Here is a 72,089-nt window from a genome sequence, read left to right on the forward strand (position 1 = left end):
AAAAAACGAATGAAAAACACTGTTATTAGGGCTTGGGTCCTGTGATGCAATGACTCACAGTCAGATGCTTGACACACACACACACACACACACACACACACACACACACACACACACACACACACACACACACACACACACACACACACACACACACACACACACACACACACACACACACACACACACAAAGAGACGCATGCTCACACACAGCCATACATACATGCACAGACACACACACACACACAGACATTAGTTGTATGCAGACTGGCTAAGGGACAGTCCTCCATTGTAACCAGTATAACCTCTTCAGGCCAGAGAGAGTGGACTGGATGCCTGAACACATTCCTTCATCCTGTTGGAGATGATCTGATAAAACAATTCAACATGTGTTCTAAGGGGTTTAGATTAGTTAGACAGCTTCCATTTCATGTCCACACGTGGTAGGATGGTATACCAACTGTAGACATGCCTTCTGTATTTTATATTTATTATGGATCCCCATTAGTTCCTGTCAAGGCAGCAGCTACTCTTCCTGGGGTTTATTATGGATCCCCATTAGTTCCTGCCAAGGCAGCAGCTACTCTTCCTGGGGTTTATTATGGATCCCCATTAGTTCCTGCCAAGGCAGCAGCTACTCTTCCTGGGGTTTATTATGGATCCCCATTAGTTCCTGTCAAGGCAGCAGCTACTCTTCCTGGGGTTTATTATGGATCCCCATTAGTTCCTGCCAAGGCAGCAGCTACTCTTCCTGGGGTTTATTATGGATCCCCATTAGTTCCTGTCAAGGCAGCAGCTACTCTTCCTGGGGTCAAAATTAAGGCAGTTTATACAATTTTAAAAACACACACACTGTGCCCTCAGGCCGCTACACCACCACTACCACATATCTACAATACTAAATCAATGTGTATGTGTGTGGATAGTGAGTATGTTATTGTGTGTGTGTGTGTGTGTGTGTGTGTGTGTGTGTGTGTGTGTGTGTGTGTGTGTGTGTGTGTGTGTGTGTGTGTGTGTGTGTGTGTGTGTGTGTGTGTGTGTGTGTGTGTGTGTGTGTGTGTGTGTGTGTGTGTGTACAGTATGTGTCTGTGCCTATGTTTGTGTGTCTTCCCAGTCCCCGCTGTTCCATAAAATGTATTTTTATCTGCTTTTTAAATCTGATTCTACTGCTGCATCAGTTACCTGATGTGGAATAGAGTTCCATGTAGTCATGGCTCTATGTAGTACTGTGCTCCTCCCATAGTCTGTTCTGGACTTGGGGACTGTGAAGAGACCTCTGGTGGCATGTCTTGTGGGGTATGGATGGGTGTCTGAGCTGTGTGCCAGTAGTTTAAACTGACCTCTGGTGGCATGTCTTGTGGGGTATGTATGGGTGTCTGAGCTGTGTGCCAGTCAGTTTAAACAGACCTCTGGTGGCATGTCTTGTGGGGTATGGATGGGTGTCTGAGCTGTGTGCCAGTAGTTTAAACAGACCTCTGGTGGCATGTCTTGTGGGGTATGGATGGGTGTCTGAGCTGTGTGCCAGTAGTTTAAACAGACCTCTGGTGGCATGTCTTGTGGGGTATGGATGGGTGTCTGAGCTGTGTGCCAGTAGTTTAAACAGACCTCTGGTGGCATGTCTTGTGGGGTATGTATGGGTGTCTGAGCTGTGTGCCAGTAGTTTAAACAGACCTCTGGTGGAATGTCTTGTGGGGTATGTATGGGTGTCTGAGCTGTGTGCCAGTCAGTTTAAACAGACCTCTGGTGGCATGTCTTGTGGGGTATGGATGGGTGTCTGAGCTGTGTGCCAGTAGTTTAAACAGACCTCTGGTGGCATGTCTTGTGGGGTATGGATGGGGTGTCTGAGCTGTGTGCCAGTAGTTTAAACAGACCTCTGGTGGCATGTCTTGTGGGGTATGTATGGGTGTCTGAGCTGTGTGCCAGTAGTTTAAACAGACCTCTGGTGGCATGTCTTGTGGGGTATGTATGGGTGTCTGAGCTGTGTGCCAGTCAGTTTAAACAGACCTCTGGTGGCATGTCTTGTGGGGTATGGATGGGTGTCTGAGCTGTGTGCCAGTAGTTTAGACAGACAGCTCGGTGCATTCAACATGTCAATACCTCTCATAAATACAAGTAGTGATGAAGTCAATCTCTCCTCCACTTTGAGCCAGGAGAGATTGACATGCATATTATTAATATTAGCTCTCTGTGTCCATCTAAGGGCCAGCCGTGCTGCCCTGTTCTGAACCAAATGTAATTTTCCTAAGTCCTTTTTTTTGGCACCTGACCACACGACTGAACAGTAGTCCAGGTTCGACAAAACTAGGGCCTGTAGGACCTGCCCTGTTGATAGTGCTGTTAAGAAGGTAGAAACTAGGGCCTGTAGGACCTGCCTTGTTGATAGTGCTGTTAAGAAGGTAGAAACTAGGGCCTGTAGGACCTGTCTTGTTGATAGTGCTGTTAAGAAGGTAGAAACTAGGTCCTGTAGGACCTGTCTTGTTGATAGTGCTGTTAAGAAGGTAGAAACTAGGGCCTGTTGGACCTGCCTTGTTGATAGTGTTGTTAAGAAGGTAGAAACTAGGGCCTGTAGGACCTGCCTTGTTGATAGTGCTGTTAAGAAGGTAGAAACTAGGGCCTGTAGGACCTGCCTTGTTGATAGTGCTGTTAAGAAGGTAGAAACTAGGGCCTGTAGGACCTGCCTTATTGATAGTGTTGTTAAGAAGGCAGAGCAGCACTTTATTATGGACAGACTTCTCCCCATCTTAGCTACTGTTGTATCAATATGTTTTGACCAGGACAGTTTATAATCCAGGGTTACTCCAAGCAGTTTAGTCACCTCAACTTACTCAATTTCCACATTAATCCACAAGATTTAGTTGAGGTTTAGGGTTTATTGAATGATTTGTCCCAAATAGAATGCATTTAATTTTAGAAATATTTAGGACTAACTTATTCATTGCCACTCACTCTAAAACTAACTGCAGCTCTTTGTTGAGTGTTGCAGTCATTTCAGTCGCTGTAGTAGCTGATGTGTATCGTGTTGAGTCATCCGCATACATAGACACTCTGGCTTTACTCAAAGCCAGTGGAAATTCATTAGTAAAGATTGAAAAAGGTAATGGGCCTAGACAGCTACCCTGTGGAATTCCTGATTCTACCTGCATTATCTTTGAGAGGCTTCCATTAAAGAACCCCCTCTGTGTTCTGTATGACAGGTTACTCTTTATCCACATTATAGCAGGGGGTGTAAAGCCATTATAGCAGGGGGTGTAAAGCCATTATAGCAGGGGGTGTAAAGCCATTATAGCAGGGGGTATAAAGCCATAACACATATGTTTTTCCAGCAGCAGACCATGATCGATAATGTCAAAAGCTGCACTGAAGTCTAACAAGACAGCCCCCATAATAATTGTATCATCAATTTCTCTCAGCCAAGCGTCAGTCATTTGTGTAAGTGCTGTACATCTCCACTACTGTATATCTCCACTACTGTACATCTCCACTACTGTATATCTCCACTACTGTAAATCTCCACTACTGTAAATCTCCACTACTGTATATCTCCTCTACTTTATATCTCCTCTAGTGAATATCTCCTCTACTGTATATCTCCACTACTGTATATCTCCCGTACTGTATATCTCATGTACTGTATATATCCTGTACTGTATATCTCCACTACTGTATATATCCTGTACTGTATATCTCCACTACTGTATATCTCCACTACTGTATATATCCTATACTATATATCTCCACTACTGTATATATCCTGTACTGTATAGCTCCACTACTGTATATATCCTATACTATATATCTCCACTACTGTATATCTCCACTACTGTATATCTCCTCTACTGTATATCTCAACTACTGTATATCTCCACTACTGTATATATCCTGTACTGGATATCTCCACTACTGTATATCTCCTCTACTGTATATCTCCACTACTGTATCTCTCCACTACTGTATATCTCCTCTACTGAATATCTCCACTACTGTATATCTCCACTACTGCATATATCCTGTACTGTATATATCCTGTACTGAATATCTCCTGTACTGTATATCTCCACTACTGTATATCTCTACTACTGTATATCTCCACTACTGTATATCTCCACTACTGTAAAACATCACTACTGTATAACATCACTGCTGTATATATCCTGTACTGTATATCTCCACTACTGTATATATCCACTACTGTATATCTCCACTACTGTATATCTCCACTACTGTATATATCCTGTACTGTATATCTCCACTACTGTATATATCCTGTACTGTATATCTCCACTACTGTATATATCCACTACTGTATATCTCCACTACTGTATATATCCTGTACTGTATATCTCCACTACTGTATATATCCTGTACTGTATATCTCCACTACTGTATATATCCTGTACTGTATATCTCCACTACTGTATATCCACCTTCAGTGAAGTGCTTTGAAAGGCTGGTCACGGGCCGGACAGGCCCCCTTTAACATCAACGGGGCTGTAGTGGAGCGGGTCGAGAGTTTCAAGTTCCTTGGTGTCCACATCACCAACGAACTATCATGGTCCAAACACACCAAGACAGTCGTGAAGAGGGCACGACAACACCTTTCCCCCCTCTGGAGACTGAAAAGTTTTGACATGGGTCCCCAGATCCTCAAAAAGTTCTACAGCTGCACCATCGAGAGCATCCTGACCGGTTGCATCACTGCCTGGTATGGCAACTGCTCAGCATCAGACCGTAAGATGCTACAGACGGTAGTGCGTACGGCCCAGTACATCACTGGGGCCAAGCTTCCTACCATCCAGGACCTATATACTGGGCGGTGTTAGAGGAAAGCCCGTAAAATTGTCATAGACTCCAGTCACCGAAGTCACAGACTGTTCTCTCTGCTACCGCACAGCAAGCGGTACCAGAGCTTCAAGTATGGGACCAAAAGGCTCCTCAACAGCTTCTACCCCCAAGCCATAAGACTGCTGAACAGCTAATCAAATGACCACCAAGACTATTTACATTGACCCCCCCTCCATTGTTTTTACACTGCTGCTACTCACTGTTTATAATGCATAGTCACTTCACCCCTACCTACATGTACATATTACCTCAACGAACCTGTACCCCTGCAGACTCGGTATCAGTAATTTTTTTTACATTTTTAGTCATTTAGCAGACGCTCTTATCCAGAGCGACTTACAGTAGTGAATACATACATTTCATACATTTTGTTTCCAATACTGGTCCCCCGTGGGAATTGAACCCACAACCCTGGCGTTGCAAACACCATGCACTACCAACTGAGCCACACGGTACCCCCTCTATATAGCCTCGTTATTGTTATGTTACTGTGTAACATTTTATTATTTTATTTTTTATTTTAGTTTATTTGGTGAATATTTTCTTAGCTCTTCTTGAACTGCACTGTTGGTTAAGGGCTTGTCAGTAAGCATTTCACGGTAAAGTCTACACTTGTTGTATTCAGCATTTCACGGTAAAGTCTACACTTGTTGTATTCAGCATTTCACGGTAAAGTCTACACTTGTTGTATTCAGCATTTCACGGTAAAGTCTACACTTGTTGTATTCAGCATTTCACGGTAAAGTCTACACTTGTTGTATTCAGCATTTCACGGTAAAGTCTACACTTGTTGTATTCAGCATTTCACGGTAAAGTCTACACTTGTTGTATTCAGCATTTCACGGTAAAGTCTACACTTGTTGTATTCAGCATTTCACGGTAAAGTCTACACTTGTTATATTCAGCATTTCACGGTAAAGTCTACACTTGTTATATTCAGCATTTCACGGTAAAGTCTACACTTGTTGTATTCAGCATTTCACGGTAAAGTCTACACTTGTTGTATTCAGCATTTCACGGTAAAGTCTACACTTGTTGTATTCAGCATTTCACGGTAAAGTCTACACTTGTTATATTCAGCATTTCACGGTAAAGTCTACACTTGTTATATTCAGCATTTCACGGTAAAGTCTACACTTGTTGTATTCAGCATTTCACGGTAAAGTCTACACTTGTTATATTCAGCATTTCACGGTAAAGTCTACACTTGTTATATTCAGCATTTCACGGTAAAGTCTACACTTGTTGTATTCAGCATTTCACGGTAAAGTCTACACTTGTTATATTCAGCGTTTCACGGTAAAGTCTACACTTGTTGTATTCAGCATTTCACGGTAAAGTCTACACTTGTTGTATTCAGCGTTTCACGGTAAAGTCTACACTTGTTGTATTCAGCATTTCACGGTAAAGTCTACACTTGTTATATTCAGCATTTCACGGTAAAGTCTACACTTGTTGTATTCAGCATTTCACGGTAAAGTCTACACTTGTTGTATTCAGCATTTCACGGTAAAGTCTACACTTGTTATATTCAGCATTTCACGGTAAAGTCTACACTTGTTGTATTCAGCATTTCACGGTAAAGTCTACACTTGTTATATTCAGCATTTCACGGTAAAGTCTACACTTGTTGTATTCAGCATTTCACGGTAAAGTCTACACTTGTTATATTCAGCATTTCACGGTAAAGTCTACACTTGTTGTATTCAGCATTTCACGGTAAAGTCTACACTTGTTGTATTCAGCATTTCACGGTAAAGTCTACACTTGTTATATTCGGAGCATGTGACAAAATAAAGTTTGATTAGATTTTTTTTATTTGGAATATTTACAGAGCGCCTAGGCAACCCCACAGCGCCATGGCAACCAGGGATGTATTCATAACACTGTTTGGTCAGTGAGCTCTGAGGTAAACGAGATGAGGAGTGGTGGTAGCAGCAGGGCTACTGTCTTCGCCTGTCACTGTTCCCCTGTATTCAACTACACTCACCTGGCCGTGCTGCTGCTCCAGTTTCAACTGTTCTGCCTGCGGCTATGGAACCCTGACCTGTTCACCGGACGTGCTTGTTGCACCCTCGACAACTACTATGATTATTATTATTTGACCATGCTGGTCATTTATGAACATTTTAACATCTTGACCATGTTCTGTTATAATATCCACCCTGCACAGCCAGAAGAGGACTGGCCACCCCTCATAGCCTGGTTCCTCTCTAGGTTTCTTCCTAGGTTTTTGGCCTTTCTAGGGAGTTTTTCCTAGCCACCGTGCTTCTACACCTGCATTGCTTGCTGTTTGGGGTTTTATGCTGGGTTTCTGTACAGCACTTTGAGATATCAGCTGATGTACGAAGGGCTATATAAATACATTTGATTTGATTTGATTTGATTCTTTAAGACACCTAACTCTACTCTGGGGTGTGACAACAGAGGCGGGTCTGTGTCCCATTTGGTAACCCCCTAGCATATAGTGCACTACCTATGGCCCCTGGTCAAAAGTAGTGCGCTAAATAGGGAATAGGGTGCCATTAGGGACACATATCGTATGACTAGACAGACACCAGAGAAACACTAAATAAGATCACAGGACATTTGTAGGATTCCTCCCGTGGCTGACTAACATAGCTCTAATGCATTAGAAAGGCGTTGCTATGATAACTGTCCTCAGTAATCCAGTCATGTGATTAGTGTTAGCAACTGGATAGCATCTCTCTTTGTGTATGTTAGACTCCCTGGGCACCAGGAACAATCCACAGGGAGGAGAAGATTACTAGAATGTTCCAATGGCACGTCTTTCTCCTGACTGTAGCAACCTGCAGCAGAAGAGGAGAGACACGACTAATTCAACATTCAAGAACAAAGTTACATTTCAACATTTTCTACAGACTTTCAATTGCCACATAATGTGACATTAGTTATATTTCTTTGAGAAATTATGCAAAGAAAGATAATAATAATAGTAATATTGATAATAATAATGATAATAACAATAATAATAATAGTAATAATGATAATAATAATGATAATAATTATAATAATAATAACAATAATAATATAATAATAATAATGATCGTAGTGATAATAATAATATTAATGATAATAATAATGATAATAACAATAATAATAATAACAATGATAATAATAATGATAATGACAATAATAATGATAACAATGATAATAATAATGATAATGCAATAATGATAATGATAATAATAATGATAATAATAATGATAATGACAATAATAATAATGAGATAATAATAATGATAATGACAGATAATAATAATGAGTAATAATGATAATAATGATAATAATAATAATAATGACAATAATAATAATTATAATAATTATAATAATATAATAATCAATATTAATAATAATAGACAATAATAATAATAGTAATAATGATAATAATAATGGTATAATAATAATAATAATATAATAATAATAACAATAATAATATAATAATAATAATGGTAATAATTAGGCGGTCCTATTTCACACCGCCAGGGTCTAATATTATCAACAGCAACCCTGGAGCAATCAGGGTTATGTGCCTTGCTCAAGGATACACTGGCAGCTCGGTAACTGACCCAACTCTCTAACCCCTAGGTTACCTGCCATTGCCCCTTGACGTTTCCGTAATGGATCAAATGATGAAGGTATAATAGAAACGAAGCTTGTCCTATGGGAAAAGTGAAGTCTAGTTATTCATGTCTCTGTGCACCAACTGTCTTATCAGCCTTTTGATAGGATGTCCGAACTGTCACTCAAACTCCCTGTTGTCACTCAAACTCATTAGCATAAAGACCGGGGTATACATACGGTCCCAGTGACATCCCTCCCATGTCCGCTGAACCATAGCTGTGACTAGAGAGACAGAACAGAACAGAACAGAACCGGACAGGAACCAGACCCAGAGGAACTAAAAGTTAGTAACCTAATTAGCTCCACATCTCAGGATGACAGCAGCCCGTGGTCCTCAGTCCTCCTATAAGAAGTATTTTGGCGGGGAAAGGAACATGAGCCACCCTTCCTACTCCTCCAGCCGCCAGCTGTACTCCAACCCGGTGGCGGTGCGCTCCTCTCGGGTCTCTTTCGGTCTGTCCTCCGCCGCCCCGGGGGTCTACGCAACCAGGACCCAGCGGCTCCGCAGCAGCGCCCCGATGCCCCGGCTGTCCTCCGAGACCCTGAACTTCTCTCTGTCCGACGCCGTGAACTCCGAGTTCAAGACTAACCGGACCAACGAGAAGGCTCAGATGCAGTCGCTCAACGACCGCTTCGCGAGCTATATCGAGAAGGTCCGGTTCCTCGAGCAGCAGAATAAGATCCTGCAGGCAGAGCTCGAGCAGCTACGAGGGAAGGGCACGTCCCGATCCCGCATCGGGGACCTGTACGAGGACGAGATGCGCGAGCTGCGGCGACAGGTGGACCAGCTGACGAACGAGAAGGCGCGAGTGGAGGTGCACCGAGACAATCTGTCTGATGATGTAGACCGGCTCAGAGAGAAGTAAGACAATCAGTTACATGTTTACCGAATAGTTTACCGAAAAGTTATGCAGAAATTCATCACCATGATATATCCTACACGATGAAACGTTTTATTCAATGATGGCACTACAAGACACGTATTCCAATATAGTCCATGTTTACCCTGGTAGTTGTTGAGTAATGGGTCACCTAGAGTCAACATTATTTAATAAGGGGTCTAGGTGTGGTTCATTACGCTAGTAATGACTTTATTTTCAATAATGCATTCATTGCGTGCTCCTCATTCGATTCTCAGACAAGCACATAGTGAGTTAGTGAGACCAACGTCTGAATGAGTAGTGGTTGTTGAAATGCCCGTTTATTGGGGTCTGATTTTACACACTTTTGATGCACTTTTAAAAGTGTTCTTGGATGTGTTGAAAGGACTCTCTAACACAAGATATTATGCTCAGTAACAGTATGGTGTTGTGCTTTCCAGACTGCAGGAAGAGATGATGCAGCGTGAGGAATCGGAGAGCACCATGCAGAGCTTCAGAGGGGTAGGAAACAGATTCATACTACAGCACATCTTAGTTAAAGGGGAAGTTCACCCAGTTTTAACATGTGGCCTTATTTTCACTGTTTCTGTGCTTGTCGTTTTAAATATTTTGTTTCATTACAGAGAGTCATCACTTGTCATTGACTACAATATGCATTATGAAAATGTTTATAAAAACATGTTCTAAAACGCTCCGAATATATATATATAATATATTACATCAGAAACTCATTCTGGATACTGTCTCTGCACTCAATGTTAGATTTTAGTTTTACACTGTTCCATAAATCCCTGTTTGAGCAATGCTGTTCACAACAACAAACAAAGATGCAAATACAGATTAATGGGGTAGTTTTTGTTTCTGTGAGTGTAGAGACCTGAATGAGATTCTGATGTAATATGAGTTGGTTTGGAGCGTTTTATGAATCAAATCAAAATCACATTTTATTGGTCACATATTTAGCAGTTGTTGTGGGCGTAGTGAAATGCTTGTGTTCTTAGCTCCAACAGCTCCAACAGTGCAGTAGTAACATGCTTAATAAATAATTATTTTTCTTTCATGGGCAGAGAGAAAAATGTGCGGTTTTATAGGTCATCCTCATGCTATTTTACACATTACACATACCATTGCCATGAGGCTGAGAGATAACTATGCTGTTTTAGAGATCAGGAATTTTTGAAAGACGGGATATTATTTTGTCTTAATAATACAACATGTTAAATAATATAAATAATCTATACTTTGGTCCATCAAAATATCAGCAATCGCACCATGTAAATGCAGTCAAATGACCAATTCTCCCTCTAGTGGCATCACGTGTGGAATGTAATTGTAACCACTCTATTGAAAGCTGAGACTCTCATGAACGTGGTGTTCTGCGTTTTGCCCTAGGATGCCTCACAAGACTAAAGATGGGGGCCGGTGCCAGTTTAATAATGAATGGAAGTATTTATGGAGATAGTTTAGTGCCTAAAACAAGGAGATAAATACATGTAAATAGAAATAGTTCCCTAATCTTACTTATTTCTCAGATAGAGGACAGACACTTCAGAAAACACTTCCTTTTGATTTATTGTTTGGACTATCTGTTGTTCCATGTAGTGAACCTGTTATTAATTGCGTTTCTATTGGCTAGTGGCTAATAGAGGTAATGCCAAATTCAATGTTTCATCCAATAATTCATTCTGGAGCCCTAGACAGGGCTTAGACAGGGTTTAGACGGGGCTTAGACAGGGCTTAGACGGGGCTTAGACGGGGCTTAGACAGGGTTTAGACAGGGATTAGACGAGGTTTAGACGGGGCTTAGACGGGGCTTAGACGGGGTTTAGACGGGGCTTAGACGGGGCTTAGACAGGGTTTAGACAGGGTTTAGACAGGGTTTAGACGGGGTTTAGACTGGGCTTAGACGGGGTTTAGACGGGGTTTAGACGGGGCTTAGACAGGGTTTAGACTGGGCTTAGACAGGGCTTAGACTCTAGAGGATTTTAATATTTTTCATAATTCATAAACAAAATCCTTTTTTTTTTTTAATGCGGAAAATCCAGTGTTTCTATGTCAAGCGGTTATGTTATATTCCAGTCTTCTGTGACGTATATGAAGTGTAATATCGGGATGCAAACTAAACATTTTATACATTTCATCTCTATATCTGAGATGGTACAGGTGTCTTCTATCTTTAAGCCCATAACTAGCTGCGTGATGTGTATACATTTGTTTCCAAGTAGATGTGTTTAAGAATAACCAAGATTCACTCGGTGTGATCCGGATTTATCCCACTGCAGTAAACGGCTATTAAAAGGACATGATGGGTTAAATTATAACATCAGATTATTTAAATATGTCATACAAATCTGCAAACTTATTTTTGTTTTCAATTCGAATCAAATTTTATTTGTCACATGCGCCGAATACAACAGGTGTAGTAGACCTCACAGTGAAATGTTTACTTACGAGCCCCTAACCAACAGTGCAGTTAAAAAAAATACAGATAAGAAATAAGAGATAAAAGAATAAGAGTAACAAGTAATTAAAGAGGAGCATTAAAAAATAACAGTATATACAGGGGGTACCGGTACAGAGTCAATGTGGAGGCTATATACAGGGGGTACCGGTACAGAGTCAATGTGGAGGCTATAGACAGGGGGTACCGGTACAGAGTCAATGTGGAGGCTATAGACAGGGTATTACGGTACAGAGTCAATGTGGAGGCTATATACAGGGTATTACGGTACAGAGTCAATGTGGAGGCTATATACAGGGGGTACCGGTACAGAGTCAATGTGGAGGCTATATACAGGGGGTACCGGTACAGAGTCAATGTGGAGGCTATATACAGGGGGTACCGGTACAGAGTCAATGTGGAGGCTATATACAGGGGGTACCGGTACAGAGTCAATGTGGAGGCTATATACAGGGGGTACCGGTACAGAGTCAATGTGGAGGCTATATACAGGGGGTACCGGTACAGAGTCAATGTGGAGGCTATATACAGGGGGTACCGGTACAGAGTCAATGTGGAGGCTATATACAGGGGTACCGGTACAGAGTCAATGTGGAGGCTATATACAGGGGGTACCGGTACAGAGTCAATGTGGAGGCTATATACAGGGGTACCGGTACAGAGTCAATGTGGAGGCTATATACAGGGGGTACCGGTACAGAGTCAATGTGGAGGCTATATACAGGGGGCACCGGTACAGAGTCAATGTGGAGGCTATATACAGGGGGTACCGGTACAGAGTCAATGTGGAGGCTATATACAGGGTTTTTACGGTACAGAGTCAATGTGGAGGCTATATACAGGGGTACCGGTACAGAGTCAATGTGGAGGCTATATACAGGGGGTACCGGTACAGAGTCAATGTGGAGGCTATATACAGGGGGTACCGGTACAGAGTCAATGTGGAGGCTATATACAGGGGGTACCGGTACAGAGTCAATGTGGAGGCTATATACAGGGGGTACCGGTACAGAGTCAATGTGGAGGCTATATACAGGGGGTACCGGTACAGAGTCAATGTGGAGGCTATATACAGGGGGTACCGGTACAGAGTCAATGTGGAGGCTATATACAGGGGGTACCGGTACAGAGTCAATGTGGAGGCTATATACAGGGGGTACCGGTACAGAGTCAATGTGGAGGCTATATACAGGGGGTACCGGTACAGAGTCAATGTGGAGGCTATATACAGGGGGTACCGGTACAGAGTCAATGTGGAGGCTATATACAGGGGGTACCGGTACAGAGTCAATGTGGAGGCTATATACAGGGGGTACCGGTACAGAGTCAATGTGGAGGCTATATACAGGGGGTACCGGTACAGAGTCAATGTGGAGGCTATATACAGGGGGTACCGGTACAGAGTCAATGTGGAGGCTATATACAGGGGGTACCGGTACAGAGTCAATGTGGAGGCTATATACAGGGGGTACCGGTACAGAGTCAATGTGGAGGCTATATACAGGGGGTACCGGTACAGAGTCAATGTGGAGGCTATATACAGGGGGTACCGGTACAGAGTCAATGTGGAGGCTATATACAGGGGGTACCGGTACAGAGTCAATGTGGAGGCTATATACAGGGGGTACCGGTACAGAGTCAATGTGGAGGCTATATACAGGGGGTACCGGTACAGAGTCAATGTGGAGGCTATATACAGGGTGTACCGGTACAGAGTCAATGTGGAGGCTATATACAGGGGGTACCAGTACAGAGTCAATGTGGAGGCTATATACAGGGGGTACCGGTACAGAGTCAATGTGGAGGCTATATACAGGGTGTACCGGTACAGAGTCAATGTGGAGGCTATATACAGGGTGTACCGGTACAGAGTCAATGTGGAGGCTATATACAGGGGGTACCGGTACAGAGTCAATGTGGAGGCTATATACAGGGTGTTACGGTACAGAGTCAATGTGGAGGCTATATACAGGGGGTACCAGTACAGAGTCAATGTGGAGGCTATATACAGGGGGTACCGGTACAGAGTCAATGTGGAGGCTATATACAGGGTGTACCGGTACAGAGTCAATGTGGAGGCTATATACAGGGGGTACCGGTACAGAGTCAATGTGGAGGCTATATACAGGGGGTACCGGTACAGAGTCAATGTGGAGGCTATATACAGGGGGTACCGGTACAGAGTCAATGTGGAGGCTATATACAGGGTGTTACGGTACAGAGTCAATGTGGAGGCTATATACAGGGGGTACCAGTACAGAGTCAATGTGGAGGCTATATACAGGGGGTACCGGTACAGAGTCAATGTGGAGGCTATATACAGGGTGTTACGGTACAGAGTCAATGTGGAGGCTATATACAGGGGGTACCGGTACAGAGTCAATGTGGAGGCTATATACAGGGGGTACCGGTACAGAGTCAATGTGGAGGCTATATACAGGGGGTACCGGTACAGAGTCAATGTGGAGGCTATATACAGGGTGTTACGGTACAGAGTCAATGTGGAGGCTATATACAGGGGGTACCAGTACAGAGTCAATGAGGAGGCTATATACAGGGTGTTACGGTACAGAGTCAATGTGGAGGCTATATACAGGGGGTACCGGTACAGAGTCAATGTGGAGGCTATATACAGGGGGGTACCGGTACAGAGTCAATGTGGAGGCTATATACAGGGTGTTACGGTACAGAGTCAATGTGGAGGCTATATACAGGGGGTACCAGTACAGAGTCAATGTGGAGGCTATATACAGGGGGTACCGGTACAGAGTCAATGTGGAGGCTATATACAGGGGGTACCGGTACAGAGTCAATGTGGAGGCTATATACAGGGGGTACCGGTACAGAGTCAATGTGGAGGCTATATACAGGGGGTACCGGTACAGAGTCAATGTGGAGGCTATATACAGGGGGTACCAGTACAGAGTCAATGTGGAGGCTATATACAGGGGGTACCAGTACAGAGTCAATGTGGAGGCTATATACAGGGGGTACCGGTACAGAGTCAATGTGGAGGCTATATACAGGGGGTACCGGTACAGAGTCAATGTGGAGGCTATATACAGGGGGTACCAGTACAGAGTCAATGTGGAGGCTATATACAGGGGGTACCGGTACAGAGTCAATGTGGAGGCTATATACAGGGGGTACCAGTACAGAGTCAATGTGGAGGCTATATACAGGGGGTACTGGTACAGAGTCAATGTGGAGGCTATATACAGGGGGTACCGGTACAGAGTCAATGTGGAGGCTATATACAGGGGGTACCGGTACAGAGTCAATGTGGAGGCTATATACAGGGGGTACCGGTACAGAGTCAATGTGGAGGCTATATACAGGGTGTTACGATACAGAGTCAATGTGGAGGCTATATACAGGGGGTACCGGTACAGAGTCAATGTGGAGGCTATATACAGGGGGCACCGGTACAGAGTCAATGTGGAGGCTATATACAGGGGGTACCGGTACAGAGTCAATGTGGAGGCTATATACAGGGGGTACCGGTACAGAGTCAATGTGGAGGCTATATACAGGGGGTACCGGTACAGAGTCAATGTGGAGGCTATATACAGGGGGTACCGGTACAGAGTCAATGTGGAGGCTATATACAGGGGGTACCGGTACAGAGTCAATGTGGAGGCTATATACAGGGGGTACCGGTACAGAGTCAATGTGGAGACTATATACAGGGGGTACCGGTACAGAGTCAATGTGGAGGCTATATACAGGGGGTACCGGTACAGAGTCAATGTGGAGGCTATATACAGGGGGTACCGGTACAGAGTCAATGTGGAGGCTATATACAGGGGGTACCAGTACAGAGTCAATGTGGAGGCTATATACAGGGGGTACCGGTACAGAGTCAATGTGGAGGCTATATACCGGGGGTACCGGTACAGAGTCAATGTGGAGGCTATATACAGGGGGTACCGGTACAGAGTCAATGTGGAGGCTATATACAGGGGGTACCGGTACAGAGTCAATGTGGAGGCTATATACAAGGGGTACCAGTACAGAGTCAATGTGGAGGCTATATACAGGGGGTACCAGTACAGAGTCAATGTGGAGGCTATATACAGGGGGTACCGGTACAGAGTCAATGTGGAGGCTATATACAGGGGGTACCAGTACAGAGTCAATGTGGAGGCTATATACAGGGGGTACCGGTACAGAGTCAATGTGGAGGCTATATACAGGGGGTACCGGTACAGAGTCAATGTGGAGGCTATATACAGGGGGTACCGGTACAGAGTCAATGTGGAGGCTATATACAGGGGGTACCGGTACAGAGTCAATGTGGAGGCTATATACAGGGGGGTACCAGTACAGAGTCAATGTGGAGGCTATATACAGGGGGTACCGGTACAGAGTCAATGTGGAGGCTATATACAGGGGGTACCGGTACAGAGTCAATGTGGAGGCTATATACAGGGGGCACCGGTACAGAGTCAATGTGGAGGCTATATACAGGGGGTACCGGTACAGAGTCAATGTGGAGGCTATATACAGGGGGTACCGGTACAGAGTCAATGTGGAGGCTATATACAGGGGGGTGCCGGTACAGAGTCAATGTGGAGGCTATATACAGGGGGTACCGGTACAGAGTCAATGTGGAGGCTATATACAGGGGGTACCGGTACAGAGTCAATGTGGAGGCTATATACAGGGGGTACCGGTACAGAGTCAATGTGGAGGCTATATACAGGGGGCACCGGTACAGAGTCAATGTGGAGGCTATATACAGGGGGTACCGGTACAGAGTCAATGTGGAGGCTATATACAGGGGGTACCAGTACAGAGTCAATGTGGAGGCTATATACAGGGGGTACCGGTACAGAGTCAATGTGGAGGCTATATACAGGGGGTACCAGTACAGAGTCAATGTGGAGGCTATATACAGGGGGTACCGGTACAGAGACAATGTGGAGGCTATATACAGGGTATTACGGTACAGAGTCAATGTGGAGGCTATATACAGGGGGTACCGGTACAGAGTCAATGTGGAGGCTATATACAGGGGGTACCGGTACAGAGTCAATGTGGAGGCTATATACAGGGGGTACCGGTACAGAGTCAATGTGGAGGCTATATACAGGGGGTACCGGTTAGTTGAGGTAGTATGTACATGTAGGTTGAGTTAATTAAAGTGACTATGCATAGATGACAACAGAGAGTAGCAGTGGTGTGGAGAGGGGGGGGGGGGCAATGCAAATAGTCTGGGTAGCCATTTAACTAGATGTTCAGGAGTCTTATGGCTTGGGGGTAGAAGCTGTTTAGAAGCCTCTTGGACCTAGACTTGGCGCTCCGGTACCGCTTGCCGTGCGGTAGCAGAGAGAACAGTCTATGACTAGGGTGGCTGGAGTCTTAGACAATTTTCATGGCCTTCCTCTGACACCGCCTGGTATAGAGGTCCTGGATGTCAGGAAGCTTGTCCCCGGTGATGTACTGGGCCGTTCGCGCTACCCTCTGTAGTGCCTTGTGGTCGGAGCCGGAACAGTTGCCGTACCAGGCAGTGATGCAACCAGTCAGAATGCTCTCGATGGTGCATCTGTAAAACTTTTTGAGGATCTGAGGACCCATGCCAAATCTTTTCAGTCTCCTGAGGGGGAATAGGTTTTGTCGTGCCCTCTTCACGACTGTCTTGGTGTGCTTGGACCATGTTTGTTTGTTGATGATGTGGACACCAAGGAACTTGAAGCTCTCAACCTGCTCCACTACAGCCCCGTCAATGAGAATGGGGGCGTGCTCAGTCCTCTTTTCCCTGTAGTCCACAATCATCTCCTTTGTCTTGATCACGTTGAGGGAGAGGTTGTTGTCCTGGCACTACACGGCCAGGTCTCTGACCTCCTCCCTATAGGCTGTCTCATCGTTGTCGGTGATCAGGCCTACCACCGTTGTGTCATCTGCAAATGTAATGATGGTGTTGGAGTCGTGCCGGGCCGTGCAGTCATGAGTGAACAGGAAGTACAGGAGGGGACTGATTTATAACACTATTGGATGCTCCAGGGCTAATTTCATTAACGTTTGCATTTTGACATGTTTTGCTAGATTTAGAACATCAATCAACATTTATAATGCAAACATTATCCCTTAGGTCCAGCACAGCAAATACTGCCATTGTTTAAGCAGAACAGTGATTGTAATATATTTTTTCAGAATACTGACCAGAGAAACGATCTTAAGAACAATCTTAACCATCAGTGACGGAGTTGACAAGAACGTAATTGTTCTTCCTCATTCAGCTGGTATAGACAGTAGCATTGCAGTTTCTCCTCAGGTGCTTTATGACTCCAAATTAAATGTTAATGTTCTATTTTAATCTATCAGGCAGGTGACGGTTCATGGTTGTAACCATGGTGATTCCAATTTTGTTTGTTTAAATCTGTCATCAGTAGAGAACGTTCCAGACCATGAATGGTCTTGTTGCACTAGATGTAATGAGGACATAAGGGGGTCCTTATAGTATAGGTGGCCTTGCTCATTCCTGATTAATTTAGGATTTTAGACAAATCTGACGGTTGATCAAATCTCCGGACACATCTTTTAGGAATCAACATTTGAACAAAATGTTATTTAAAGTCAGAGGGCTATTGCAAGAAACTACATACGATCATTAATATCCATTATTGGCCGTTTTTTATTTTATTTTTTACAAACTATTTGGGAGAGTTTGAAATTGGGATCCTTTGCTCCGGGCATTTCCAGACATAGAAATGAGTAATATTGAAAGTATTTAGAAAATTCCCCAAAACAAATCTTTTCTCTTATAAAATTTGCCTGAATGTACATTTTAAGTTCAAATAATGCATCAAAATCCATAAAAATAAATGTTTCTGCCGGACAAGGATTATCCCGACATTCCAGATTCCCTGAGCTAACTTCCTGCCAGTCTACACATTTTACCAATGAGGCTGAGAGAAAACTGTTCACGCTGTTTTAAAAGCTAATTTACTGTCATTCTAAACATTTTGTTCATATGCTATCTGGGGGACCCGATCTCCGGGTGGACCCCACAAGCCAGGTCCTGCTCTGTCAGCCATCCATCCATCCATCCATCCAGACCTGCTGTAGAGATGGCTGGCTGCTGCAGAGCTTCTGATCCATACCACCCATATATTTATCATGGGGGTCTACCACGGCAGACCTGGCTCAGGCCCTCAGCCTGCTGTAGAGATGGCTGGCTGCTGCAGCATATATTTATCATGGGGGTCTACCACGGCAGACCTGGCTTAGGCCCTCAGCCTGCTGTAGAGATGGCTGGCTGCTGCAGAGCTTCTGATCCATACCACCCATATATTTATCATGGGGGTCTACCACGGCAGACCTGGCTCAGGCCCTCAGCCTGCTGTAGAGATGGCTGGCTCTAGGTGACTGGCTGTTGGCTTCTGTAGGAGACTCTGTCAGTACGGCTGGCTGACCAGGCCTCTATTTTGGCAGCAGTGGGAGAAGTCTTTTGGCTGCTGTTGGAGACTCTGTCAGTACGGCTGGCTGACCAGGCCTCTATTTTGGCAGCAGTGGGAGAAGTATTTTGGCTGCTTTAGGAGACAGATGGAGCAGAGGGGAGGATAGCAGGGCAATGGAGTTCTGTCTGGTGGAGGGAGGGAGGGAGGGAGGGAGGGAGGGAGGGAGGGAGGGAGGGAGGGAGGGAGGGAGGGAGGGTGGGATGGATGGAGGGATGGATGGAGGGAAGGGGGGGAGGGAGGGAGGGAGGGAGGGAGGGAGGGAGGGAGGGAGGGAGGGAGGGAGGGTGGGTGGGAGGGATGGATGGAGGGAGGGAGGGAGGGATGGATGGAGGGAGGGATGGAGGGTGGGATGGAGGGAGGGAGGGAGGGATGGGTGGGGGACCAGCCAGGGTTATCAGAGCGAAACACAATGTGACCCGTCTGGCTCTGGTAGTCTCTCGGTAAGTTACAGAAAGAGAGGCGAGAGAGAAATAATTAGTTTCATGAGGACATTTCTGTCTTGACCTATGAAGAAAATGTGTGTGTGTGGTTATCCCTGTTCGTCATGTTGTATTCAGGATGTGGACAACGCAGCTCTGTCTCGTCTGGACCTGGAGAGGAAGGTGGAATCGCTTCAGGAGGAGATCAACTTCATGAAGAAACTACACGATGAGGTCAGAACACACACACACACACACACACACACACACACACACACACACACACACACACACACACACACACACACACACACACACACACACACACACACACACACACACACACACACACACACACACACACACACGCACACACACACACGGATGTAAACACACACACACACACACACACACACACACACACACACACACACACACACACACACACACACACACACGGATGTAAACACACACACACACACACACACACACACACACACACACACACACGGATGTAAACACACACACACACACACACACACGGATGTAAACACACACACACACACACAACAACACGGATGTAAACACACACACACACACACACACACGGATGTAAACACACACACACACACACACGGATGTAAACACACACACACACACACGGATGTAAACACACACACACACACACACACACACGGATGTAAACACACACACACACACACAACAACACGGATGTAAACACACACACACACACAACAACACGGATGTAAACACACACACACACACACGGATGTAAACACCCACACACACAACAACACGGATGTAAACACCCACACACTATCTCTCACACACCCTCCCCCTTCTTTGACCCCTGACCCCAGAGGGATGGTGTGAAATAGGCTTTAAGAAATGACGTCTTTATTTTATGACTTATCGTTAATAATCTTTATTTTATGACTTATCGTTAATGCCGTCTTTATTTTATAACTTATCGTTAATGCCGTCTTTGGTGTCCTCATCAATGCTCAAGCACCTTTTCCTATCGATTAAATAAATGTTATTATGTCATTACAAAAGTTTTACAATTCCAGAAGTTTCAAACGCATTCTGTCATTACTATATAATGTGGTAGGTATTTTAATATTACCATTTTTTTTTTACACACATTTAATTCGTCAAATATTTCATTAGTCGTCTTCCTCAAATAAAGGGGACGATGACGCAACCTTTCCAAGAAGGAGGGAATCTGATTTCATTGGTCCTCAACTCGCGGCTCAGTCATTTCATTCAGGTTAAGTGAGGTTAGCTGTGAGTTAGCCTGCCCTGGAGCAGGTTCGTTCTGAAGGATTTGTTGCCATGGAAATGTACCTGGCTTAAAGCTGGGCCTCATTCGTGTGACTGGCTAATCCCGAGATGAACTCAGAGTTAACAGAAGTTACCTCGCTAACTCTTCAAACCTAATTCATAGGATCTCTCTGACCCCTGTTTGTAGGAGCTGCAGTCTCAGGTGCTGACCCCTCTCTAACCTCTGACCCCTGTCTGTAGGAGCTGTTGGAGCTGCAGTCTCAGGTGCTGACCCCTCTCTAACCTCTGACCCCTGTCTGTAGGAGCTGTTGGAGCTGCAGTCTCAGGTGCTGACCCCTCTCTAACCTCTGACCCCTGTCTGTAGGAGCTGTTGGAGCTGCAGTCTCAGGTGCTGACCCCTCTCTAACCTCTGACCCCTGTCTGTAGGAGCTGTTGGAGCTGCAGTCTCAGGTGCAGGTGTCGCAGCAGGTGCAGATGGACATTGATGTGGTGAAGCCAGACCTGACTGGCGCTCTCAGGGACGTCCGCTCTCAGTACGAGAACCTGGCCTCCAAGAACATGCAGGAGTCAGACGATTGGTACAAGTCTAAGGTAGGCTGTTCCCTACACCCTACACCCTATACCCTATACCCTATACCCTATACCCTACACCATATACCCTACACCCTACACCCTATACCCTACACCCTATACCCTACACCCTACACCCTACACCCTATACCCTACACCATATACCCTACACCCTATACCCTACACCCTATACCCTATACCCTACACCCTACACCCTACACCCTACACCCTATACCCTACACCCTACACCCTACACCCTATACCCTACACCCTACACCCTATACCCTACACCCTACACCCTACACCCTACACCCTATACCCTACACCCTACACCCTACACCCTACACCCTACACCCTACACCCTACAGCCTACACCATACACCCTACACCCTATACCCTACACCCTACACCCTACACCCTATACTCTACAGCCTACACCCTATACCCTATACCCTGCAGGAATCTGTAGACTGGTACAAGTCTAAGGTAGTCTGCACTTTATACCCTATTGTCACGTCCTGACCCTTGTAAGAGGTCATTTTCTATAGTAGAGTGGTGACAAGGGGTGTTTTGTGTTTTTCTATGTTTTCTATTTCTATGTTTTAAGTTCTAGTTTTTCTATTTCTATGTTGTTGTTTTTTGGGTTGATCTCCAATTGGAGGCAGCTGGTCCTCGTTACCTCTGATTGGAGATCATATTTAAGTAGGGTTTTTTCTTCCTGGGTTTTGTGGGTGATTAAATTTTGAGTACGTAGTGTTTGTTTCTCTCTGCGTCACGGTTTGTTTTGTTTTTACAAGTATTTTGGTGTCTTGCAAACGTTTCAAGGAATAAATAAATATGTGGAACTACAACCATTCTGCGCGTTGGTCCGATCCTTTGAACAGCCGTGACACCTTTACCCTATACCCTATACCCTACAGCAGTAGTCCCCTAACCCTAGACCCTATATCCTACAGCAGTAGTCCCCTAACCCATTTTAACCCATTTCATGTGTCGGAATGTAGGTGCACTTGATTCAGCAGCCCTAGTGCTGGGAAGACAAAGTGTTTCCATTTTGAATCATTTCATGTGTCTGGATGTAGAACTCCGACCTACCCGGCAGGCCCAGAGAGCCAATCAAGTGCATCTATAGGCCTATCGCTGGCCAATCAGATCAGATCACGGGTCTGCAATTTCCCACTCTCCATAGACTGAAAAAGAAGCCTTGAACACACACCAAAATTCATACTGAGAGATTTCAAAACGTTTACAACTATGACTTGAGAGAGACTCAACGAATGCAGCAAAGAGCTGCTGTTTATATGAGTGAGTTCATGTTTAATTTGTTACTCAGCACTGTCAACACTTTGTATTATTCAACACTTCTATAAGCCAGACAATGTACGTTCTCCCTACTACTGGCGGCTTGTCTGTCTTTACATCGAGGACTTTAACTGGACATCGGAGTAACAACATGAATTGGTGCATGAAATAATGCAGAGTGACTTGAGTTTAGCCGTTAGCTGGAAGACTGTCCCCTTTTCTCAGCGGAGGGACGGTGAGTTGGGCGAGATAGCTGTTCTCTCCCTCCCCTCAGACTGACCAGATGCAGGCCATCTGTCCAGTAATTCCTACGCTCACTAAGCTGTGCCTCACAAGTCATTTAACAAATTAGCTATTATCAGTGTGATCATATACCTACAATTTTTAAATATAATTTCAAAATAGTCTGAGAAGAACAACATTGGCAGGGCAATTCAAGCGTGGCCAGTATGCGGTGATAATGTATTGAGTCTACTGCACAAACCCCACTGCTACAGTACTGTTTTTAATTGGTTTTTGTTGCATAGGTTTAGGTTTGTTTAAAAAAGTCATGTTTAAAAACTGTCTACACCCTACTGTCTACACCCTACACCCTGCAGGAGTTACTGTCTACACCCTACACCCTGCAGGAGTTACTGTCTACACCCTACACCCTGCAGGAGTTACTGTCTACACCCTACTGTCTACACCCTACACCCTGCAGGAGTTACTGTCTACACCCTACACCCTGCAGTAGTTACTGTCTACACCCTACTGTCTACACCCTGCAGGAGTTACTGTCTGCACCCTACTGTCTACACCCTGCAGGAGTTACTGTCTACACCCTACACCCTGCAGTAGTTATTGTCTACACCCTACACCCTGCAGGAGATACTGTCTACACCCTACACCCTGCAGGAGTTACTGTCTGCACCCTACTGTCTACACCCTGCAGGAGTTACTGTCTATACCCTACACCCTGCAGGAGTTACTGTCTACACCCTACACCCTGCAGTAGTTACTGTCTGCACCCTACACCCTGCAGGAGTTACTGTCTATACCCTACACCCTGCAGTAGTTATTGTCTACACCCTACACCCTGCAGGAGATACTGTCTACACCCTACACCCTGCAGGAGTTACTGTCTGCACCCTACTGTCTACACCCTGCAGGAGTTACTGTCTATACCCTACACCCTGCAGGAGTTATTGTCTACACCCTACACCCTGCAGGAGTTACTGTCTGCACCCTACACCCTGCAGGAGTTACTGTCTACACCCTACACCCTGCAGGAGTTACTGTCTACACCCTACACCCTGCAGGAGTTACTGTCTGCACCCACCACCCTGCAGGAGTTACTGTCTACACCCTACACCCTGCAGGAGTTACTGTCTGCACCCTACTGTCTACACCCTGCAGGAGTTACTGTCTACACCCTACACCCTGCAGGAGTTACTGTCTACACCCTACACCCTGCAGGAGTTACTGTCTACACCCTACACCCTGCAGTAGTTACTGTCTACACCCTACACCCTGCAGGAGTTACTGTCTACACCCTACACCCTGCAGGAGTTACTGTCTACACCCTACACCCTGCAGGAGTTACTGTCTACACCCTACACCCTGCAGGAGTTACTGTTGGGTGGTTATTGTCCTTGATCTTTTTGCCTTCCTGTGACATCGGGTGTTGTAGGTGTCCTGGAGGGCAGGTAGTTCGCCCCCGGTGATGCGTTGGGCAGACCGCACCACCCTCTGGAGAGCCCTGCGGTTGTGGGCGGTGCAGTTGCCGTACCAGGCGGTTATACAGCCTGACAGGATGCTCTCAATTGTGCATCTGTTCAAGTTTGAGGGTTTTAGGTGCCAAGACAAATTTCTTCAGCCTCCTGAGGTTGAAGAGGCGCTGTTGCTCCTTCTTCACCACGCTGTCTGTGTGGGTGGACCATTTCAGATCGTCAGTGATGTGTATGCCGAGAAACTTTAAGCTTTTGTCCTTCTCCACTGCGGCCCTGTCGATGTGGATGGGGACTTCCTCCCTCTACTGTCTCCTGAAGTCTTTCTCCTGTACAGTGTTAAGATATGCCTATTCATAGTCTCAGGTCTATCTCTCCTGTACAGTGTTAAGATATGCCTATTGACAGTCTCAGGTCTATCTCTCCTGTACAGTGTTAAGATATGCCTATTGACAGTCTCAGGTCTATCTCTCCTGTACAGTGTTACGATATGCCTATTGACAGTCTCAGGTCTATCTCTCCTGTCTGCAGTTTGCTGACCTGACTGACTCTGCAGCCCGTAACAACGAGTCTCTACGGATTGCTAAGCAAGAGGTTAATGACTACAGACGCCAGGTGCAGGCACTCACCTGTGAGATCGATGCCCTGAAGGGAAGCGTGAGTACAACACCTGTCACACTAAGCGGAATCTGTCTAGTGAGTCAGCATTTTCTGTTTGAGTGATGGCACTCGCTTGCTCTCCCTCTACCTGCTCGTTCTCCTCCCCCTCCCTCCCTCTCTCTCTCTCTCTCTCTCTCCCCCTCTGTCTATCCCCTCTCTCTCCCCCTCTGTCTATCCCTTCTCCTCTCTCTCTCTCCCTCTCCCCCTGTGTCTATCCCCTCTCCTCTCTCTCTCTCCCCTCTCCTCCTCTCAGAATGAGTCTATGGAGCGCCAGATGAGGGAGATGGAGGAGAACTTCAGTATGGAGTCGTCTGGTTACCAGGACAACATCAGTGGTATGGAGGAGGACATTAGGACCATGAAGGACGAGATGGCCAGACACCTCAGAGAATACCAGGATCTCCTCAATGTCAAGATGGCACTGGACATAGAGATAGCTACCTACAGGAAACTACTGGAGGGAGAAGAGAGCAGGTAAATGGTCCTGGACATAGAGATAGCTACCTACAGGAAACTACAGGAGGGGAGAGGAGAGATAGCTACCTACAGGAAACTACAGGAGGGGAGAGGAGAGATAGCTACCTACAGGAAACTACAGGAGGGGAGAGGAGAGATAGCTACCTACAGGAAACTACAGGAGGGGAGAGGAGAGATAGCTACCTACAGGAAACTACTGGAGGGGAGAGGAGAGATAGCTACCTACAGGAAACTACTGGAGGGGAGAGGAGAGATAGCTACCTACAGGAAACTACTGGAGGGGAGAGGAGAGATAGCTACCTACAGGAAACTACTGGAGGGGAGAGGAGAGATAGCTACCTACAGGAAACTACTGGAGGGGAGAGGAGAGATAGCTACCTACAGGAAACTACTGGAGGGGAGAGGAGAGATAGCTACCTACAGGAAACTACTGGAGGGGAGAGGAGAGATAGCTACCTACAGGAAACTACTGGAGGGGAGAGGAGAGATAGCTACCTACAGGAAACTACTGGAGGGGAGAGGAGAGATAGCTACCTACAGGAAACTACTGGAGGGGAGAGGAGAGATAGCTACCTACAGGAAACTACTGGAGGGGAGAGGAGAGATAGCTACCTACAGGAAACTACAGGAGGGGAGAGGAGAGATAGCTACCTACAGGAAACTACTGGAGGGAGAGGAGAGATAGCTACCTACAGGAAACTACTGGAGGGGAGAGGAGAGATAGCTACCTACAGGAAACTACTGGAGGGGAGAGGAGAGATAGCTACCTACAGGAAACTACTGGAGGGGAGAGGAGAGATAGCTACCTACAGGAAACTACAGGAGGGGAGAGGAGAGATAGCTACCTACAGGAAACTACTGGAGGGGAGAGGAGAGATAGCTACCTACAGGAAACTACTGGAGGGGAGAGGAGAGATAGCTACCTACAGGAAACTACTGGAGGGGAGAGGAGAGATAGCTACCTACAGGAAACTACAGGAGGGGAGAGGAGAGATAGCTACCTACAGGAAACTACTGGAGGGGAGAGGAGAGATAGCTACCTACAGGAAACTACTGGAGGGGAGAGGAGAGATAGCTACCTACAGGAAACTACTGGAGGGGAGAGGAGAGATAGCTACCTACAGGAAACTACAGGAGGGGAGAGGAGAGATAGCTACCTACAGGAAACTACAGGAGGGGAGAGGAGAGATAGCTACCTACAGGAAACTACTGGAGGGGAGAGGAGAGATAGCTACCTACAGGAAACTACAGGAGGGGAGAGGAGAGATAGCTACCTACAGGAAACTACTGGAGGGGAGAGGAGAGATAGCTACCTACAGGAAACTACTGGAGGGGAGAGGAGAGATAGCTACCTACAGGAAACTACAGGAGGGGAGAGGAGAGATAGCTACCTACAGGAAACTACAGGAGGGGAGAGGAGAGATAGCTACCTACAGGAAACTACTGGAGGGGAGAGGAGAGATAGCTACCTACAGGAAACTACTGGAGGGGAGAGGAGAGATAGCTACCTACAGGAAACTACTGGAGGGGAGAGGAGAGATAGCTACCTACAGGAAACTACTGGAGGGGAGAGGAGAGATAGCTACCTACAGGAAACTACTGGAGGGGAGAGGAGAGATAGCTACCTACAGGAAACTACTGGAGGGGAGAGGAGAGATAGCTACCTACAGGAAACTACTGGAGGGGAGAGGAGAGATAGCTACCTACAGGAAACTACTGGAGGGGAGAGGAGAGATAGCTACCTACAGGAAACTACTGGAGGGGAGAGGAGAGATAGCTACCTACAGGAAACTACTGGAGGGGAGAGGAGAGATAGCTACCTACAGGAAACTACTGGAGGGGAGAGGAGAGATAGCTACCTACAGGAAACTACTGGAGGGGAGAGGAGAGATAGCTACCTACAGGAAACTACTGGAGGGGAGAGGAGAGATAGCTACCTACAGGAAACTACTGGAGGGGAGAGGAGAGATAGCTACCTACAGGAAACTACTGGAGGGGAGAGGAGAGATAGCTACCTACAGGAAACTACTGGAGGGGAGAGGAGAGATAGCTACCTACAGGAAACTACTGGAGGGGAGAGGAGAGATAGCTACCTACAGGAAACTACTGGAGGGGAGAGGAGAGATAGCTACCTACAGGAAACTACTGGAGGGGAGAGGAGAGATAGCTACCTACAGGAAACTACTGGAGGGGAGAGGAGAGATAGCTACCTACAGGAAACTACTGGAGGGGAGAGGAGAGCAGGTGACGTTGATGGTGATGATGATGATGGTTATGATGGTGATTCTTTAGATTTTTTTATTTCACCTTTATTTAACCAGGTGTCTAGTTGAGAACAAGTTCTCAATCACAATTGCGACCTGGCCAAGATAAAGCAAAGCAGTTCGTCACAAACAACAACACAGAGTTACACATGGAGTAAAACAAACATACAATCAATAATACAGTAGAAAAATCTATATACAGTGTGTTCAAATGAAGTAAGATAAGGGCGGTAAGGCAATAAACAGGCCATGGTGGCGAAATAATTACAATTTAGCAATTAAACACTGGAGTGATAGATGTGCAGAAGATGAATGTGCAAGTAGAGATACTGGGGAGTAAAGGGGATGTGGGGATGAGGTAGTTGGATGGGCTGTTTACTGATGGGCTATGTACAGGTGCAGTGATCTGTGAGCTGCTCTGACAGCTGGTGCTCAAAGTTAGTGAGGGAGATATGAGTCTCCAGCTTCAGCAATTTTTGTAGTTCGTTCCAGTCATTGGCAGCAGAGAACTGGAAGGAAAGGCAACCAAAGAAGGTGTTGGCTTTGGGGGTAACCAGTGAGATATACCTGCTGGAGCGCGTGCTACAGGTGGGTGCTGCTATGGTGACCAGCGAGCTGAGATAAGGGGGGACTTTACCTAGCAGAGACTTATAGATGACCTGGAGCCAGTGGGTTTGGCGATGAATATGAAGCGAAGGCCAGCCAACGAGAGCGTACAGGTCGCAGTGGTGGGTAGTATATGGGGCTTTGGTGACAAAACGGATGGCACTGTGATAGACTGCATCCAATTTGCTGAGTATGACAAAGTCAAGGATCGGTAGGATAGTCAGTTTTACGAGTGGTGGTGATGGTGGTGGTGATGATGGTGGTGGTGATGGTGGTGGTGATGATGGTGGTGGTGATGGTGGTGGTGATGATGGTGGTGGTGATGGTGGTGGTGATGATGATGGTGGTGATGATGGTGATGAGGGTGATGATGATGGTGTTGGTGGTGATGATGATGGTGGTAGTGATGGTGATGATGGTGATGATGGTGGTGATGATGGTGGTGATGATGATGATGGTGGTGATGATGGTGGTGATGATGATGATGGTGGTGGTGGTGATGATGGTGGTGATTGTGATGGTGATCATGGTGGTGGTGATGGTGGTGATGGTGTTGGTAGTGATGGTGATGATGGTGGTGATGGTGATCATGGTGGTGGTGATGGTGGTGATGGTGATGGTGGTGATGGTGATGGTGGTGGTGGTGATGGTGTTGGTAGTGATGGTGATGATGGTGGTGATGGTGATCATGGTGGTGGTGATGGTGGTGATGGTGATGGTGGTGATGGTGATGGTGGTGGTGGTGGTGATGGTGGTGGTGGTGGTGATGGTGGTGGTGGTGGTGATGGTGGTGGTGGTGGTGATGGTGGTGATGGTGGTGATGGTGGTGATGGTGGTGGTGGTGGTGGTGGTGGTGATGGTGGTGATGGTGGTGGTGATGGTGGTGATGGTGGTGATGGTGGTGATGGTGGTGATGGTGGTGGTGATGGTGGTGGTGGTGGTGATGGTGGTGATGGTGGTGATGGTGGTGATCATGGTGGTGGTGATTGTGATGGTGATGATGGTGGTGATGGTGGTGATGGTGGTGATGGTGGTGATGGTGGTGGTGATGGTGATGATGGTGGTGGTGATGGTGGTGATGGTGGTGATTGTGGTGGTGATGGTGGTGATGGTGATGATGAAGAATACTGATTGACTCAAAGGTTCCATGTTCTTCCTCTCATTTCAGAATCACCTCTCCGTTGCCAAACTTCTCCTCCCTAAACCTGAGAGGTGGGTCCTGTTCCGTAGATACTCGCTCACCAACGATTAGAAATCACTTCATAACATGCTGTATCAATAATCAATCATATGCTGTATCAATAATCAATCATATGCTGTATCATTAATATGCTGTATCATTAATATGCTGTATCAATAATCAATGATATGCTGTATCAATAATCAATAATATGCTGAAAAACTCCTCTCTTCATTGTCATCTGTCGCTATAGAAACCATGATGGATTCCAGACCCACGGTTGAAACCACGATGTCCAAAAAGGTTCTGATCAAGACGATCGAGACCAGAGATGGACAGGTACGGTCAGCTCGTCCATCTTCTGAAAGCTTTTGGTTCTGGCGGCCCGTGACAATCGAAACCCACAACCACCTGAGACACACCGATTCTCTGGGTTGATTGGTCTGTAACTCTGAGCCTCCATTTTAGACACACAGACCGGGGATGGATCAATGGTCCAAACTACATCTCTATCATTATCCATTCAAATGTTCTTGGGAGTTTCTACCCTTGTAAGGATGGCCAAGACTAGGGTGACTAAATCAAATGGAGGCCAGAAAATAGCATTGTGTCAACTAGGCTGGATGCTGTGAGAGAATTAAGGCTATAGAGGCTAAGCTGGATATAGATTTTGAGACAGGACATGTAGTATTTTTCATATTTTATTATACGCTTATCATATAAATTCCTGTAATTTTTCCAAAAGATTTATCCGAAAAACAAGCTTTTCTCTGTGTTACGTCAACGGTGCAGTGAGCGGAACCTTTCACATGTAATTCAGCTGGTGTCGTGTTCATGTACAGTAATGTAGATTTTTACGACACGCACAAATAACTTTACAGATGAACACCACATGTACAATCATCAAAGTCGCTGGTAGAATGTGGCACTCTGTCAACAGAGCTTAAATTTTTTTTTTTTTTAATTACAATTAAATCTGACTTTTTGGATTTAATCATCAAAGCACGTTTCACGCAGAATGGTTGGACACCTTGAACACGCCTACGTAGCCTAACACTCTGGGCTACGTAGCCTAACACTCTGGGTTACGTAGCCTAACACTCTGGGTTACGTAGCCTAACACTCTGGGCTACGTAGCCTAACACTCTGGGTTACGTAGCCTAACACTCTGGGCTACGTAGCCTAACACTCTGGGCTACGTAGCCTAACACTCTGGGCTACGTAGCCTAACACTCTGGGCTACGTAGCCTAACACTCTGGGCTACGTAGCCTAACACTCTGGGTAGAGGGGTTGGACACCGTGAACAAGGCTACGTAGCCTAACAGTATCCCATTTAGCAGATGCTTTCATCCAAGCCATTAAGAGTCATGCATATAACGGAATGGAACCCAAGACCCTCGGTGTAATGCTCTGACTGAGCCACAGAGTCCACTTGTGACCAGGTGTTTATCTGTTTCCTCTCTGTCCCTCCCCAACAGGTGATCAATGACTCTGACCAGGTGCTAACTGTTTCCTCTCTGTCCCTCCCCGACAGGTGATCAATGAGTCCATGAATCATGATGACCCCATTGATGTCTTCAACTAGGAACAGGAAACCAGCCTTCTACAACACAGAAAAACATAGATGATATTTTTATCTAGATTCTATTTCTATAACCCACAGCCATAAACAATATATCTGTTTGTTATATATCTGGATTATGTTTCTGGACCTACCTACCCACAGCAAACACCCAGACAGGACTACCTACCCACAGCAAACACCCAGCCAGGGCTACCTACCCACAGCAAACACCCAGCCAGGGCTACCTACCCACAGCAAACACCCAGCCAGGGCTACCTACCCACAGCAAACACCCAGACAGGGCTACCTACCCACAGAAAACACCCAGACAGGACTACCTACCCACAGAAAACACCCAGACAGGACTACCTACCCACAGCAAACACCCAGACAGGACTACCTACCCACAGCAAACACCCAGCCAGGGCTACCTACCCACAGCAAACACCCAGCCAGGGCTACCTACCCACAGCAAACACCCAGACAGGGCTACCTACCCACAGAAAACACCCAGACAGGACTACCTACCCACAGCAAACACCCAGACAGGACTACCTACCCACAGAAAACACCCAGACAGGACTACCTACCCACAGCAAACACCCAGACAGGACCACCTACCCACAGAAAACACCCAGCCAAGCCTGCTTCAAGTGTCTTGTTACTGTGTGAGCCTGCTAGAATGTTCCACCTGTTGTGGGAATACAGAGACTCTAGAGTAGGCAGAAACATTACATTCGTCGTCACAGTAATATTTTGTAAACTCTGAAAAAAAAACAGTCAATGTTACCAGATACAATATTATTATTTGTCTGAATGAACCAGCTTGCCTGTCCTTCACGGCCTGTTATGCATCTGTCAGTCTAGCGGAAGAGCAACACATTAAACACTGTCTTCATCTAAAAAAAAAAAAATAAAAAAAAACTGGTAGAAAGACATCCTCGGTCTCAGGGAAGTTATTCGACGTACTAAAATCCTCTTCATTTCCTTTGTGCCATAAGGCCACCATTTGCAGTTCTCTGAAACGTACAGTAACTCTACTGTTGAGCTGACCTAGTTCTTGCTGATTGTTCCCCCTAATGAGAATGGAAATTCTGGACTTCCAGGCAGTTTTCCTGATGAGAGAGTGGAGGGTATTAATTAAAGCAGAATTATAACACCAATGTTGTAACTATTTTTGGGCTCAAACTACTGCGTCCTCTAAATGTATTTTCATATTTTAACATTGTGATTATAATAGAGGAACTAAAACAGGAAATAGATTTAAGAAGTGTGTTGCATGTGATAAACAGGAAATAGATTTAAGAAGTGTGTTGCATGTGATAAACAGGAAATAGATTTAAGAAGAGTGTTGTATGTGATAAACAGGAAATAGATTTAAGAAGAGTGTTGTATGTGATAAACAGGAAATAGATTTAAGAAGAGTGTTGTATGTGATAAACAGGAAATAGATTTAAGAAGAGTGTTGTATGTGATAAACAGGAAATAGATTTAAGAAGAGTGTTGTATGTGATAAACAGGAAATAGATTTAAGAAGTGTGTTGTATGTGATAAACAGGAAATAGATTTAAGAAGAGTGTTGTATGTGATAAACAGGAAATAGATTTAAGAAGAGTGTTGTATGTGATAAACAGGAAATAGATTTAAGAAGAGTGTTGTATGTGATAAACAGGAAATAGATTTAAGAAGAGTGTTGTATGTGATAAACAGGAAATAGATTTAAGAAGAGTGTTGTATGTGATAAACAGGAAATAGATTTAAGAAGAGTGTTGTATGTGATAAACAGGAAATAGATTTAAGAAGAGTGTTGTATGTGATAAACAGGAAATAGATTTAAGAAGAGTGTTGTATGTGATAAACAGGAAATAGATTTAAGAAGAGTGTTGTATGTGATAAACAGGAAATAGATTTAAGAAGAGTGTTGTATGTGATAAACAGGAAATAGATTTAAGAAGAGTGTTGCATGTGATAAACAGGAAATAGATTTAAGAAGAGTGTTGTATGTGATAAACAGGAAATAGATTTAAGAAGAGTGTTGTATGTGATAAACAGGAAATAGATTTAAGAAGAGTGTTGTATGTGATAAACAGGAAATAGATTTAAGAAGTGTGTTGCATGTGATAAACAGGAAATAGATTTAAGAAGAGTGTTGCATGTGATAAACAGGAAATAGATTTAAGAAGAGTGTTGTATGTGATAAACAGGAAATAGATTTAAGAAGAGTGTTGTATGTGATAAACAGGAAATAGATTTAAGAAGTGTGTTGCATGTGATAAACAGGAAATAGATTTAAGAAGAGTGTTGTATGTGATAAACAGGAAATAGATTTAAGAAGAGTGTTGTATGTGATAAACAGGAAATAGATTTAAGAAGAGTGTTGTATGTGATAAACAGGAAATAGATTTAAGAAGAGTGTTGTATGTGATAAACAGGAAATAGATTTAAGAAGAGTGTTGTATGTGATAAACAGGAAATAGATTTAAGAAGAGTGTTGTATGTGATAAACAGGAAATAGATTTAAGAAGAGTGTTGTATGTGATAAACAGGAAATAGATTTAAGAAGAGTGTTGTATGTGATAAACAGGAAATAGATTTAAGAAGAGTGTTGTATGTGATAAACAGGAAATAGATTTAAGAAGAGTGTTGTATGTGATAAACAGGAAATAGATTTAAGAAGAGTGTTGCATGTGATAAACAGGAAATAGATTTAAGAAGAGTGTTGTATGTGATAAACAGGAAATAGATTTAAGAAGAGTGTTGTATGTGATAAACACACAACAACAATGGGACAGTCAGCTCATGATGGTTACTCCTGCTGTCTCCATAACAACACTTATCTGATGATAGTTACCATGTCAGCCAGATATTTAACAGGTCCAGGATCAGCCCTTATAGGTTTTCCTCATCCTGAATACTTGTAGGGTCAGAATGGCACCCTATTCCCTATATAGTACACTACTATAGACCAGGGCCCTATTCCCTATATAGTGGTACTACTATAGACCAGAGCCCTATTCCCTATATAGTGCACTACTATAGACCAGGGCCCTATTCCCTATATAGTGCACTACTATAGACCAGGGCCCTATTCCCTATATAGTACACTACTATAGACCAGAGCCCTATTCCCTATATAGTGCACTACTATAGACCAGAGCCCTATTCCCTATATAGTGCACTACTATAGACCAGGGCCCTATTCCCTATATAGTGCACTACTATAGACCAGGGCCCTATTCCCTATATAGTACACTACTATAGACCAGGGCCCTATTCCCTATATAGTGCACTACTATAGACCAGAGCTCTATTCCCTATATAGTACACTACTATAGACCAGGGCCCTATTCCCTATATAGTGGTACTACTATAGACCAGGGCCCTATTCCCTATATAGTGCACTACTATAGACCAGAGCCCTATTCCCTATATAGTGCACTACTATAGACCAGAGCCCTATTCCCTATATAGTGCACTACTATAGACCAGGGCCCTATTCCCTATATAGTACACTACTATAGACCAGGGCCCTATTCCCTATATAGTGCACTACTATAGACCAGAGCCCTATTCCCTATATAGTACACTACTATAGACCAGGGCCCTATTCCCTATATAGTGGTACTACTATAGACCAGAGCCCTATTCCCTATATAGTGCACTACTATAGACCAGGGCCCTATTCCCTATATAGTGCACTACTATAGACCAGGTCCCTATTCCCTATATAGTACACTACTATAGACCAGAGCCCTATTCCCTATATAGTGCACTACTATAGACCAGAGCCCTATTCCCTATATAGTGCACTACTATAGACCAGAGCCCTATTCCCTATATAGTACACTACTATAGACCAGGGCCCTATTCCCTATATAGTGGTACTACTATAGACCAGAGCCCTATTCCCTATATAGTGCACTACTATAGACCAGGGCCCTATTCCCTATATAGTGCACTACTATAGACCAGGGCCCTATTCCCTATATAGTGCACTACTATAGACCAGAGCCCTATTCCCTATATAGTGCACTACTATAGACCAGAGCCCTATTCCCTATATAGTGCACTACTATAGACCAGAGCCCTATTCACTCTTAGAAAAAAGGGTTCCAAAGGGTTCTAAAGGGTTCTAAAGGGTTCTAAAGGGTTCTCCAGCTGTCCCCATTGGAGACTGACCCATTGGAGACAGCTGAAGAACCCTTTAAGGTTAGGGTTAGAATGGAATCTGGGGTTCTCCAGCTGTCCCCATTGGAGACAGCTGAAGAACCGTTTAAGGTTCTAGATAGCACCTTTTGTCTAAGAGTGTAGGGTGTAGGGTGACCTTTATCGGGAATATGGTGCCATTTGGGACGTAGTCATACAGTTAAACTGTAGTGAAGAGTTAATCTGGTCCTGGGTCAGTGGTGAAGGGTTAAACTGGTCCTGGGTCAGTGGTGAAGGGTTAAACTGGTCCTGGGTCAGTGGTGAAGGGTTAAACTGGTCCTGGGTCAGTGGTGAAGGGTTAAACTGGTCCTGGAGGATGAAGGGTTAAACTGGTCCTGGGTGGTGAAGGGTTAAACTGGTCCTGGGTCAGTGGTGAAGGGTTAAACTGGTCCTGGGTCAGTGGTAAATGGTTAAACTGGTCCTGGGTCAGTGATGAAGGGTTAAACTGGTCCTGGGTCAGTCATGAAGGGTTAAACTGGTCCTGGGTCAGTCATGAAGGGTTAAACTGGTCCTGGGTCAGTGATGAAGGGTTAAACTGGTCCTGGGTCAGTGGTGAAGGGTTAAACTGGTCCTGGGTCAGTCATGAAGGGTTAAACTGGTCCTGGGTCAGTCATGAAGGGTTAAACTGGTCCTGGGTCAGTCATGAAGGGTTAAACTGGTCCTGGGTCAGTGATGAAGGGTTAAACTGGTCCTGGGTCAGTCATGAAGGGTTAAACTGGTCCTGGGTCAGTCATGAAGGGTTAAACTGGTCCTGGGTCAGTGGTGAAGGGTTAAACTGGTCCTGGGTCAGTCATGAAGGGTTAAACTGGTCCTGGGTCAGTCATGAAGGGTTAAACTGGTCCTGGGTCAGTGATGAAGAGTTAAACTGGTACTGGGTCAGTGGTGATGGGTTAAACTGGTCCTGGGTCAGTCATGAAGGGTTAAACTGGTCCTGGGTCAGTGGTTAAACCTTACTGCTACGGGAGGTGGGCACAATCACATGTTGAACACAGATCTCATGTCTCCACTCACTCACTTATAGTGTTCTCCAGCCAACATCACAGCTGTAGAAACCCCTTCAAGAAGAATGGCTATAAACGGATCCCTTTTAAACCAGACAGAGAGAAACTCAGTGGAGCTTTGCTGTATTTCTTATTGCCAACAGTGGTGACAGTCTGCCTGATAGCCGACTGTAGCTGATTACTGCAACCAGGTGGTGATGCTGTGAACGACACACAGGGTGCTGCCCAGAGATACACAGATACCAGGTGGTGATGCTGTGAACGACACCTTCAGGGTGCTGCCCAGAGATACACAGATACCAGGTGGTGATGCTGTGAACGACACCTTCAGGGTGCTGCCCAGAGATACACAGATACCAGGTGGTGATGCTGTGAACGACACCTTCAGGGTGCTGCCCAGAGATACACAGATACCAGGTGGTGATGCTGTGAACGACACCTTCAGGGTGCTGCCCAGAGATACACAGATACCAGGTGGTGATGCTGTGAACGACACACAGGGTGCTGCCCAGAGAGACATAGATGCCAGGTGGTGATGCTGTGAACGACACCTTCAGGGTGCTGCCCAGAGATACACAGATACCAGGTGGTGATGCTGTGAACGACACCTTCAGGGTGCTGCCCAGAGATACACAGATACCAGGTGGTGATGCTGTGAACGACACCTTCAGGGTGCTGCCCAGAGATACACAGATACTAGGGCGTGATGCTGTGAACGACACACAGGGTGCTGCCCAGAGAGACACAGATGGCCTCAACTAGCTGGATTATTTACACATCTCTTGTTCTAATGATGTGATATTGATGTACTTCAACAAGGCATAACTCATAAAGATCCTACTAAATTACTAGAGGGGTTGAGTCATAAGCCCTAAAAGTTCCAGAATGGCGGAAATGGCAGCCATCTTGGTCAGGGAGAAATCCAAAACCAATATACTAATTGGAATTAATGGCAATTCATTTTTTCTTCTTATTTTACTTATGCAGGAAAATAAAAGTAAGGTATCAGAAATGTTTTAATAGAATTGTAGTCAACCTAAAATATTGTCATGTAATTATAAATACAGTTTATACAGGGTTTATACCAATTGTCTGTATAAATAGAACCCTAAAATATATGTAAACAGACCATGAATGTCTCAGATTGAGTTTTCTTTGAAATCCGTCTGTGCCATTATATTATACAATATCAGAACTTCGCAATGAGAAAAACCTGGTTGAAAAGACGACATATTTTTTTATGGTCTTATTCTGGTCGCAAACTGGTTGAAAAATAACATATTTTGACGTCTTTTCAGTGGTCAGAATATTACGCCTTTTTTCTGTCCACCATACGACCAGTTGGTCATAATTGTGAGCTCTGTCTGACCAGTTGGTCATAATTGTGAGCTCTGTCTGACCAGTTGGTCATAATTGTGAGCTCTGTCTGACCAGTTGGTCATAATTGTGAGCTCTGTCTGACCAGTTGGTCATAATTGTGACCACTATATTCTGTAGCCTACTGGTCAGAGTTAAGACCTCATCATAACCTGGTAACGACCACATGCCTGCAGCGTATTAAGGTGGTGATTGTCGTCGTGAGGGAGCTTGTTCCACCATTGGGGTGCCAGAGCAGCGAACAGTTTTGACTGGGCTGAGCGGGAACTGTGCTTCCTCAGAGGTAGGGAGGCGAGCAGGCCAGAGGTGGATGAGCGCAGTGCCCTCGTTTGGGTGTAGGGACTGATCAGAGCCTGAAGGTACGGAGGTGCCGTTCCCCTCACGGCTCCGTAACCTGGTAACGACCACATGTCTACAGCGTGTTGCCGACTGTTAAAGGATTCCAGAGGATAAAGTTGGAGATGGAATACATCGTTCCTTACATTTCTATTGGTTTCCATAGTCACCAATTAAAGTTTCAATCGGCAATATATTTTTTACATGTAAAATAGATAAAGCAATAACAAAAAACAAATCTACATTTAAATGTTTTCTACATCAGCATACAGTATTTGTCTCATAATTCACTCCCCATGTCACGGTTGTCGTAGTGATGAGACCAAAACGCAGGAGGTATGTGTATGCTCATCTTCACATTTAATAAATTCAAAATGAACACCAAAATAACAAAAGAACGAACGATCAACAAAACAGAAGGCTAAACACAGAACAATCTCCCACAAATGACAAACACAAACACACCCTAATATATGGGACTCTCAATCAAAGGCAAATAGACAACACCTGCCTTCAACTGAGAGTCCCAACCCCAATTAACTAAACATAGAAATAGACTCACTAGACTAAACATAGAATACATGAATATCAAACAGTGCCCAAACACCCCGGAATACTTAAATCAAATGCCCCTTCAACAAACACACCACCCCGAACCACATAAAACGAATACCCTCTGCCACGTCCTGACCAAACTACAATGACAATTAATCCTTATACTGGCCAGGACGTGACAGTACCCCCCCTAAAGGTGCTAACCCCGGAAGCACCTCAAGAATAACAAAAACCCCAAACAACAAAAATCCCCCTAAACTAAAGGGAGGGAAGGGAGGGTGGCTGCCGTCACTTGTGCTACACCCCCCTCCCCAACCCACCTATGCAGGTGGTGGTTCAGGCTCAGGCCTATTGTTCTCCAGAGTGCCGACCGACCCGATCAGCCTCGGACCGTAGGCAGACTCCCCCTGCTCCGGATCATGGGCAGACCTGCACCTCTCCACCCTGTATGCAGACTCAGCAATCTGGCCACTCTGGCAGCTCCGGGCAGTCTGGCCACTCTGGCAGCTCCGGGCAGTCTGGCCACTCTGGCGGCTCCTGACTAGTGGGTGGCTCTGGCGACTCCTGACTGACGGGCAGCTCGGGCGACTCTTGACTGAGATGACGCTGTCGTGTCTTTGGGGGTACCATTAAACTGAAGATATGTTTATCAATTAACTCCCTGTAATTATTATCACGCGATTAAACTGATTAATCGTTTAAATGTAATTAACTAGGAGATCGGGGCACCAAGGAGAATTTTCAGATTACAAAGCTTTAATTTTCCTAATATAACTTTCCTGTACTATAATATTATATTCTATTATAGTATAGGCCGATTATCTTCTAGTTTAAATGGCGTATTTTACCTCGAGTCCAGTCTCATTCCAAACGTCGTAAATTGTTGTATCTGCACGAACCCAGTCTTTACTAAAATCATCCATACATCAATTGTCTTAAAATCATTTATTTACTACACTAAGTAATTAACAGAAAACATACAAACAGTAATTATCGTCACAAAGGATTGGTAGAGGAATGTGCCCTTGTGGGCTAAACAGGCAGGTCGGCCTGTTGAACAATGGATCATAAAAGGTCAGCTGTGGCACACAGAGTTCATTAATATTAACAATTGACAATTGAAGGCTCGCTCATTCGGGAACAATTGCAATCAATATATATTTACGCTCAGTGTGTCGTTCTGATTCTTGTTGGAGAGTAGTTCTGATGGAGAGTCTCTCTCTCGGTTAGAATGGATCTTTCAAAGCGACATTCATTAATGTCGTCATCGAATGGTTGTTTCGTTGGTCTTCGCGTTCGATGATATAATTTACTTAGCTGCAGACTAATAATTAATATCAAAGACTTGTTCTTATTCTGTCGGTATCAATAGTCTAAAAGTTAACCACGTGGTATGGTTCACTTTCAGTAGAGGAATTGGATGGTAACCTATTGGCCATCGAGTGGAGGCCTGGTCTGGTGAAATGTAAATCAGGGGGTGTTTTATAGTGCCCATCGAACAGGCTTGTCAAATGACGCCTGGTCCTGTATGTGTCCCTGGGGCGTGCCTATGACTGAGCTAGACTTGGTTACAGAAATACAATTCTATCACATTAACATCAGTACAATAGCATCTCATGTGTATTATAAAAGCTTTATCCTTATTAATACATTCTATACAACCATTATGTTGCAAGTCTCAAGCTGATGCTATTATATAAGCGGATCAGTTCGTAGCTGGATTCTTCACCAATCTTCCATACCTTCTCCAGCACACACATGTCGCTCGGTTCTCCAATTCTATGAGTTGGAAGAATTTCCTTTGTCTCTCTATGGGCCATGTGGCCAGAGACTCTCCTGGAATTTTTGAGTTTTTACAACCCTTTACACACAGGGTGGATTGGGGGGAAGGTAGGTTGGGTGGTGGTGCAAAAGGGAGGGGGTCAACTGTCCTCCCTGTACCAAAAGAGGCCAACGTCATGACATACCCCCCCCTGGTGGTTTGGATCTTGTTTATCCGGCAAGTTACAAATCAACATAAAATCATGACCACGTGATGTCCCATTGGTAGATCATCGTTGCAGTCCTCTCTGGTGGTTGAACTTGGTAGGCTCTCTGAAAGCGGAGCCGTCCACCACAAGGATGGGCAGTTGATGTCCGGTTGGTGATCGCCGTTGCGGTCTCCTCTAGTGGTGTACCTTGGTAGGTTCCCTGGAAGCTGTAAAGTACCCCAGGAAGGGCCAGGGGATGTCTGGTTGGTGATCGCCGTTGCGGTCCCCCCCTCTGGTGGTTTACCTTGGTAGTCTCTCTGACAGCGGGCATGCCGCCACAAGGATAGGCTGTGGGTGTCCGGATTTGGGGTCGCCGTTCCGGACCTGTCGTCCAGACTGGAAGATCTGGGCAGTAACTTAGGCAGATGTTAACAAAGCACACACACTCATGAAATATATATAATTACATTCATTCCCCAATGAGCGGCGTTGTGGCACTAAGTGATGGTTGTATGGGGACTTTGTTTATGGCTCTATCACTTCCTATGTGTCAAAGGAACTGAACCGAAAAGGAATGAAAGCATAAACAAAACAAAAAATATACAAAATATAGTTCTCACACAAAAAAAATTATCTAATTGGACTGTATTCTATATACGTCCAATGTTCTGGCAAAATGATTATCATGGCATTGTCTCTAATGCCATATCTAGGGTTTTCCTACTTGGTGTGTTGCTTAGGCGCTATCCTAAGTTGATAACTATATGATAAGTCTACAGCTGTAATGCACTAGTTTTGGGCAGTCTACAGGTATGACCTACGGACTTCTGGGAAGAAAACTGGTGAGTGCTGTAGAGTCAAAGGCCTAGAAGTAAATGTTCAACTTTACTAAGGCTGGTATATTGCTTGGGCCCTTATTAAGTGGTCCTAGCATAAATCCTAATTGGATGTTCCGTTGTGCATGTGCGCTTATGCTTACACAAGCGCGCATGTCAAGGGAAGAAAACCAAGTATCCGGGCAGATTACAACTTGTTCAGAATGAGTCTGACGTAGTCAGGTAATTTTCAGGTCAATGCCTGGAGGTCAGTCAGGATTGGTGTCAAGGGAGTCTGTAGTAGTTTTTCTACAAGTCACTGTTTCTTCCACTTTTGTAGTGGCGATAGGTATGAAGTCTATTTCATAGCTATGTTATCCACGGAGGAGCTAACCTCACGACGGAAGTACTCTTTAAGTATTGGACCAGTCATACGTGGTGTGATCATGGTTCATGACTTCTAATAATTTTCCTCCTGAATGGAGGGTCCTATTTATTAGTGACATGTGTGTTAACCATTGGAAGAGTGCTCTGGAGATTCCCCTCCACGTGTTGCACTCTGAGTGACTCCTATGTCGCTGTTGTCAATGGTAATTTGATTGGTTTCCTCTAACCTTCTTACTGATTGTAGCTGGACTGACTGTTGCTAGTATTGGTACTGGTACTCGTGGTGACCAGTTATCCTATCGATTTATTCTGAAATATTATCTACCGGAACACATGATTGGAACATTTTACTAGTTGTATTGTAGTTGAACCTACACATGGCAAAGAATGATTATTGTTGCCATTTGTTTTGGAGGTGGACAAGTCCACTGGACTTCCTTTACGACCAGTGTGGTACACCTCAGTATTATCTTAGATGTCTTCTAAGATAATCCCCGTCTAGGGGCCTGTCTGCTCCTCACTGTTCTCGTAGGAGAGTTTACAACTAGATTTGATTTATGCTCTGGCGGCCTCGTACGGTGTTGTCCGTAGTCTTGACGCCCCCACCGGCCTCGATGAGGCTCATCATGGGTCTGGGCTACTATTCCCCCCCTTTGTGCCTCGGGACCCCCCCACCAGCGGGTGGTGTTGGTGTCCGATGCGCAAACGAGAAGATCGGACCCTACGTACGAGTTTTCAGCGGCCGCGTTGTTATGAGAATGGCTGTAACCTTTCAACCAAATCTCCTGGTGTTTGTGCTTCAAAACGTTCAGTGGCTGTCGAGGCATGTCAGTCACCACCGCGTCCGCGTGTGGCAACCTCTTCATTACCTGCGAACTGAGACGAGGATATCGGTCTGTGATATCGCAAAGTGTTTCACAAGTGGGAGTCATCGGGTCAGTTGCTGGACTGACGCCATTAGTGTCATTGTAAGGGGTGACAGTCCCCAACAAAGCGGAAGGTGTATCATCGGAAGCAGAGTATACTCTGCGCATCAATGTTTTTTTTTGCTGGGACGGCCGCAGTGCTTGCGGAAGTGTCCAAAGGGCAAGAGAAGTTCATCTCAACTATCGTATTGCACGACTGCAAGGAGGGACGTTGCTTATTCACAGAGACAGCTGGCTCGAAATCATGAAAAGAATGGTCAATCAGGTTGGCTGATGGAATGTGTCGAGATATCGTACTGTCTCCGTGGATCGGATTTTGTACCAAGAGGTTTCTAAACGTCTTTTTCTCAAGGGGTGCTTTCGACAGATACCCCTCGTGAAGGACTGCGTTGCAGCTAGCGTTGGGGGGAGACGGTGTGGTCAGTGGAGAAGGCACTGTGGCCTGTGACCATACCTGGTTGGTTTTCCAATCCATCAATGGGAGTAACCGATCCATCAAGTCTGCTCCAAGTAGCAGGGTTACAGTTTTGAGGCTGGTAACATACACAGGGTGAACGAGCGATACGTCCTGGAAGTGTAGTTTCAGCATGACTCTCAATGTGAGAGGCGAGGTAGTCTGAGTGACCCCTCGAAGTTTAGTGTCGCATCGTTCCACTTTTAACCAACGTTTAGTTGGTTTCAAAGCCCTTTTGAGATCATCAAACAATGTTTGAGAAATGAGTGATATTGTCGCACCCGAATCAATTAGCGCATGACAAGCTAAGCAGTCCTCCAGGACTGTTTCCAGGTATAGCCGTTTAGATTCGTGGTTAGTGGACATATTCCCCACAAAGTGGAGTGGTCGTTCGCAACGACGTGATGTGCCATGTCTGTTCAAGATGGAAGCAGATTGACTTTTCCGATTTTGAGTGGGCTTGGCTTTAACGAAGCGTTTGACCTTTTTCTTCGCAACTTTTGTATCAGAGTCTATAGACAGAGCCCGGGGGCTTGTTTCTTGATCAAGCGGGCCCTGGATAGGGTCTTGAATGAGAGCGGGAGAAATTTGAACTTTAACGTCCTTGCTATGGGTGTTAATTCCTGCGGACCTGGTGTCCGGTAATTCCCCGTCTAGTCCTTGTGACTTATCTTTTACCCTTTTATCAAATTGTTCTCGCTTAAGTTCTTCCCGTAGTGGGACTTCTGGAGAACATTGGTCTACGTTTTGATCGTCCTTCAACCCTTTGTTACCCTTGTGCTCTGACACTTTTTGTGGGTTGGGTGCAGGAACGTAGCGAACGGGTCGATTGTAGCGGTAGTCATGTTGATGGCTACGTACTTTACAGTTATTTCGACCGCGGAGGTTATTGGAATCATGGTTTCGTGGTAGAAACTGTTGTTGTGCGTCATCTCTCGATGCTCCAATACCTGATAATGCACCCTCTAACTGGAGTGAGTGCTCCTGGTTAAACTTCAAAACTGAGTGGTCAGGGCTCTTAGCGTTGTGAACTTTTGATGCCTCAAAAGCTGTGCTTGCAAGCTCTCTGAGTTGTAAGATAGGCAAGCCACCGTGGGCGGCAGGGCCCAAGTAGGTAATGAAGGTGGGATACATGTTCGACAGAAACATTTGTTTGAATGGTAAAAGCTCTTCCATTCCTGTTTCAGTGAGTAGGCCAAAGTAAGCTGAACGAAGCCTATGATAGTAAGCTTGTGGGTGTTCGTTCCGAGCTTGTTTGACGGTGTTAGCCAGTGAGCTATCGTGTTTGCGAGTCGCAGAACCACTGAATTCTAATTTCAAAGCTGTGGCAAGTTTAGCGTAGTCATTTAGCACATGTTGCTGTTGTAGGCGAATGAACCTCGTCACGTGTCTATTCGACGTTCGCTTCAACAGGTAAACCCTGTCAGAACCCGTAGCATTCGGGTAGCCACCCAACGCGTCCTCTATGTCAGCTAGGAACGTCTCAGTATCGTTTGGCTGACCTGGAACGGGGTCAAAGGTGGGGAAATTCTTGACGAGTTTGTCAAGGTATTCTGCGCCAAGCGGGCGGAGAGGGTTGGCTTCATCCTGTGGAGAGATTGGGGCCGAAAGGCCAAGAGAAGAAGCCAAGCCTTGTTGTTGTTGGCCATGAGGCGCCATATTACTCAGTGCCAAAGGGCCAAGAGGAGAAGACTGAGGGACACATGAGGGAGGCAAGGTCTGAAACCTATTGTCTTCACTCCTGTGAGTACAGGGCTCCGGTTGCTTGGATGGGAAGTCGCGCTGTAGAGCGTGACCATTCTGGATTTCCTCCAGATGGTACCTAAGGGTGGAATTCTGCTGCATTGCAGAGTCCACTTGAGCGCTTAGAGTACTGATTTTGGACACGTGAGTGTCACACCTGCTCCTTTCGGTCTCAAACTTATCTGTCATGGTTTGCAGATAGAGGTCTTGAGTACGGAGCGAGAGATTCAGTGATGAGATTTCCTCTGCTTGCTTAGAAATCAATATTTCCATCCTCATCACCTGAGTTCTCTCATCATTCATTTGGTCAGCGACTTCAATAAGTTCTGCTGATTTATCATCCAACTTTGTCATTGTGTTCATTAACTGATCGTCTTTGGTCTGCAGCGCTTTGAGGAGCACCGTGTTATTTTGAGTAACATTCAACAAAACAGCATGCATGTTGTCAAGTTGAGCACTCCTGTTTGTAGATAACTCTTCAGATGTATCTAGTTTGGCATGGACATCATCGTATTTAGTTTTGGCTAAATCGAGTTGTTCCTGTAGAAAAGATTTTGTTGAAGAGCTTGTGCTTGTTCATCGTCATACGTTTTTGCAATTACATTTAATTGTTTTTAATTTTTCCCTTTTCTGCATTTGTCATTGGTTTCCCGGTTCTCTCCACCTGTCCCTTTATGTCTACCGTTACCTGCTCGTGCTTCAGCTGTGCACTGCGGTATTGGACAGATGGCAATCTCGGATGGCAAGACATCAGAGCTAGACTGGAGAGAACCTTTACGAGGCCTGCGCCCGATGGTTGATTTTGGAAAACATTGTTGTCTGCTTTTCCACTAATGGCATAATTAGGGTTGTTATCGCTGCTGAGGTCAGAGATCAATCCATTTACGGGTGGAGGTTCACTAATTAGCGGGCGAGTGGGGACCACCCCCTCTGATAGCCTGCACATTATTAGAACATTTGAAAGGATTTTTTTTTTCCTAATTTTCCAAAATTTTGGAATGTGGGGAGCTGCAAAGACGATTTTAATCTATTTATAGACGTTAATGAACCATCAGTACTGTACAGTACTGTGGAAGTTGGACGTGAATGAATTTGCCAAAGCAAATTGAATTAATCAATGCCAATGATTAGTCCTACCTGGGTAGGCTATCTGGGTATAAACTTGAATTACCTGAGAGGTTGCTTCATCCCGGTTAATATGCAAAGTTTAAGTTGTCTCATTTAATTGGAAGAACCTAGAAAGGTATGTTCGACAATTTAACTAAATAAATTGAATGAGACAATAATCCATACAATCTCCATTGATTGGATATCATAAGTGTAAACCGTAGTTCAAATGTTGGGACCCTTAACCACTAGGGTACGCTCCTCCCTGGGGCTGAAGCCACATGGGATTCACCCCCGTCAGTAATGGGTTTGGTGAATGTGCTTTGCTAAAGCAGATTTTACTGATTAATCTATTTATGATATATCAAACCTGTATAGGCTATCTGGGAATTAACTTTCAATTAACCTGAGAGCATTGCTTCATCTAAGTTAAGGACGCAGGCGTCCCACCCGTGGTGCACTCCATCAATAGCAGGTGCATTTCAAGAGCGGCAAATTTGAATCCAAATAAATGTCAAAATTCAAATTTTTCAAACATACAACTATTTTACACCCTTTGAAAGATAAACATCTCCTTAATCTAACCACGTTTTACGATTTCAAAAAGGTTTTACGGCGAAAGCATAAATTTAGAGTATGTTAGGACAGTACATTTACAAGAGTTGTGTGTAATGTTTTGTCAATTCAAAGACAGGGTCACCAAAACCATAAAACCAGCTAAAATGATGCACTAACCTTTTACAATCTCCATCAGATGACACTCCTAGGACATTATGTTAGACAATGCATGCATTTTTAGTTCTATCAAGTTCATATTTATATCCAAAAACAGCGTTTTACTATGGCATTGATGTTGAGGAAATCGTTTCCCTCCAATAACCGGCAGTCAAGTCAGCATCACAAATTACATAATTAAAATTAGAAAACATTGGTAAAATATTATATTGTCATTTAAAGAATTATAGATTTACATCTCTTGAACGCAATCAACTTGCCAGATTTAAAAATAACCTTACTGGGAAATCACACTTTGCAATAATCTGAGCACTGCGCCCAGAAAAATACGCGTTGCGATACAGACTAGTCGTCATGTTGGGGAGATCTAAAATCGAAAATACTATGTAAATAATCCATTACCTTTGATTCTCTTCATCAGATGTCACTTCCAGGTATCACAGGTCCATAATGAATGTAGTTTTGTTCAAAAAAGCTCATCATTTATGTCCAAAAATCTCCGTCTTGTTAGCACATGATCTAAGCCCGCCGGACTTCACTTCATGAACGAGGGGAAAAAATATATTTACGTTCGTTCAAACATGTCAAACGTTGTATAGCATAAATCATTAGGGCCTTTTTTAACCAGAACATGAATAATATTCAAGGTGGACGAATGCATACTCTTTTATAACGTATTGGAACGAGGGTACCCAACATGAACTCGCGCGCCAGGTGTCTAATGGGCCATCATCGTTCCATGGCTCTTGTTCGGTCAGATCTCCCTCCAGAAGACTCAAAACACTTTGTAAAGGCTGGTGACATCTAGTGGAAGCAATAGGAAGTGCCAAAATATTCCTCAGCCCCTGTGTTTTTCAATGGCATAGGTTTAAAGGTAATACAACACATCAGGTATCCACTTCCTGTCAGAAAATGTCTCAGGGTTTTGCCTGCCAAATGAGTTCTGTTATACTCACAGACACCATTCAAACAGTTTTAGAAACTTTAGAGTGTTTTCTATCCATATATAATACGTATATGCATATTCTAGTTACTGGGTAGGATTAGTAACCAGATTAAATCGGGTACATTTTTTTTATCCAGCCGTGCAAATACTGCCCCCTAGCCCTAACAGGTTAAGTTTGGAAAAAGTTAATCATGTCTCATTGTAGACGCCCAATCAATTTTGGATATTATTTGAAAGATCCACTTGAAAAGGTAAATCTGGCAATTTCACTTGTTAGTTAAATTGAATGAGACGTCATATCCAGTCAATTGTGATTATCTGGATATGTTACCGTGCTCCACGTTTGAATTTCCCCTAGAGATGTACTGGCAATTCTTCACCACCAGGGTGCAGAATGCTGAAATTAAACGGAAGTACAAAGGTCGGACTTCCGTCGCGCTAGCGGATGAATTTTAAACGTGTTACGGGGAGAGGGAATGTTCCCTCTCTGTTAGCTTTCCCTTAATGCTAAGCTATTGCTACTTGGTTCAGGAGTATCCTTCCAAGCACCAAAATAGGAAAGGGTGGGTTTTCTAGTGACGTCTCACCTTAACCCCCTTCAGCCTATTCTGCTGGCATTTATGCTGACCGGAGCGACACGGTACTTAAATACCGATACGCATACGGTCTGCCCACACTGTCTTAGTGCGGTAGGCAAATTATTCGGCTCGGTTACCGGACAGTTAACTTCTAATTTCTAACCTTACTCTAGAAGTTAATATTTACCGACAGAAATAGTACCGTTTGGCCTAACGGACTAAATCTGGAATTTATCCCTCACTGCTATCGGAGCTACTCTAAATAGCTTCTCTCAATGGAAAATGCACAATCACTTTGTTTACATAGCAGGCTGTTTGCACATCAATTCTGTTTGCACAATTGATATATAGAATTTCACAGCAAAGTCCAATTCCATCTTAGATTCCTCGCACGGGGGCTCCAATATGTCGTGTCTTTGGGGGTACCATTAAACTGAAGATATGTTTATCAATTAACTCCCTGTAATTATTATCACGCGATTAAACTGATTAATCGTTTAATTGTAATTAACTAGGAGATCGGGGCACCAAGGAGAATATTCAGATTACAAAGCTATAATTTTCCTAATATAACTTTCCTGTACTATAATATTCTATTCTATTATAGTATAGGCCGATTATCTTCTGGTTTAAATGGTGTATTTTACCTCGCGTCCAGTCTCATTCCAAACGTCGTAAATTGTTGTATCTGCACGAACCCAGTCTTTACTAAAATCATCCATACATCAATTGTCTTAAAATCATTTATTTACTACACTAAGTAATTAACAGAAAACATACAAACAGTAATTATCGTCACAAAGGATTGGTAGAGGAATGTGCCCTTGTGGGCTAAACAGGCAGGTCGGCCTGTTGAACAATGGATCATAAAAGGTCAGCTGTGGCACACAGAGTTCATTAATATTAACAATTGACAATTGAAGGCTCGCTCATTCGGGAACAATTGCAATCAATATATATTTACGCTCAGTGTGTCGTTCTGATTCTTGTTGGAGAGTAGTTCTGATGGAGAGTCTCTCTCTCGGTTAGAATGGATTTTTCAAAGCGACATGCATTAATGTCGTCATAGAATGGTTGTTTTGTTGGTCTTCGCGTTCGATGATATAATTTACTTAGCTGCAGACTATTAATTAATATCAAAGACTTGTTCTTATTCTGTCGGTATCAATAGTCTAAAAGTTAACCACGTGGTATGGTTCACTTTCAGTAGAGGAATTGGATGGTAACCTATTGGCCATCGAGTGGAGGCCTGGTCTGGTGAAATGTAAATCAGGGGGTGTTTTATAGTGCCCATCGAACAGGCTTGTCAAATGACGCCTGGTCCTGTATGTGTCCCTGGGGCGTGCCTATGACTGAGCTAGACTTGGTTACAGAAATACAATTCTATCACATTAACATCAGTACATAGCATCTCAATGTATTATAAAAGCTTTATCCTTATTAATACATTCTATACAACCATTATGTTGCAAGTCTCAAGCTGAGGCTATTATATAAACAGTTTTATGGTAATATGGCTATATTGTCTCTTCTGAGTATCACAAAATTGTACCAAGCGGATCAGTTCGTAGCTGGATTCTTCACCAATCTTCCATACCTTCTCCAGCACACACATGTCGCTCGGTTCTCCAATTCTATGAGTTGGAAGAATTTCCTTTGTCTCTCTATGGGCCATGTGGCCAGAGACTCTCCTGGAATTTTTGAGTTTTTACAACCCTTTACACACAGGGTGGATTGGGGGGAAGGTAGGTTGGGTGGTGGTGCAAAAGGGAGGGGGTCAACTGTCCTCCCTGTACCAAAAGAGGCCAACGTCATGACAACGCACTTGAAGCCTGGTGCGTGGTGCTGGTACTGGACGTGCCAGACTGGGAACACGCACCTCCAGGCTAGTGCGGGGAGCGGGAACAGGACGAGTCAGACTGGGCTGACGCACTAAAAGCCCGATGCGTGGCGCTGGTACTGGAGGTATCGGCTTGGGAACACACACCTCCAGGCTAGTGCGGGGAGCGGGAACAGGACGAGTCGGACTGGGCTGACGAACTGGATGCCTGGTGCGTGGTGCAGGTATTATCTTCACCAGACAGCTAGCACGCACCTCAGGACTATTAATAAACGCTACTCCAGGTGATAACATTAGGACACGCTCTGTAGGGCGAATGTCGTGCCTAAAACACCAACACAGTAGCTCTCTCATCCTTTTCTCCTCCAATTTTCCCATCAACTCCCTTATAGTCTCTGTTTCTCTTTCCTCCACTTTTCCCCTCACTAGCTCTGGTTCCATCCTCGGCTCCGCCGATCTGTCCGTGTGCCCCCCCCAAAAAAATTATTGGGGCTGCCTCTCCGTTTTAAACGCCAGTCGCGTTCCTCGGTAGCGTCCTCACCGAATTCTCCTTCTCCTGCTGCTTGGTTAGGGTGGGAGATTCTGTCACGGTTGTCGTAGTGATGAGACCAAAACGCAGCAGGTATGTGTATGCTCATCTTCACGTTTAATAAATTCAAAATGAACACCAAAATAACAAAAGAACGAACGATCAACAAAACAGAAGGCTAAACACAGAACAATCTCCCACAAATGACAAACACAAACACACCCTAATATATGGGACTCTCAATCAAAGGCAAATAGACAACACCTGCCTTCAACTGAGAGTCCCAACCCCAATTAACCAAAACATAGAAACAGACACACTAGACTAAACATAGAATACATGAAAACCAAACAGTGCCCAAAAACCCCGGAATACTTAAATTAAATGCCCCTTCAACAAACACACCACCCCGAACCACATAAAACGAATAACCTCTGCCATGTCCTGACCAAACTACAATGACAATTAACCCTTATACTGGCCAGGACGTGACACCCCAGACATTCCAGGCATAGAAAGACTGGGACAGCGATGATATGAAGGTAGATTGTTGTATTGTATTAATCAGAGTGGTGTGATGGGGCAGTATTAATGATTAATCAGAGTGGTGCGATGGGGCAGTATTAATGATTAATCAGAGTGGTGTGATGGGGCAGTATTAATGATTAATCAGAGTGGTGTGATGGGGCAGTATTAATGATTAATCAGAGTGGTGTGATGGGGCAGTATTAATCAGAGTGGTGCGATGGGGCAGTATTAATCAGAGTGGTGTGATGGGGCAGTATTAATGATTAATAAGAGCGGTGTGATGGGGCAGTATTAATGATTAATCAGAGCGCTGTGATGGGGCAGTATTAATGATTAATCAGAGTGGTGTGATGGGGCAGTTATAATGATTAATCAGAGCGGTGTGATGGGGCAGTATTAATGATTAATCAGAGTGGTGTGATGGGGCAGTATTAATGATTAATCAGAGCGGTGTGATGGGGCAGTATTAATGATTAATCAGAGTGGTGTGATGGGGCAGTATTAATGATTAATCAGAGAGGTGTGACGGGGCAGTATTAATGATTAATCAGAGTGGTGTGATGGGGCAGTATTAATGATTAATAAGAGCGGTGTGATGGGGCAGTATTAATGATTAATCAGAGTGGTGTGATGGGGCAGTATTAATTATTAATCAGAGTGGTGTGATGGGGCATTATTAATGATTAATCAGAGTGGTGTGATGGGGCAGTATTAATGATTAATCAGAGTGGTGTGATGGGGCAGTATTAATGATTAATCAGAGTGGTGTGATGGGGCAGTATTAATGATTAATCAGAGTGGTGCGATGGGGCAGTATTAATGATTAATCAGAGTGGTGTGATGGGGCAGTATTAATGATTAATCAGAGTGGTGTGATGGGGCAGTGTTAATGATTAATCAGAGTGGTGTGATGGGGCAGTATTAATCAGAGTGGTGTGTTGGGGCAGTATTAATGATTAATCAGAGTGGTGTGTTGGGGCAGTATTAATGATTAATCAGAGTGGTGTGATGGGGCAGTATTATTGATTAATAAGAGTAGTGCGATGGGGCAGTATTAATGATTAATCAGAGTGGTGCGATGGGGCAGTATTAAGGATTAATCAGAGTGGTGTGATGGGGCAGTATTAATGATTCATCAGAGTGGTGTGATGGGGCAGTATTAATGATTAATCAGAGTGGTGTGATGGGGCAGTATTAATGATTAATCAGAGTGGAGTGATGGGGCAGTATTAATGATTAATCAGAGTGTTGTGATGGGGCAGTATTAATGATTAATCAGAGTGGTGCGATGGGGCAGTATAAATCAGAGTGGTGCGATGGGGCAGTATTAATCAGAGTGGTGTGATGGGGCAGTATTAATCAGAGTGGTGTGATGGGGCAGTATTAATCAGAGTGGTGCGATGGGGCAGTATTAATGATTAATCAGAGTGGTGCGATGGGGCAGTATTAATGATTAATCAGAGTGGTGTGATGGGGCAGTATTAATGATTAATCAGAGTGGTGTGATGGGGCAGTATTAATCAGAGTGGTGCGATGGGGCAGTATTAATCAGAGTGTGTGATGGGGCAGTATTAATGATTAATCAGATTGGTGTGATGGGGCAGTATTAATCAGAGTGGTGTGATGGGGCAGTATTAATGATTAATCAGAGTGGTGTGATGGGGCAGTATTAATGATTCATCAGAGTGGTGCGATGGGGCAGTGTTAATGATTAATCAGAGTGGTGCGATGGGGCAGTATTAATGATTAATCAGAGTGGTGCGATGGAGCAGTATTAATGATTAATCAGAGTGGTGTGATGGGGCAGTATTAATGATTAATCAGAGTAGTGCGATGGGGCAGTATTAATGATTAATCAGAGTGGTGTGATGGGGCAGTATTAATGATTAATCAGAGTGGTGTGATGGGGCAGTATTAATGATTAATCAAAGTGGTGCGATGGGGCAGTATTAATGATTAATCAGAGTGGTGCGATGGGGCAGCATTAATGATTAATCAGAGTGGTGTGATGGGGCAGTATTAATCAGAGTGGTGTGATGGGGCAGTAGTAATGATTAATCAGAGTGGTGTGATTGGGCAGTATTAATGATTAATCAGAGTGGTGTGATGGGGCAGTATTAATGATTAATCAGAGTGGTGTGATGGGGCAGTATTAATGATTAATCAGAGTGGTGTGATGGGGCAGTATTAATGATTAATCAGAGCGGTGTGATTGGGCAGTATTAATGATTAATCAGAGTGGTGTGATGGGGCAGTATTAATGATTAATCAGAGTGGTGTGATGGGGCAGTATTAATGATTAATCAGAGTGGTGTGATGGGGAAGTATTAATTATTAATCAGAGTGGTGTGATGGGGCAGTATTAATGATTAATCAGAGTGGTGTGATGGGGCAATATTAATCAGAGTGGTGCGATGGGGCAGTATTAATCAGAGTGGTGTGATGGGGCAGTATTAATGATTAATAAGAGCGGTGTGATGGGGCAGTATTAATGATTAATCAGAGTGGTGTGATGGGGCAGTATTAATGATTAATCAGAGTGGTGTGATGGGGCAATATTAATCAGAGTGGTGCGATGGGGCAGTATTAATCAGAGTGGTGTGATGGGGCAGTATTAATGATTAATAAGAGCGGTGTGATGGGGCAGTATTAATGATTAATCAGAGCGCTGTGATGGGGCAGTATTAATGATTAATCAGAGTGGTGTGATGGGGCAGTTATAATGATTAATCAGAGCGGTGTGATGGGGCAGTATTAATGATTAATCAGAGTGGTGTGATGGGGCAGTATTAATGATTAATCAGAGCGGTGTGATGGGGCAGTATTAATGATTAATCAGAGTGGTGTGATGGGGCAGTATTAATGATTAATCAGAGAGGTGTGACGGGGCAGTATTAATGATTAATCAGAGTGGTGTGATGGGGCAGTATTAATGATTAATAAGAGCGGTGTGATGGGGCAGTATTAATGATTAATCAGAGTGGTGTGATGGGGCAGTATTAATTATTAATCAGAGTGGTGTGATGGGGCATTATTAATGATTAATCAGAGTGGTGTGATGGGGCAGTATTAATGATTAATCAGAGTGGTGTGATGGGGCAGTATTAATGATTAATCAGAGTGGTGTGATGGGGCAGTATTAATGATTAATCAGAGTGGTGTGATGGGGCAGTGTTAATGATTAATCAGAGTGGTGTGATGGGGCAGTATTAATCAGAGTGGTGTATTGGGGCAGTATTAATGATTAATCAGAGTGGTGTGTTGGGGCAGTATTAATGATTAATCAGAGTGGTGTGATGGGGCAGTATTATTGATTAATAAGAGTAGTGCGATGGGGCAGTATTAATGATTAATCAGTTGTGTGATGGGGCAGTATTAATGATTCATCAGAGTGGTGTGATGGGGCAGTATTAATGATTAATCAGAGTGGTGTGATGGGGCAGTATTAATGATTAATCAGAGTGGAGTGATGGGGCAGTATTAATGATTAATCAGAGTGTTGTGATGGGGCAGTATTAATGATTAATCAGAGTGGTGCGATGGGGCAGTATAAATCAGAGTGGTGCGATGGGGCAGTATTAATCAGAGTGGTGTGATGGGGCAGTATTAATCAGAGTGGTGTGATGGGGCAGTATTAATCAGAGTGGTGCGATGGGGCAGTATTAATGATTAATCAGAGTGGTGCGATGGGGCAGTATTAATGATTAATCAGAGTGGTGTGATGGGGCAGTATTAATGATTAATCAGAGTGGTGTGATGGGGCAGTATTAATCAGAGTGGTGCGATGGGGCAGTATTAATCAGAGTGTGTGATGGGGCAGTATTAATGATTAATCAGATTGGTGTGATGGGGCAGTATTAATCAGAGTGGTGTGATGGGGCAGTATTAATGATTAATCAGAGTGGTGTGATGGGGCAGTATTAATGATTCATCAGAGTGGTGCGATGGGGCAGTGTTAATGATTAATCAGAGTGGTGCGATGGGGCAGTATTAATGATTAATCAGAGTGGTGCGATGGAGCAGTATTAATGATTAATCAGAGTGGTGTGATAGGGCAGTATTAATGATTAATCAGAGTGGAGTGATGGGGCAGTATTAATGATTAATCAGAGTGGTGTGATGGGGCAGTATTAATGATTAATCAGAGTAGTGCGATGGGGCAGTATTAATGATTAATCAGAGTGGTGTGATGGGGCAGTATTAATGATTAATCAGAGTGGTGTGATGGGGCAGTATTAATGATTAATCAGAGTGGTGCGATGGGGCAGTATTAATGATTCATCAGAGTGGTGCGATGGGGCAGTATTAATGATTAATCAGAGTGGTGTGATGGGGCAGTATTAATGATTAATCAGAGCGGTGTGATTGGGCAGTATTAATGATTAATCAGAGTGGTGTGATGGGGTAGTATTAATGATTAATCAGAGTGGTGTGATGGGGCAGTATTAATGATTAATCAGAGTGGTGTGATGGGGAAGTATTAATTATTAATCAGAGTGGTGCGATGGGGCAGTATTAATTATTAATCAGAGTGGTGTGATGGGGCATTATTAATGAATAATCAGTGTGGTGTGATGGGGCAGTATTAATGATTAATCAGATTGGTGTGATGGGGCAGTATTAATCAGAGTGGTGTGATGGGGCAGTATTAATGATTAATCAGAGTGGTGTGATGGGGCAGTATTAATCAGAGTGGTGTGATGGGGCAGTAGTAATGATTAATCAGAGTGGTGTGATTGGGCAGTATTAATGATTAATCAGAGTGGTGTGATGGGGCAGTATTAATGATTAATCAGAGTGGTGTGATGGGGCAGTATTAATGATTAATCAGAGTGGTGTGATGGGGCAGTATTAATGATTAATCAGAGCGGTGTGATTGGGCAGTATTAATGATTAATCAGAGTGGTGTGGTGGGGAAGTATTAATTATTAATCAGAGTGGTGTGATGGGGCAGTATTAATGATTAATCAGAGTGGTGTGATGGGGCAGTATTAATCAGAGTGGTGCGATGGGGCAGTATTAATCAGAGTGGTGTGATGGGGCAGTATTAATGATTAATAAGAGCGGTGTGATGGGGCAGTATTAATGATTAATCAGAGTGGTGTGATGGGGCAGTTATAATGATTAATCAGAGCGGTGTGATGGGGCAGTATTAATGATTAACAAGAGCGGTGTGATGGGGCAGTATTAATGATTAATCAGAGTGGTGTGATGGGGCAGTATTAATTATTAATCAGAGTGGTGTGATGGGGCATTATTAATGATTAATCAGAGTGGTGTGATGGGGCAGTATTAATGATTAATCAGAGTGGTGTGATAGGGCAGTATTAATGATTAATCAGAGTGGTGTGATGGGGCAGTATTAATGATTAATCAGAGTGGTGCGATGGGGCAGTATTAATGATTAATCAGAGTGGTGTGATGGGGCAGTATTAATGATTAATCAGAGTGGTGTGATGGGGTAGTGTTAATGATTAATCAGAGTGGTGTGATGGGGCAGTATTAATCAGAGTGGTGTGTTGGGGCAGTATTAATGATTAATCAGAGTGGTGTGTTGGGGCAGTATTAATGATTAATCAGAGTGGTGTGATGGGGCAGTATTATTGGTTAATAAGAGTAGTGCGATGGGGCAGTATTAATGATTAATCAGAGTGGTGCGATGGGGCAGTATTAAGGATTAATCAGAGTGGTGTGATGGGGCAGTATTAATGATTCATCAGAGTGGTGTGATGGGGCAGTATTAATGATTAATCAGAGTGGTGTGATGGGGCAGTATTAATGATTAATCAGAGTGGAGTGATGGGGCAGTATTAATGATTAATCAGAGTGTTGTGATGGGGCAGTATTAATGATTAATCAGAGTGGTGCGATGGGGCAGTATAAATCAGAGTGGTGTGATGGGGCAGTATTAATAAGAGTGGTGTGATGGGGCAGTATTAATCAGAGTGGTGTGATGGGGCAGTATTAATCAGAGTGGTGCGATGGGGCAGTATTAATGATTAATCAGAGTGGTGCGATGGGGCAGTATTAATGATTAATCAGAGTGGTGTGATGGGGCAGTATTAATGATTAATCAGAGTGGTGTGATGGGGCAGTATTAATCAGAGTGGTGCGATGGGGCAGTATTAATCAGAGTGTGTCATGGGGCAGTATTAATGATTAATCAGATTGGTGTGATGGGGCAGTATTAATCAGAGTGGTGTGATGGGGCAGTATTAATGATTAATCAGAGTGGTGTGATGGGGCAGTATTAATGATTCATCAGAGTGGTGCGATGGGGCAGTATTAATGATTAATCAGAGTGGTGTGATGGGGCAGTATTAATCAGAGTGGTGTGATGGGGCAGTAGTAATGATTAATCAGAGTGGTGTGATTGGGCAGTATTAATGATTAATCAGAGTGGTGTGATGGGGCAGTATTAATGATTAATCAGAGTGGTGTGATGGGGCAGTATTAATGATTAATCAGAGTGGTGTGATGGGGCAGTATTAATGATTAATCAGAGCGGTGTGATTGGGCAGTATTAATGATTAATCAGAGTGGTGTGATGGGGCAGTATTAATGATTAATCAGAGTGGTGTGATGGGGCAGTATTAATGATTAATCAGAGTGGTGTGATGGGGAAGTATTAATTATTAATCAGAGTGGTGCGATGGGGCAGTATTAATTATTAATCAGAGTGGTGTGATGGGGCATTATTAATGAATAATCAGTGTGGTGTGATGGGGCAGTATTAATGATTAATCAGAGTGGTGTGATGGGGCAGTATTAATCAGAGTGGTGCGATGGTGCAGTATTAATCAGAGTGGTGCGATGGGGCAGTATTAATCAGAGTGTGTGATTGGGCAGTATTAATGATTAATCAGATTGGTGTGATGGGGCAGTATTAATCAGAGTGGTGTGATGGGGCAGTATTAATGATTAATCAGAGTGGTGTGATGGGGCAGTATTAATGATTCATCAGAGTGGTGCGATGGGGCAGTGTTAATGATTAATCAGAGTGGTGCGATGGGGCAGTATTAATGATTAATCAGAGTGGTGCGATGGAGCAGTATTAATGATTAATCAGAGTGGTGTGATAGGGCAGTATTAATGATTAATCAGAGTGGAGTGATGGGGCAGTATTAATGATTAATCAGAGTGGTGTGATGGGGCAGTATTAATGATTAATCAGAGTAGTGCGATGGGGCAGTATTAATGATTAATCAGAGTGGTGTGATGGGGCAGTATTAATGATTAATCAGAGTGGTGTGATGGGGCAGTATTAATGATTAATCAGAGTGGTGCAATGGGGCAGTATTAATGATTAATCAGAGTGGTGCGATGGGGCAGTATTAATGATTAATCAGAGTGGTGTGATGGGGCAGTATTAATGATTAATCAGAGCGGTGTGATTGGGCAGTATTAATGATTAATCAGAGTGGTGTGATGGGGTAGTATTAATGATTAATCAGAGTGGTGTGATGGGGCAGTATTAATGATTAATCAGAGTGGTGTGATGGGGAAGTATTAATTATTAATCAGAGTGGTGCGATGGGGCAGTATTAATTATTAATCAGAGTGGTGTGATGGGGCATTATTAATGAATAATCAGTGTGGTGTGATGGGGCAGTATTAATGATTAATCAGATTGGTGTGATGGGGCAGTATTAATCAGAGTGGTGTGATGGGGCAGTATTAATGATTAATCAGAGTGGTGTGATGGGGCAGTATTAATCAGAGTGGTGTGATGGGGCAGTAGTAATGATTAATCAGAGTGGTGTGATTGGGCAGTATTAATGATTAATCAGAGTGGTGTGATGGGGCAGTATTAATGATTAATCAGAGTGGTGTGATGGGGCAGTATTAATGATTAATCAGAGTGGTGTGATGGGGCAGTATTAATGATTAATCAGAGCGGTGTGATTGGGCAGTATTAATGATTAATCAGAGTGCTGTGATGGGGCAGTATTAATGATTACTCAGAGTGGTGTGATGGGGCAGTATTAATGATTAATCAGAGTGGTGTGATGGGGAAGTATTAATTATTAATCAGAGTGGTGTGATGGGGCAGTATTAATGATTAATCAGAGTGGTGTGATGGGGCAGTATTAATCAGAGTGGTGCGATGGGGCAGTATTAATCAGAGTGGTGTGATGGGGCAGTATTAATGATTAATAAGAGCGGTGTGATGGGGCAGTATTAATGATTAATCAGAGTGGTGTGATGGGGCAGTATTAATGATTAATCAGAGTGGTGTGATGGGGCAGTATTAATCAGAGTGGTGCGATGGGGCAGTATTAATCAGAGTGGTGTGATGGGGCAGTATTAATGATTAATAAGAGCGGTGTGATGGGGCAGTATTAATGATTAATCAGAGCGCTGTGATGGGGCAGTATTAATGATTAATCAGAGTGGTGTGATGGGGCAGTTATAATGATTAATCAGAGCGGTGTGATGGGGCAGTATTAATGATTAATAAGAGCGGTGTGATGGGGCAGTATTAATGATTAATCAGAGTGGTGTGATGGGGCAGTATTAATTATTAATCAGAGTGGTGTGATGGGGCATTATTAATGATTAATCAGAGTGGTGTGATGGGGCAGTATTAATGATTAATCAGAGTGGTGTGATAGGGCAGTATTAATGATTAATCAGAGTGGTGTGATGGGGCAGTATTAATGATTAATCAGAGTGGTGCGATGGGGCAGTATTAATGATTAATCAGAGTGGTGTGATGGGGCAGTATTAATGATTAATCAGAGTGGTGTGATGGGGTAGTGTTAATGATTAATCAGAGTGGTGTGATGGGGCAGTATTAATCAGAGTGGTGTGTTGGGGCAGTATTAATGATTAATCAGAGTGGTGTGTTGGGGCAGTATTAATGATTAATCAGAGTGGTGTGATGGGGCAGTATTATTGGTTAATAAGAGTAGTGCGATGGGGCAGTATTAATGATTAATCAGAGTGGTGTGATGGGGCAGTATTAATGATTCATCAGAGTGGTGTGATGGGGCAGTATTAATGATTAATCAGAGTGGTGTGATGGGGCAGTATTAATGATTAATCAGAGTGGAGTGATGGGGCAGTATTAATGATTAATCAGAGTGTTGTGATGGGGCAGTATTAATGATTAATCAGAGTGGTGCGATGGGGCAGTATAAATCAGAGTGGTGTGATGGGGCAGTTATAATGATTAATCAGAGCGGTGTGATGGGGCAGTATTAATGATTAACAAGAGCGGTGTGATGGGGCAGTATTAATGATTAATCAGAGTGGTGTGATGGGGCAGTATTAATTATTAATCAGAGTGGTGTGATGGGGCATTATTAATGATTAATCAGAGTGGTGTGATGGGGCAGTATTAATGATTAATCAGAGTGGTGTGATAGGGCAGTATTAATGAGTAATCAGAGTGGTGTGATGGGGCAGTATTAATGATTAATCAGAGTGGTGCGATGGGGCAGTATTAATGATTAATCAGAGTGGTGTGATGGGGCAGTATTAATGATTAATCAGAGTGGTGTGATGGGGTAGTGTTAATGATTAATCAGAGTGGTGTGATGGGGCAGTATTAATCAGAGTGGTGTGTTGGGGCAGTATTAATGATTAATCAGAGTGGTGTGTTGGGGCAGTATTAATGATTAATCAGAGTGGTGTGATGGGGCAGTATTATTGGTTAATAAGAGTAGTGCGATGGGGCAGTATTAATGATTAATCAGAGTGGTGCGATGGGGCAGTATTAAGGATTAATCAGAGTGGTGTGATGGGGCAGTATTAATGATTCATCAGAGTGGTGTGATGGGGCAGTATTAATGATTAATCAGAGTGGTGTGATGGGGCAGTATTAAGGATTAATCAGAGTGGAGTGATGGGGCAGTATTAATGATTAATCAGAGTGTTGTGATGGGGCAGTATTAATGATTAATCAGAGTGGTGCGATGGGGCAGTATAAATCAGAGTGGTGTGATGGGGCAGTATTAATAAGAGTGGTGTGATGGGGCAGTATTAATCAGAGTGGTGTGATGGGGCAGTATTAATCAGAGTGGTGCGATGGGGCAGTATTAATGATTAATCAGAGTGGTGCGATGGGGCAGTATTAATGATTAATCAGAGTGGTGTGATGGGGCAGTATTAATGATTAATCAGAGTGGTGTGATGGGGCAGTATTAATCAGAGTGGTGCGATGGGGCAGTATTAATCAGAGTGTGTCATGGGGCAGTATTAATGATTAATCAGATTGGTGTGATGGGGCAGTATTAATCAGAGTGGTGTGATGGGGCAGTATTAATGATTAATCAGAGTGGTGTGATGGGGCAGTATTAATGATTCATCAGAGTGGTGCGATGGGGCAGTATTAATGATTAATCAGAGTGGTGTGATGGGGCAGTATTAATCAGAGTGGTGTGATGGGGCAGTAGTAATGATTAATCAGAGTGGTGTGATTGGGCAGTATTAATGATTAATCAGAGTGGTGTGATGGGGCAGTATTAATGATTAATCAGAGTGGTGTGATGGGGCAGTATTAATGATTAATCAGAGTGGTGTGATGGGGCAGTATTAATGATTAATCAGAGCGGTGTGATTGGGCAGTATTAATGATTAATCAGAGTGGTGTGATGGGGCAGTATTAATGATTAATCAGAGTGGTGTGATGGGGCAGTATTAATGATTAATCAGAGTGGTGTGATGGGGAAGTATTAATTATTAATCAGAGTGGTGCGATGGGGCAGTATTAATTATTAATCAGAGTGGTGTGATGGGGCATTATTAATGAATAATCAGTGTGGTGTGATGGGGCAGTATTAATGATTAATCAGAGTGGTGTGATGGGGCAGTATTAATCAGAGTGGTGCGATGGTGCAGTATTAATCAGAGTGGTGCGATGGGGCAGTATTAATCAGAGTGTGTGATGGGGCAGTATTAATGATTAATCAGATTGGTGTGATGGGGCAGTATTAATCAGAGTGGTGTGATGGGGCAGTATTAATGATTAATCAGAGTGGTGTGATGGGGCAGTATTAATGATTCATCAGAGTGGTGCGATGGGGCAGTGTTAATGATTAATCAGAGTGGTGCGATGGGGCAGTATTAATGATTAATCAGAGTGGTGCGATGGAGCAGTATTAATGATTAATCAGAGTGGTGTGATAGGGCAGTATTAATGATTAATCAGAGTGGAGTGATGGGGCAGTATTAATGATTAATCAGAGTGGTGTGATGGGGCAGTATTAATGATTAATCAGAGTAGTGCGATGGGGCAGTATTAATGATTAATCAGAGTGGTGTGATGGGGCAGTATTAATGATTAATCAGAGTGGTGTGATGGGGCAGTATTAATGATTAATCAGAGTGGTGCAATGGGGCAGTATTAATGATTAATCAGAGTGGTGCGATGGGGCAGTATTAATGATTAATCAGAGTGGTGTGATGGGGCAGTATTAATGATTAATCAGAGCGGTGTGATTGGGCAGTATTAATGATTAATCAGAGTGGTGTGATGGGGTAGTATTAATGATTAATCAGAGTGGTGTGATGGGGCAGTATTAATGATTAATCAGAGTGGTGTGATGGGGAAGTATTAATTATTAATCAGAGTGGTGCGATGGGGCAGTATTAATTATTAATCAGAGTGGTGTGATGGGGCATTATTAATGAATAATCAGTGTGGTGTGATGGGGCAGTATTAATGATTAATCAGATTGGTGTGATGGGGCAGTATTAATCAGAGTGGTGTGATGGGGCAGTATTAATGATTAATCAGAGTGGTGTGATGGGGCAGTATTAATCAGAGTGGTGTGATGGGGCAGTAGTAATGATTAATCAGAGTGGTGTGATTGGGCAGTATTAATGATTAATCAGAGTGGTGTGATGGGGCAGTATTAATGATTAATCAGAGTGGTGTGATGGGGCAGTATTAATGATTAATCAGAGTGGTGTGATGGGGCAGTATTAATGATTAATCAGAGCGGTGTGATTGGGCAGTATTAATGATTAATCAGAGTGCTGTGATGGGGCAGTATTAATGATTACTCAGAGTGGTGTGATGGGGCAGTATTAATGATTAATCAGAGTGGTGTGATGGGGAAGTATTAATTATTAATCAGAGTGGTGTGATGGGGCAGTATTAATGATTAATCAGAGTGGTGTGATGGGGCAGTATTAATCAGAGTGGTGCGATGGGGCAGTATTAATCAGAGTGGTGTGATGGGGCAGTATTAATGATTAATAAGAGCGGTGTGATGGGGCAGTATTAATGATTAATCAGAGTGGTGTGATGGGGCAGTATTAATGATTAATCAGAGTGGTGTGATGGGGCAGTATTAATCAGAGTGGTGCGATGGGGCAGTATTAATCAGAGTGGTGTGATGGGGCAGTATTAATGATTAATAAGAGCGGTGTGATGGGGCAGTATTAATGATTAATCAGAGCGCTGTGATGGGGCAGTATTAATGATTAATCAGAGTGGTGTGATGGGGCAGTTATAATGATTAATCAGAGCGGTGTGATGGGGCAGTATTAATGATTAATAAGAGCGGTGTGATGGGGCAGTATTAATGATTAATCAGAGTGGTGTGATGGGGCAGTATTAATTATTAATCAGAGTGGTGTGATGGGGCATTATTAATGATTAATCAGAGTGGTGTGATGGGGCAGTATTAATGATTAATCAGAGTGGTGTGATAGGGCAGTATTAATGATTAATCAGAGTGGTGTGATGGGGCAGTATTAATGATTAATCAGAGTGGTGCGATGGGGCAGTATTAATGATTAATCAGAGTGGTGTGATGGGGCAGTATTAATGATTAATCAGAGTGGTGTGATGGGGTAGTGTTAATGATTAATCAGAGTGGTGTGATGGGGCAGTATTAATCAGAGTGGTGTGTTGGGGCAGTATTAATGATTAATCAGAGTGGTGTGTTGGGGCAGTATTAATGATTAATCAGAGTGGTGTGATGGGGCAGTATTATTGGTTAATAAGAGTAGTGCGATGGGGCAGTATTAATGATTAATCAGAGTGGTGTGATGGGGCAGTATTAATGATTCATCAGAGTGGTGTGATGGGGCAGTATTAATGATTAATCAGAGTGGTGTGATGGGGCAGTATTAATGATTAATCAGAGTGGAGTGATGGGGCAGTATTAATGATTAATCAGAGTGTTGTGATGGGGCAGTATTAATGATTAATCAGAGTGGTGCGATGGGGCAGTATAAATCAGAGTGGTGTGATGGGGCAGTATTAATAAGAGTGGTGTGATGGGGCAGTATTAATCAGAGTGGTGTGATGGGGCAGTATTAATCAGAGTGGTGCGATGGGGCAGTATTAATGATTAATCAGAGTGGTGCGATGGGGCAGTATTAATGATTAATCAGAGTGGTGTGATGGGGCAGTATTAATGATTAATCAGAGTGGTGTGATGGGGCAGTATTAATCAGAGTGGTGCGATGGGGCAGTATTAATCAGAGTGTGTCATGGGGCAGTATTAATGATTAATCAGATTGGTGTGATGGGGCAGTATTAATCAGAGTGGTGTGATGGGGCAGTATTAATGATTAATCAGAGTGGTGTGATGGGGCAGTATTAATGATTCATCAGAGTGGTGCGATGGGGCAGTATTAATGATTAATCAGAGTGGTGTGATGGGGCAGTATTAATCAGAGTGGTGTGATGGGGCAGTAGTAATGATTAATCAGAGTGGTGTGATTGGGCAGTATTAATGATTAATCAGAGTGGTGTGATGGGGCAGTATTAATGATTAATCAGAGTGGTGTGATGGGGCAGTATTAATGATTAATCAGAGTGGTGTGATGGGGCAGTATTAATGATTAATCAGAGCGGTGTGATTGGGCAGTATTAATGATTAATCAGAGTGGTGTGATGGGGCAGTATTAATGATTAATCAGAGTGGTGTGATGGGGCAGTATTAATGATTAATCAGAGTGGTGCGATGGGGCAGTATTAATGATTAATCAGAGTGGTGCGATGGGGCAGTATTAATGATTAATCAGAGTGGTGTGATGGGGCAGTATTAATGATTAATCAGAGTGGTGTGATGGGGCAGTATTAATCAGAGTGGTGCGATGGGGCAGTATTAATCAGAGTGTGTCATGGGGCAGTATTAATGATTAATCAGATTGGTGTGATGGGGCAGTATTAATGATTAATCAGAGTGGTGTGATGGGGCAGTATTAATGATTAATCAGAGTGGTGTGATGGGGCAGTATTAATGATTAATCAGAGCGGTGTGATTGGGCAGTATTAATGATTAATCAGAGTGGTGTGATGGGGCAGTATTAATGATTAATCAGAGTGGTGTGATGGGGCAGTATTAATGATTAATCAGAGTGGTGTGATGGGGAAGTATTAATTATTAATCAGAGTGGTGCGATGGGGCAGTATTAATTATTAATCAGAGTGGTGTGATGGGGCATTATTAATGAATAATCAGTGTGGTGTGATGGGGCAGTATTAATGATTAATCAGAGTGGTGTGATGGGGCAGTATTAATCAGAGTGGTGCGATGGTGCAGTATTAATCAGAGTGGTGCGATGGGGCAGTATTAATGATTAATCAGAGTGGTGTGATGGGGCAGTATTAATCAGAGTGGTGCGATGGGGCAGTATTAATGATTAATCAGAGTGGTGTGATGGGGCAGTATTAATGATTAATCAGAGTGATGTGATGGGGCAGTATTAATGATTAATCAGAGTGGTGTGATGGGGCAGTATTAATGATTAATCAGAGTGGTGTGATGGGGCAGTATTAATGATTAATCAGAGTGGTGTGATGGGGCAGTATTAATGATTAATCAAATTGGTGTGATGGGGCAGTATTAATGATTAATCAGAGTGGTACGATGTGGCAGTATTAATGATTAATCAGAGTGGTGTGATGGGGCAGTATTAATCAGAGTGGTGTGATGGGGCAGTATTAATGATTAATCAGAGTGGTGCGATGGGGCAGTATTAATGATTAATCAGAGTGGTGTGATGGGGCAGTATTAATGATTAATCAGAGTGGTGTGATGGGGCAGTATTAATGATTAATCAGAGTGGTGTGATGGGGCAGTATTAATGATTAATCAGAGTGGTGTGATGGGGCAGTATTAATGATTAATCAGAGTGGTGCGATGGGGCAGTATTAATGATTAATCAGAGTGGTGTGATGGGGCAGTATTAATCAGAGTCGTGTGAATGGGCAGTATTAATGATTAATCAGAGTGGTGTGATAGGGCAGTATTAATCAGAGTGGTGTGTTGGGGCAGTATTAATGATTAATCAGAGTGGTGTGATGGGGCAGTATTAAGGATTAATCAAAGTGGTGTGATGGGGCAGTATTAATGATTCATCAGAGTGGTGTAATGGGGCAGGATTAATGATTAATCAGAGTGGTGTGATGGGGCAGTATTAATGATTAATCAGAGTGGTGTGATGGGGCAGTATTAATGATTAATCAGAGTACTACGATGGGGCAGTATTAATGATTAATCAGAGTACTACGATGGGGCAGTATTAATGATTAATCAGAGTGGTGTGATGGGGCAGTATTAATGATTAATCAGAGTGGTGTGATGGGGCAGTATTAATGATTAATCAGAGTGGTGTGATGGGGCAGTATTAATGATTAATCAGAGTGGTGCGATGGGGCAGTGTTAATGATTAATCAGAGTGGTGTGATGGGGCAGTATTAATCAGAGTCGTGTGATGGGGCAGTATTAATGATTAATCAGAGTGGTGTGATAGGGCAGTATTAATCAGAGTGGTGTGTTGGGGCAGTATTAATGATTAATCAGAGTGGTGTGATGGGGCAGTATTACTGATTAATAAGAGTAGTGCGATGGGGCAGTATTAATGATTAATCAGAGTGGTGCGATGGGGCAGTATTAAGGATTAATCAGAGTGGTGTGATTTGGCAGTAATAATGATTCATCAGAGTGGTGTGATGGGGCAGGATTAATGATTAATCAGAGTGGTGTGATGGGGAAGTATTAATGATTAATCAGAGTGGTGTGATGGGGCAGTATTAATGATTAATCAGAGTGGTGTGATGAGGCAGTATTAGTCAGAGTGGTGCGATGGGGCAGTATTAATCAGAGTGGTGTGATGGGGCAGTATTAATCAGATTGGTGTGATGGGGCAGTATTAATGATTAATCAGAGTGGTGCGATGGGCAGTATTAATGATTAATCAGAGTGGTGTGATGGGGCAGTATTAATGATTAATCAGAGTGGTGTGATGGGGCAGTATTAATCAGAGTGGTGTGATGGGGCAGTATTAATGATTAATCAGAGTGGTGTGATGGGGAAGTATTAATGATTAATCAGAGTGGTGTGATGGGGCAGTATTAATGATTAATCAGAGTGGTGTGATGGGGCAGTATTAATGATTAATCAGAGTGGTGTGATGGGGCAGTATTAATGATTAATCAGAGTGGTGTGATGGGGCAGTATTAATGATTCATCAGAGTGGTGCGATGGGGCAGTGTTAATGATTAATCAGAGTGGTGCGATGGGGCAGTATTAATGATTAATCAGAGTGGTGCGATGGAGCAGTATTAATGATTAATCAGAGTGGTGTGATAGGGCAGTATTAATGATTAATCAGAGTGGAGTGATGGGGCAGTATTAATGATTAATCAGAGTGGTGTGATGGGGCAGTATTAATGATTAATCAGAGTAGTGCGATGGGGCAGTATTAATGATTAATCAGAGTGGTGTGATGGGGCAGTATTAATGATTAATCAGAGTGGTGTGATGGGGCAGTATTAATGATTAATCAGAGTGGTGCGATGGGGCAGTATTAATGATTAATCAGAGTGGTGCGATGGGGCAGTATTAATGATTAATCAGAGTGGTGTGATGGGGCAGTATTAATGATTAATCAGAGCGGTGTGATTGGGCAGTATTAATGATTAATCAGAGTGGTGTGATGGGGTAGTATTAATGATTAATCAGAGTGGTGTGATGGGGCAGTATTAATGATTAATCAGAGTGGTGTGATGGGGAAGTATTAATTATTAATCAGAGTGGTGCGATGGGGCAGTATTAATTATTAATCAGAGTGGTGTGATGGGGCATTATTAATGAATAATCAGTGTGGTGTGATGGGGCAGTATTAATGATTAATCAGATTGGTGTGATGGGGCAGTATTAATCAGAGTGGTGTGATGGGGCAGTATTAATGATTAATCAGAGTGGTGTGATGGGGCAGTATTAATCAGAGTGGTGTGATGGGGCAGTATTAATGATTAATCAGAGTGGTGCGATGGGCAGTATTAATGATTAATCAGAGTGGTGTGATGGGGCAGTATTAATGATTAATCAGAGTGGTGTGATGGGGCAGTATTAATCAGAGTGGTGTGATGGGGCAGTATTAATGATTAATCAGAGTGGTGTGATGGGGAAGTATTAATGATTAATCAGAGTGGTGTGATGGGGCAGTATTAATGATTAATCAGAGTGGTGTGATGGGGCAGTATTAATGATTAATCAGAGTGGTGTGATGGGGCAGTATTAATGATTAATCAGAGTGGTGTGATGGGGCAGTATTAATGATTCATCAGAGTGGTGCGATGGGGCAGTGTTAATGATTAATCAGAGTGGTGCGATGGGGCAGTATTAATGATTAATCAGAGTGGTGCGATGGAGCAGTATTAATGATTAATCAGAGTGGTGTGATAGGGCAGTATTAATGATTAATCAGAGTGGAGTGATGGGGCAGTATTAATGATTAATCAGAGTGGTGTGATGGGGCAGTATTAATGATTAATCAGAGTAGTGCGATGGGGCAGTATTAATGATTAATCAGAGTGGTGTGATGGGGCAGTATTAATGATTAATCAGAGTGGTGTGATGGGGCAGTATTAATGATTAATCAGAGTGGTGCGATGGGGCAGTATTAATGATTAATCAGAGTGGTGCGATGGGGCAGTATTAATGATTAATCAGAGTGGTGTGATGGGGCAGTATTAATGATTAATCAGAGCGGTGTGATTGGGCAGTATTAATGATTAATCAGAGTGGTGTGATGGGGTAGTATTAATGATTAATCAGAGTGGTGTGATGGGGCAGTATTAATGATTAATCAGAGTGGTGTGATGGGGAAGTATTAATTATTAATCAGAGTGGTGCGATGGGGCAGTATTAATTATTAATCAGAGTGGTGTGATGGGGCATTATTAATGAATAATCAGTGTGGTGTGATGGGGCAGTATTAATGATTAATCAGATTGGTGTGATGGGGCAGTATTAATCAGAGTGGTGTGATGGGGCAGTATTAATGATTAATCAGAGTGGTGTGATGGGGCAGTATTAATCAGAGTGGTGTGATGGGGCAGTAGTAATGATTAATCAGAGTGGTGTGATTGGGCAGTATTAATGATTAATCAGAGTGGTGTGATGGGGCAGTATTAATGATTAATCAGAGTGGTGTGATGGGGCAGTATTAATGATTAATCAGAGTGGTGTGATGGGGCAGTATTAATGATTAATCAGAGCGGTGTGATTGGGCAGTATTAATGATTAATCAGAGTGGTGTGATGGGGCAGTATTAATGATTAATCAGAGTGGTGTGATGGGGCAGTATTAATGATTAATCAGAGTGGTGTGATGGGGAAGTATTAATTATTAATCAGAGTGGTGTGATGGGGCAGTATTAATGATTAATCAGAGTGGTGTGATGGGGCAGTATTAATCAGAGTGGTGCGATGGGGCAGTATTAATCAGAGTGGTGTGATGGGGCAGTATTAATGATTAATAAGAGCGGTGTGATGGGGCAGTATTAATGATTAATCAGAGTGGTGTGATGGGGCAGTATTAATGATTAATCAGAGTGGTGTGATGGGGCAGTATTAATCAGAGTGGTGCGATGGGGCAGTATTAATCAGAGTGGTGTGATGGGGCAGTATTAATGATTAATAAGAGCGGTGTGATGGGGCAGTATTAATGATTAATCAGAGCGCTGTGATGGGGCAGTATTAATGATTAATCAGAGTGGTGTGATGGGGCAGTTATAATGATTAATCAGAGCGGTGTGATGGGGCAGTATTAATGATTAATAAGAGCGGTGTGATGGGGCAGTATTAATGATTAATCAGAGTGGTGTGATGGGGCAGTATTAATTATTAATCAGAGTGGTGTGATGGGGCATTATTAATGATTAATCAGAGTGGTGTGATGGGGCAGTATTAATGATTAATCAGAGTGGTGTGATAGGGCAGTATTAATGATTAATCCGAGTGGTGTGATGGGGCAGTATTAATGATTAATCAGAGTGGTGCGATGGGGCAGTATTAATGATTAATCAGAGTGGTGTGATGGGGCAGTATTAATGATTAATCAGAGTGGTGTGATGGGGTAGTGTTAATGATTAATCAGAGTGGTGTGATGGGGCAGTATTAATCAGAGTGGTGTGTTGGGGCAGTATTAATGATTAATCAGAGTGGTGTGTTGGGGCAGTATTAATGATTAATCAGAGTGGTGTGATGGGGCAGTATTATTGGTTAATAAGAGTAGTGCGATGGGGCAGTATTAATGATTAATCAGAGTGGTGCGATGGGGCAGTATTAAGGATTAATCAGAGTGGTGTGATGGGGCAGTATTAATGATTCATCAGAGTGGTGTGATGGGGCAGTATTAATGATTAATCAGAGTGGTGTGATGGGGCAGTATTAATGATTAATCAGAGTGGAGTGATGGGGCAGTATTAATGATTAATCAGAGTGTTGTGATGGGGCAGTATTAATGATTAATCAGAGTGGTGCGATGGGGCAGTATAAATCAGAGTGGTGCGATGGGGCAGTATTAATCAGAGTGGTGTGATGGGGCAGTATTAATCAGAGTGGTGTGATGGGGCAGTATTAATCAGAGTGGTGCGATGGGGCAGTATTAATGATTAATCAGAGTGGTGCGATGGGGCAGTATTAATGATTAATCAGAGTGGTGTGATGGGGCAGTATTAATGATTAATCAGAGTGGTGTGATGGGGCAGTATTAATCAGAGTGGTGCGATGGGGCAGTATTAATCAGAGTGTGTCATGGGGCAGTATTAATGATTAATCAGATTGGTGTGATGGGGCAGTATTAATCAGAGTGGTGTGATGGGGCAGTATTAATGATTAATCAGAGTGGTGTGATGGGGCAGTATTAATGATTCATCAGAGTGGTGCGATGGGGCAGTATTAATGATTAATCAGAGTGGTGTGATGGGGCAGTATTAATCAGAGTGGTGTGATGGGGCAGTAGTAATGATTAATCAGAGTGGTGTGATTGGGCAGTATTAATGATTAATCAGAGTGGTGTGATGGGGCAGTATTAATGATTAATCAGAGTGGTGTGATGGGGCAGTATTAATGATTAATCAGAGTGGTGTGATGGGGCAGTATTAATGATTAATCAGAGCGGTGTGATTGGGCAGTATTAATGATTAATCAGAGTGGTGTGATGGGGCAGTATTAATGATTAATCAGAGTGGTGTGATGGGGCAGTATTAATGATTAATCAGAGTGGTGTGATGGGGAAGTATTAATTATTAATCAGAGTGGTGTGATGGGGCAGTATTAATGATTAATCAGAGTGGTGTGATGGGGCAGTATTAATCAGAGTGGTGCGATGGGGCAGTATTAATCAGAGTGGTGTGATGGGGCAGTATTAATGATTAATAAGAGCGGTGTGATGGGGCAGTATTAATGATTAATCAGAGTGGTGTGATGGGGCAGTATTAATGATTAA

General features: G+C 43.7%; 1 protein-coding gene across 1 annotated transcript; it reads left to right on the top strand.

Moving 5' to 3' along the window:
• The first annotated feature begins 8,699 nt into the window (after positions 1 to 8,699).
• LOC106594165 (vimentin) lies at positions 8,700 to 31,503 on the top strand. Its single transcript, XM_045714363.2, has 9 exons — positions 8,700 to 9,348; positions 9,808 to 9,868; positions 19,849 to 19,944; positions 21,442 to 21,606; positions 25,128 to 25,253; positions 25,510 to 25,730; positions 29,772 to 29,815; positions 30,037 to 30,122; positions 31,319 to 31,503. Exons 1-9 carry the CDS (start codon positions 8,801 to 8,803, stop codon positions 31,367 to 31,369), a joined length of 1,398 nt encoding a protein of 465 aa, XP_045570319.1. The 5' UTR covers positions 8,700 to 8,800; the 3' UTR covers positions 31,370 to 31,503.
• Positions 31,504 to 72,089: the final 40,586 nt, after the last annotated feature.

The sequence above is a fragment of the Salmo salar genome, chromosome 03 (genome assembly GCF_965601325.2).
Source record: "Salmo salar chromosome 03, fSalSal1, whole genome shotgun sequence".
NCBI lineage: Eukaryota > Metazoa > Chordata > Actinopteri > Salmoniformes > Salmonidae > Salmo > Salmo salar.

Coding starts and splice junctions, on each gene's coding strand:
- LOC106594165 (XM_045714363.2), top strand. CDS start 8,801: ATGACAGCAGCCCGTGGTCCTCAGTCCTCCTATAAGAAGTATTTTGGC. Junction 19,945..21,441: donor TGAAGAAACTACACGATGAG/GTCAGAACACAC, acceptor CCCTGTCTGTAG/GAGCTGTTGGAGCTGCAGTC. Junction 21,607..25,127: donor ACGATTGGTACAAGTCTAAG/GTAGGCTGTTCC, acceptor TCCTGTCTGCAG/TTTGCTGACCTGACTGACTC.